At 43.6% G+C, this 72089-nt stretch overlaps 2 long non-coding RNA genes and 1 pseudogene across 3 annotated transcripts in view; 2 read left to right on the top strand and 1 right to left on the bottom strand.

Annotated features, from left to right (window-relative positions):
• Positions 1–40039: 40039 nt before the first annotated feature.
• On the bottom strand, positions 40040–68472 carry LOC144287295 (uncharacterized). 2 transcript variants are annotated; one of them, XR_013355206.1, is made up of 3 exons: positions 68295–68472; positions 62236–62371; positions 40040–40149 (listed from the first exon to the last, which is right to left on the bottom strand). It is a non-coding gene; the product is annotated as an uncharacterized LOC144287295 (long non-coding RNA). The 2 variants fall into 2 exon arrangements; XR_013355186.1 differs by lacking the exon at positions 40040–40149 and adding an exon at positions 61369–61992.
• LOC144287214 (large ribosomal subunit protein eL21 pseudogene) lies at positions 42237–42806 on the top strand (annotated as a pseudogene).
• A 2122-nt stretch (positions 68473–70594) lies between the features above and the next one.
• LOC144287179 (uncharacterized) overlaps positions 70595–72089 on the top strand; it is a 10515-nt gene continuing 9020 nt past the window's right edge. Inside the window, exon 1 of the long non-coding RNA XR_013355059.1 lies at positions 70595–70793. This is a non-coding gene — a long non-coding RNA (uncharacterized LOC144287179). The remainder of the gene's footprint in view (positions 70794–72089) is intronic.

Below are 72089 nucleotides of genomic sequence, written 5' to 3'. Positions count from 1 at the left end.
TGACGGGCCTGGGCAGCAAGTGCGATGTGTGGCAGCCTTAGGAACAGAGGCCCAAGGGGCTAAGGCGAATTTTGCCTGTGGCGTTTGACTTAAGCACAAAGTTGTTGTCTCCATGAAATTGCAAATAACTCTGTGTGGCTCTGGATTGGCCTGAGGGCAGAGCCAGGTAGGCTGAGGAGCACCAGGGCAGCCCCTGCACTTACTGTTCTCCCTCTGCGGCCCTGAGCGGGTGTGAGGACAGCAGCCTCCCCTAGGAGACGAGACAGAGGCCTCAGGGGCCCAGCTCATCCTGACTCCTTGGGGGCGCTGCCCTAGGAAACTGCTAACTTCACACACCATTGAGGACACCAAGGCACAGAGGGAGAAAGCCTGGCTCTGAGCAGTGGTCACCTGCCCATATCCTGGGGGCAGGACATCCAGCCAGGCGGCGGGAAGGAGCATGAATGCGGAGCATCGCTCATTACCACCGGGCGCCAGGGCCCAGATCCTGGAAGCTACGGGTGCGTGATGCCCTGTGACCTGGCTCATTCACACCCTGCCCACCCCTTCCCACCAAGGAGGCTCTCCCACGGGCTCTGGGTGGGGACGAGCTCATGCAGCCCCGGCTGCGTAGGCCCCCTCATGACAACAGAGTGTTCCCCACATTTTCAAACACTTGTGGGGGCGGAGGTGATGCTGCTCACAGCTCCTGGAGCCAAACTGCCCATCCTGCTGCCCCTGCTCAGTGTCCACCATACCTCTGAAAGAGCCTGGCAAAACGGCTTAGGAAAGAAGATTCTAGAGAGTAGAGGTGGTTTCCCTGAGACGACAGAAGTGTGAGCATGTCAGTGCAGGCAGGAATTGTATCTCCCGGTGGTCAGATACCTAAGTCTCCAGCTCCTTGAAGAAGGTGTTTGTGGCTGAAACCCCGTGTTTAGGCCCTCAGCAAGGGCCGGGTGCCAGGCCTCCCAATGATATGTGTTACCTCTTCCCCCAAGGCCCTGGTCTCTTGTGCTGCCCATTGCACCCATGAGCTTTCTTGACAGCCTCATTGTCTTCATCTTTCTCCTCCTCCTCTTGCTTCTTCTTTTTGCTAAAAACACTTGCATTGTGTCTCCACCTGGAATAAGACCTGTCTGTCATCAATGTCGTGCACCTTCTTATTCAGAGGTTGATATGTAATAAAGCAGAAATTGAACTTTAAAATACATTCACACTATACAGGCAAGAATTGTGTCTGGGGCAGAAAATGCTGCTGATGTTTGAGTGTTCACATGCCCATGAATGTCCCAAGCTCATATTGCTCAGGATGCTGATATGACATCCTGAGATACTAAGTAATTTCCTCACACAAGAGTTACCCCATGACCCCCTACCTGCTTCTACTCATGGTTGCATGAACAGAGCCACAAGTAGAAGAAACCAAAGAAGTTAATTCTTGGATTTTCAGTGTTAAATAGGTTCTTGAAACTCAGAATTCATGGCCTTGAAGCCCAGATCCAAATCTATAAAAGTTGAGAATTTTGAGAAAGGCAGGAGGGTTGAATTTCAAAAGGCTACCCCTTCCCAAAGCATGAAAGCAGAAAGTTTGTGTCATAACAAGACTGGAGAAAGAGGTAGACAAAGAGCACATGCCCTACCTCAGGGAGACTGGATAAATGTAGTCTATACCAGGGAGGGAGGAGCTGGGAAAGCAAGAGCGTCACTCGGGTGTGTGATGCCTCTGCTTACCCTTCCTGTTTATGAGCTTAGTCCAAGAGAAAGAAAAATAATGGAATCCCTTTTCAAGTTTGGAGATGCCAGGGTAGTGTCCACCCACCTGCACCTTATTTCCCTAGCAGATCATCAGACCTCACAGGGAAGCCTCTGCTCCACTATGGTGATACAGTAGCTCATGACATGTATGGGGTACAGGCATTAAAAAGCCAGCAAAAGCTCATGATTTCTCCCATGTAAAAGCATTTGAGTGTTTCCTGAGATCATGAAAGAGGGGGAGGGGAGAGAGAATGAGAGTAAGAGTGAGGGAGTGAGAGAGGAAGAGAGAGATAAGAAAGTCTGCATCTAAGACAAGGAGATGCTAGAGCCAGGGTTCATATGGGGACACTCTCAACATGTCTGCAGAATCACCCATGGACAAAAGGTAGAATTCTGTCTCAGTTTAGGACCAAGACAGAGCAAGATGAAGACGGAGGCCCCTTTGAACCAATGCCCTCAAAGTACCTGTCAACTCCCAGAGTTTCACATCACCTCCAGAAAGAAGATGAGCAAAACAATCCTAAATCTAACTAATTTCACTGGGTACAACAGGTTGGTTACAATCCCTACCTATGTTGAAAATGTTGGGCCCATGGGATCAAGGGGGATCCAGAGGCACCAACAAAATGGTGGTAGACCCTCCATCCTGTTACCCCCGCCTCAGAACTTTCCCATCACCAGCAAACCACCCAAGGACACGTCATCAGGGAGACAGGACCTATTCAGGAAACTTGAACTGCACCTTACCCAGACCCCATATAAGGGCATAAGCAGTTATTGCCCCATACAGATTCCACCAGTAATATGCCCTAATACCTATCACTCCAGACAGACACAACCCCTTACCCCACCCCACTTAAAAAGCTCGCAGGTATTCCCTTTGGGTGCAACTTTCCCAGCCTGCGACTTCCCTGGCTTCACTCCCCTGCAGGGCTGGGGAACCTCACCCGAGAGCGCTTCCATTAAAAGCTTGCCTCGACCCATCTTTGCCTGGCCTCTCTATTTCATTTCACTATCAACTGGATCAAACCTGACAGAAAAGTTCTCACATATCTGACAGGAAGTAGCCCTTCCCACCTGTGAGGGGCCACCAGATGCCTGGTGCTGCCAGGTACTGAAAGGGAAGCAGCCCACTCACTCCCTTCCTCCTCCAGCCATGGACTTGACCACCATGTTGCTCCTGCCCTGTGTGGGGCTCCACACCCATGTGACAAAGTCACTGTTGGTCCTCCCAAAGCCACTCTTCCCCGGGTGCCACATCAAGGTGGAGGAGTCCTGCGCAGAGGAGGGCATGACCCTCTGCCTGCCTCTGGACCATACATGGTGCCTCGAAGCAGCACCACCTATGCGTCTTGTTTTAAAATGTCTCATGGAAAGAGTTTCTTCATTCTCCAGCCAGAGGAAAAATTCTCAACTTGGTATCTGCAGATAGAATTCAAGAGCCTGGTAGACGTGCATGAGGAAAAAAATACCACATCTTTATTTTTATGAACCTCTAACTGAAATTTCCTTCTATGACCCTTTGTAGTACTGCAATTTTGTCACCAGTAGAATCACGGATATCTTTATATCATATATGCTCATCACTACTTCACATTACAGTAATTAGACCCACTACTGGGTCTTGTCATTTAAAATATTAAGAAAGAAGCACACATATTACTATTTGACAAAATGTTTGTTTTCATTCATAACTATATTTCGATAGAATTAGTTTCCTTTGTAATTCTATGTATTTCATTTTGTGCATTTAAAAAAAGGAATGTTTTTTTTGATAAGGGGACCAGAAACTTACTCTGATGGCTGAAACTTACTCAATGCCATAAAAATAGTTAAGAATCCCAATCCAGAGTGACTGCACCAGTTCACATTCCCACCAACAGTGCAAGAGGGTTCCCCTTTCTCCACATCCTCTCCAACATTTGTTGTTTCCTGCCTTGTTAATTTTCCCCATTCTCACTGGTGTGAGGTGGTATCTCATTGTGGTTTTGATGTGTATTTCCCTAATGGCAAGTGATGTGGAGCATTTTCTCATGTGCTTGTTGGCCATGTCTATGTCTTCCTCTGTGAGATTTCTGTTCATGTCTTTTGCCCATTTCATGATTGGATTGTTTGTTTCTTTGGTGTTGAGTTTAATAAGTTCTTTATAGATCTTGGAAACTAGCCCTTTATCTGATAGGTCATTTGCAAATATCTTCTCCCATTCTGTAGGTTGCCTTTTAGTTTTGTTGACTGTTTTGCTGTACAAAAGCTTCTTATCTTGATGAAGTCCCAATAGTTCATTTTTGCTTTTGTTTCACTTGCCTTCATAGATGTATCTTGCAAGAAGTTACTGTGGCCAAGTTCAAAAAGGGTGTTGCCTATGTTCTCCTCTAGGATTTTGATGGAATCTTGTCTCACATTAAGATCTTTCATCCATTTTGAGTTTATCTTTGTGTATGGTGCAAGAGAATGGTCTAGTTTCATTCTTCTGCATGTGGATGTCCAATTTTCCCAGCACCATTTATTGAAGAGACTGTCTTTTTTCCAGTGGATAGTCTTTCCCCCTTTGTCAAATATTAGTTGACCAGATTTACCCCAAAGATATAGATGCAGTGAAACGCCGGGATACCTGCACCCCGATGTTTATAGCAGCAATGTCCACAATAGTCAAACTGTGGAAGGAGCCTTAGTGTCCATTGAAAGATGAATGGATAAAGAAGATGTGGTCTATGTATACAATGGAATATTATTCAGCCATTAGAAATGACAAATACCCACCATTTGCTTCGACATGGATGGAACTGAAGGATATTATGCTGAGTGAAATAAGTCAATTGGAGAAAGACAAACATTATATGGTCTCATTCATTTGGGGAATATAAAAAATAGTGAAAGGGAATAAAGGGGAAAGGAGAAAAAATGAGTGGGAAATATCAGAAAGGGAGACAGAACATGAGAGACTCATAACTCTGGGAAACGAACAAGGAGTGGTAGAAAGGGAGGTGAGCAGGGTGGGGGGGGTGGGGGTGACTGGGTGATGTGCACTGAAGGGGGCACTTGATGGGATGAGCACTGGGTGTTATTCTATATGTTGGCAAATTGAACACCAATGAAAAATAAATAGAAGAAAGAAGAAAGAAAGAAAGAAAGAAAGAAAGAAAGAAAGAAAGAAAGAAAGAAAGAAAGAAAGAAAGAATCCCAATCCATCCCAACCCAACCCATTACCCAGAAGAAACACACCATTCCCTCTACGGCCCTCCAGTGTCCTCTTAGGCTTGCTATTTTCTGCACTCCTCTCCCTCCTTTTCCTCTCTTCCACACAATATTTATTCTGTCTCTTGCTGTCATCTTCAACCCCACTCTCCAGCAACCAAACAGGAGAGGGCCATGGGAACATGGCCTCTCTCCCCACTGCAAGTGTAAAGCAGAGACAGAGGCCCTCCTTAGAACCATAGCTTCTTGCAGCCAGGTGTGTCTTAGAGGAGTGCATAATTTATTTACTGTTGGATGGCTCTTTGTTTAGGAAAAACAAATAAGGCCCTTTGGCCAAGAAAGCTGACACCCAAAAGGCCTGGATAAGTTGCCCTAAGGGAAAGAAAAAGAGGTAAATAGCTCTGCGAAGTAGGATGGGAAGAATTTTGACATTCTGTGTTCAAAAGGGAGTGGCTCTGAGGAGGGGGGAGAGGAAGCATGGGGCAGGTGGCAAAAGGTTGAGATTTAAGTTAGGGCCTGCGCAGCACCTGCTCACCCCCACTCAAAGGCAGCAGGCTATCACCCCTGTACCTATGTATCTGGCTTGGTGAGAGTGTCAATCACATGTGTTCCAGCAACCCAGTCAAGGGGAGGGCTGGCAACCCAGCCCCAGCCAGTCAGACCTCTTCCTTGGGTAAAGGGATTTTAGTGTGGGAAGGCAGGGAGCTGAGCCATCTGGGTGACCCTCCCTTAGTCCTGCCTCCCACCCCTCACCCCCCACCCCGACTCTAGGAGGTGCTGGTTCCCCTCCTGGCTGAGGTCTGGTTCTTCAGCTAGCCCTTCAATTTCTCACTCATTCCTTACCCTTCCTAGAAATTGAGTTTTTGTCCTTTTTGTTTTATGGGCCAGAAGTAGTTCCTGCTGCAAAAACCAAAATATCCTGTCTCAGGAAGGCTGAGAAGAAGAAATGATCTGTGGGAAGTACAATAAGCAAGGAGTGTAGCCAGAATGACAGTAGGATTTGAAAAAAATCTGGAGATGGTGTCCTAATCTCCACTAGCAAGTCCTTCGTTCCACATGCAGGGACTTAATCTCTCTCCATAACCCAAACCATCGTTAAGTGTCTGCTTTCCAAAGTATTGTATTAATTCACATCCCCAGAATTGTGTATGAGAGTTTCTGTTTTCCTACTTTTCCCCTAGACTTTGATATTGTTAGATTTATCCATAGATTGGGATATAGCCCACCCCATATCTGAGTGGAGCCATGTAACAAGTGATGGCGCCACTTCCGGGCTAAGGCAATTGAGAAGGCTATGCCTTCCTACCCCTTCTTTCTTCTTCCACCAGCTGAATATGGGCCAGCACTACTACCTGGGAGATCCTGAAGTAAAGACCCCAAAGAGAGAAGGAGCCAAATCCCTAAAACCCACTTGGAGCACAACAACTTGTCACGGAGGACCATCCACTTTAGACTTTATATGAAGGAGAAATAAGCTCGTAGCTTTCCTGAGCCATTATAAATTTGCATTTACTACAGCATCTCTTGCTACTCCAATTAATAAGCTCTGTAACCTAATACAAACATACCTGATTCTATTGTGCTTTGTTTTATTGTTCACAAATATTGTATTGCTGGGATTTTTTTACAAGTTGAAGGTTTGGGACATCCCTTCACTGATCACGTCTATAAACACCATTCTTCCAACATTAGCTTATTTCTTATCTTGGTGCCACATTTTGGCAATTCTTGCAATAGTTCAAAATCTCATTATTATTATATTTGTTATGATGATCTGTAATCAGTGATTACAATTTGCTTTAAGTCCAGAGAATGGTTAGCATTTTTTAGCAATAAAGTATTTTTTAATTAAGGTACATACATCTTTTAGACATAATGCTATCACACGCTTAACAGACTACAGTATAGGGTAAACATGAAAAAATTCATTTGACTTGCTTTATTGCAATATTCACTTTATGGCCATGGTCTGGAACCAAACCTGCAATATGTATGATTATATGTCTGTAATTCCAATTCATGATATAATAGCACTAATGCACTATTTACAATAGAAAAGGAAAGAAAGCACTCCAAATGTCTGTTAGTAGAGAAATGAATAAATGAATTTAACATAGTCATATAAAGGACTACAATACAAGAGTCCAAATGAATAACTAGATCTATATATCTCAATATAGATGGATCTAGAAAACAATTTAGAGTGAACAGAGCTAGCTTCAGATGTTAATACAATTTGATGCCATTTAAGTGATAATTAAAAAAAATAAATCTATTATGTATAGACACATAAGTGTATGAAAAGAGTTGATACCTGGACTAGAATGATACCATAGGGATGGTGGGTGGGGCTGGCAGGGGACAGAATTGAGAGGGGAACTTTGGAGACTTCATAATATATCTATAATAGTTTCTTTTTTTAGAAAAAGGGTTAGGACTAATTGTGTTCCAATATTAACATTAGGGGTAAGTCATTTGGGATGGCAAATTCTTGGATATCTGTTTTTTTTTTTCAAAGATTTTTAAAAATGTATTTATTCATGAGAGAGGCAGAGACACAGGCAGAGGGAGAAGCAGCCTCCATGCAGGGAGCCCGATGTGAGACTCGATCCTGGGTCTCCAGGATCAGGCCCTGGGCTGAAGGCAGAGCCAAACTCTGAGCCACCCAGGCTGCCCAAATATCTGTTTATTATCCTCAGTGCTTTTCTTCTTGATTTCTTGTCATGTTTCAACAACAAAATTATACCCAAAGAAAGAAAACTCTCACAGGCTTCCTCAGCTTGGAGGCAGAGAGCTCCCTGCTGGCTGTCACTCTGTGGGGGCCTCCTGTTTCATTACATGGGGGCAGTGACATTTTTCTGCTAAAAATGGAAATAACCCTCTTCTTAGGCCCCACAGTTTCTTCCCTTCCATCATTCCTTTTTCCATTTCTTGTCTGCAAAAGCATCACCACCCCCATAGGTAAGAACATTCTTCCACTCTTTTCCCATGGTGGAGATTCCAGCTAAAGAAAATTTCAGTTCCAATAGCAAGATAATTCCCATGAATAACAAATGGTAAAAGGAGCAAAGAGATATAAACAAGTGACATAAACATGTACCACTAAATAGAAGGGAAGGAACAATTTCAAATATGTAAAGAGTTTACAAAGTTCAATGCGGGTTCCCATTTTTTTTAATTTAAATTATAGTTAGTGAACGTATCGTGCAATATTGGTTTCAGGAGAACTCAGTGATTCATCGCTCACACACAAACCTGGTGCTCATCTCATCATGTGCCCATCACTCCTTTAGCCCATCCCCCCCCACCTCCCTCCATCAACCCTGTTTGTTCTCTATCATTAAGAGTTTTTATGGCTTGTCTCCCTCTCCTCTTTTTTTCTTTTCCTCCTTCCCACATGTTCTTCTATTTTGTTTCTTAAATTCCACATATGAGTGAGACAGTATGGTATTGTCTTCTTCTGACTGACTTATTTCACTTATCATAATACACTCTAGCTTTATCCATGTTGTTGCAAATGGCAAGATTTCATTCGTTTGATGGCTGAGGAATATTCCATTGTGTTTACACTATGTGTTTACGCTACATCTCCTTTATCCATTCATCAGTCGATGGACATTTGGGGTCTCTCATAGTTTGGCTATTGTTGACAATGCTGCTCTAAACATTGGGGTGCACATGCCACTTCAAATATGTATTTTTTTTTTGTATCCTTTGGATAAATACCTAGTAATGCAATTGCTGGATTGTAGGGTAGCTCTATTTTTAACATTTTGAGGAACCTCCACACTGTTCTGCATGGGTTCCCCTTTCACATAAAATAAACATGAGTCTCCACTGATGGGAGACCATAAAGTTTCACATGTGCAAGGATTTCATTGCAGTCCATATTGCAGGAAATGAATATTTATATCTTGTATTTTTACCTTTGTGACTGAGGAAACATTTCATTGTTAAGAATCATGAAAATAAGGACAAAAAAACCCACAAGAAATTAGGTACGACCCAGTGCTACCCTTCTGCAGCAAGACACTTTCTATTTCTAGGATTCTCAGTTTCAAGGAGGTGCTGTGAGTTGTACATGCTTCTGGATCTGGAAGGACACCATCCCTCCCTAAAATACCATCACATCTATTTCCTAGTTCTATTGTCAGAGAAACTGTCGCCATCAATTACGTGGACAGAATTGCCGGAAGGTCAATCCCAGAACATGAATGTCTAAAACAGGGCTGCCTCGTGGCTTCCTGTTACATCTGACCTCCGCCTCCCTCCCTCCCCAGGAACAGTGCCAAACTCAAAATCCTTAGCTTGAAGAAGTTGCCTTGCTATGAGACACATCCTTATTGAGAAAACTCCTGCACCCACTGAGACGAGAAGTGCTCGGAAGACAGAGGGAGGCTGCTTTGCCAGCCAAGCTCCATGGACTAAATCGGAGTCCCCTGGGAAGGCGTGTGTTTATGACCGCGGCTGAGATGGAATAACGGGTCGAGTAGTTGATGACAGGAGACCGTATAGGAGTGCTGCCCTGCTTCCCGCCTGCTTGGCTGGGTGGCGAGTAGTTCTGGTCAATAGTACGGACTTTGGCAAATGTTCTGATGATTAAATAATTCTGGTGGGCCCCGTGCCTCTCTGCCACCTCCTGGAAGGAACAAATGTCCCCACCCTGGGGAGCAGGAGGTTTTAGTCCATAGAATAGGGGCTCTTGAAGTGGATCAAGGAGGAGATGAGGTATTACCTCCTTCTGACATTCTGAGGGTCATTTTTTAGGGTTTGAAGCATGGAGATGTTCATTCAGAGTACCTCCAACGATGGAAGGAGGGAGCATTCTATAAAGAAGCCTGGAGGGTCTGGGCCTGTGTGCTCACTGTAAGCCTTTCTCCTTGTGGTACTTCCATCTCACTGGCTTCAAAGTTCAGAAAATTCTCATGAAGGTACAGTCTGAACTCCACTGTAGATGGAGAATTAAGGGGAAGGGCTGGTTGGGGGGATAGAGGGACACATTCCTCATTCTGGTCGTCACTGGGGACAGCTGTATACTGAGGGCCACTGGCAGCAGCAGTAGCTGAGAGAGCACAGAGGCCCAGCATCAAGGAAGCTCTGTAGCTGCTGTAGGAATCATCCCAGGAATCCATCCAATCCATCCAATCCATTCTTGCTCCTCAGTGAGCAATGAGGACCCAATGCTGAAGCACCTTGGAGGACCTGTGGCAAATCAAGGAAGCAGCCTTGGGAGGTTCTGGACTTTCTATTAGCTTGGTCAATGGGATTTGGAGTTGTTTTATATGAAATGTCATATTTCCTAATATTCTAATATCCCCTTCTTTACTGACAGAATCTTTGAAATTTAGTTGGGTAGATGGCCTTTCTTGTGGTTACCAGCTTGAGCTCAAGCATTATTCCTGTATAGATACATTTGACAAAATAAATTTCAGACTGAGTAAAATATGGCAGCTTAAACCCGATAAAAGTCTATTTCTATTCTCTCTCATGTAGAAAGTAGAAAAATTAGTGGCATGGACTGCTATAGTGGCTCCATCCATTAAGATGAAGAGAGCAACATAGGCCAAAGGGAATAAGCTAAAGTGAGTTAATGTCAGATATAAGAAGAAGCAAGATGTGCCTGCAGGTGAGTAACTCATATGATGGACAAGTGGACTTTCCTCTCAAGGTCTCCAGCAGCACAGGTGGGTGAAAATGAGGAATCTTGATTAGAGCATTAAAAATGTCGCAAATAGAATCAACCCACAGATAAATCAGTGGCATATCCAGACCCAGAATCCAGGCCCCGCCTGCCTAGCCTCCAGGCGTGACAGTGATAAAGGTCAATACTCTAACCGCAAACTTACTTATATACTCAAAATAGTGAATACAGACTCATTGTCTGTAAAACACAGTAATTTGTTCTCCAGCTCCTTAATGAGGTTGGGGGATGGGATATGCCAGTGGACTTCAGCAAGGAGGACTTTAGCAAGGATGTGTATCTGAGTCCAAGTGTGTTTGAGGTTTGTGGATTATTTAGGACAATAACGGCTGGGTATTTATTTACTACATTGAAGTGGAGCTTTTGTGTTTGAATCAAAAGCACATATAAAAGCCTATTATAGAAAATCAGGCCCTATTGTAACATAAATGTGCATTATATAAAGCAAAAAAGAAAAGGAGAAAAGGGGTTTAAAATTATAAATAAACTGTGGAATTTACAAATTATGGCAGAGTTGAGTATAGGATCTTGGGAAAGATCCAAGATGGCTCTTCTGATTTTTCCTGAGCAGTGTCCCTGTCACTACAATCCCCTCTCACATCAGCCAGAAAAGGGGAAATGAAATGGCCCTTCTTTCCCCAGTCCTCAGGATATGATGACTGTGGATGGAGCCAAGTGGAGGAAGAATAATAGAATAGGAGGAACACAAAGAGATGGTAGGTGGAGCTCCCTCGAAGTCCTTGCACACGCTCAATAAAGAGAAGTGACATGAAAACAGTCCCCCCCACCATCTTGAGTAGTCCTCCAACTTACAGGAATTTCCCAGCCTTTGTGGTCAGCCCGTACCGTGGGAGGGGACATTACATGCTGGAGTTCTGGTGCGAGGCTGTATTTTCACTCTGGGTAGTTTTTTAACAGCTTACTTAAGATATGGTTCAAATATGATACTATTTAAAGTATGAAATTCAATGTTGTTTTTCTATATTCACAGTTATATGCAATCATCGCCATGGTCCATTTTAGAAACTTTTCATCACCTCAGAAGGAAACCTGATACCCTTTAGCTATCACCATCTTTTTGCCAGATCCCCCCTTCCCCACTTCCACAAACGTCTGTACATCCTGTCTCTCCAGATTTCCCTCTTGTGGACATTTTGTATGAATGGAACCATATAATATGTGGTCTTTCGGGGCTGGCTTCTTTCACTCAGTGCAATGTTTTCAAGATTTATCCGTGCTGTAGCATGTATCAGTTCTTCCTTCCTTTTTGTAGCTGAATAATATTCCGTTATGTTACATTGTATTGTGTACATTTCATTTCTCTATTTGTCACTGATGAACACTTAGGCTGTTTCCTTCTTTTGGCTAACGTGGATAATATTGCTGTAAATATTCATGTACAAGATTTTATGTGGATATATGTTTTTATTTCTCTTGGATATATTCCTAAATCAGATTACTGGGTTATATGGTAACTCTATAGTTAATCATTTGAGGAACTACCAAACTGTTTTCCAAAGTGGCTACACCACTTTACATTCCTGCCAGTATAGGGTATGGGGGTTTCAACTTCTCTACAACCTCATCAACACTTGCAATTATTGGACATTTTGATTGCAACCATCCTAGTTGGTGTGAAGTGGTATTTCATTCTTTCTATGTGCATTTCTTTGATAACAAATAAAACAAACCATCTTTTAGTGTGCTATTGGCCATCTGCACACATGTCTTTTTATTTTATTTTATTTTTATTGTATTTTATTTATTTTATTTTTGTTTAAATTCAAGTTAGTTAACATACAGTGTACTATCGGTTTCAGGAGTAGAATTTAGTGATTCATCACCTGCTTATCACACCTAGTGCTCATCCCAACAAGTGCCCTCCTTAATGCCCATCACCCATTTCTCATCCCCCTACCCTACCTCCCCTCCAACAACCCTCAGTTTGTTCTCTATAGTTAAAAGTCTCATGTTTGCCTCTCTCTCTGTTTTCGTCTTATTTTATTTCTCTTTCCCTTTCCTTTTTTTTTTTTTTTTTTTTAAGATTTTATTCATTTATTCATGAGAGACACAGAGAGAGAGAGGCAGAGACATAGGCAGAGGGAGAAGCAGTCTCCATGCAGGGAGCCCGATGCAGGCCAGGACTGCATCTCGGGACTCCAGGATCATGCCCTGAGCTGAAGGCAGGTGCTAAACTGCTTAGCCACCCAGGTGTCTCTTCCTTGACTTTCCTTGTGTTCATCTGTTTTGTTTCCTAAATTCCACATATGAGTGAAATCATATATTTGTCTTTCTCTGACTGTGCATGTCTTCTTTTAGAAATGTTTATTCAGATCCTTTCCTTATTTTTTAATTGAATTATTTGGCTTTTTATTATTGTTGTAAGTTCTTTATATGATGTAGATCTAAGTCTCTTATCTGATATAAGATTGTAAAATATTTTCTGACATTCTGTGGGTTGTTTTTCCATTTTCTTCATGATGTCTTTGGAACCACAAAAATTTATAATTTTGATGAAGTCCAACCTCATTTTTCTTTGTTGCCGGTGCTTTTGGTGTTTATAAGATATCTTTTGCCAAATCCAAGAACAAACTTCCATGTGTTTTTTCCTTAAAGTTTTATGATTTTAGCCTTACATTAGGTCTTTGACCCTTTTTTAGTTAATTTTTGTGTATGGTATAAGGTAAGAATCCAAACTTAAACTTTTGTATATGGCAATTCAATTGACCCAGCACCATTTGTTGAAAAGACTATTCTTGCCCTACAGGATAGTTTTGGCACCCTTGTGAAAAATCAGTTCACCATAGATATATGGGTTTATTTCTAGAATCTCAATTCTATTCCACTTACCAACTTGTCTATCCTTTTAACAATACCACGCTGTCTTGATTAACACTACATTGGAGTAAGTTTTGAAATAAAGAAGTACGAACCCTCTGCTTTGTCCTTGTTTTTCAATATTATTTTGGCTGTTCTAAGACCCTATAAATTCCATATGAATTTTAGAATCACCTTGTCAACTTCTACAAAGAAGCCAGCTAGAATTCTGATAGGAATTTCACTGAATCTGTAGATCAGTTTGAGGAGTATTGTCACCTTCTGATCCATGAACATGAAATGTTTTTCCAATTATTTGGATTATCTTTAACTTCTTTCAACAATGTTTTGTAGTTTTCAAAGGATAAGTTATGTACTTCTTTTGTTAGATTTATTCCTCAGCATTTTTTTGGGTGCTAATATAAATGGAATTATTTTCTTAATTTTATTTTTGGATTGTTCATTGCAAGTGTATAGAAATATAATTTATTGGGATCCCTGGGTGGCGCAGCGATTTGGCGCCTGCCTTTGGCTCAGGGCGTGATCCTGGAGACCTGGGATCGAATCCCACATCGGGCTCCTGGTGCATGGAGCCTGCTTCTCCCTCTGCCTGTGTCTCTGCCTCTCTCTCTCTCTCTCTCTGTGACTATCATAAATAAAAAAAATAAAAAAAAAAAAAGAAATATAATTTATTGCTATATATCGATCTCATATCCTACAAACTTAATGAAATTGCTTATTAGTTTTAATAGTTTTCTAGTGAATTACTTAGGTTTTTCTGTATACAAGATCATGTCATCTGTGAATAGAGACAGTTTTATTTTTTCTTTTCTAATCTGAATGCCTCTTATTACTTTCTCTTTCCTAATTGCCCTGGCTAGAATTTCAAGTATAATGTGTAATAGAAATGATAAGAGCAAGTATCCTTGTCTTGTTACTAACCATGGTGGTAAAGCATCCAGTCTTTCACTATTCATGATGATGTTAGCAGTGAATTTTTCATAGCTGTCCTTTATCAGTTTCAGAAAGTTCCCTTTTATTTCAAATTCGTTCACTCTTTTTATCATGAAAAGTGTTGTATTCTGTCAATTTATTATTCTGTATTCCTGAGACAATCATGTGATATTTCTTTCTTATTCTATTAATATATTTTACATTAACTGGTTATTGGGTGTTAAAAATAAATCCCACTTGGTCAAATTCTTTTTAGACATTGCTGGATTTGGTTTGCTAATACCTTATTGAGGAATTTTATGCCCATTTTCATAAGAGATATTAGTGTGTAATTATGTTTTCTTATGATGCTTTTGCTGCCCTGGGTATCAGCGTAATACTGGCCTCATGAAATGAGCTGAGAAGTATTTCTCCCTCTTCTATTTTTTGAAAGAGTTTGTGGAGAACTGGTATTAATTCTTCTTTAAATGTCTGGTAGAATTCAGTGATGAAGCCATCTGGGCATAAGCTTTTCTTTGCTAGTTTAATTATTATTTAATTATTATTATTACTACTAATTTAATTTCTTCACTTGGCATACTGTTTTTTTTTTCTTTAGTCAGTTTTATTAGTTGTGTCTTTCTAAGAATTGTCCATTTCATCATCTAAGTTATTTAATTTGCCAGAATACAATTGCTCATAGTAATCCTTTATGATGCATTTTATTTCTATAAAATAAGTAGTAATGTCCCTTTTTGTTTTGTTTCTGATTTTAGCAGTTTGAGTTTTCTCTCTTTTTATTTTTATTGACAATTTAGTTAAGTGTTTGTCAGTTTTATTGATCTTTTCAAAGAGCCGGCTTTTGGTTTCAATGATTTTCTCTATTGTAGGTCATTCATTGCTGCTCTAATCTTTGTTATTTCCTGTCTTCTGCTCCTTTGTTTCAGGTTTAGTTTGTTCTTCTCTTCCCAGTGTCTTAAAGTGAAAGGCTACTGACTTAAGATCTTTCTACTTTCTTAATATGGGCATTTACACCTTTAGAGTTCCTTCTGAGAACTGCTTTAGCAGAATCCCATGAGTTTTGGTATGCTGTATCTTCATTTTCTTTCATTTCAGACACTTTTATAATTTCTCTTTTGATTTCTTCTTTAACTCGGTGGCAATTTATTGAGCGTGTTACTTAATTTCCACTTATTCATAAGCTTCTCCAGTTCTTGCCTGCTATTAATTTCTACCTACAGGGCAACCTGGGTGGCTCAGCAGTTTGGCACTGCATTCTGGCCAGCGCACGATCCTGGAGGTCTGGGATCGAGTCCCCCGTCAGGCTCCCTGCATGGAGCCTGCTTCTCGCTCTGTCTCTCTCTATGTCTCTCATGAATAAATAAATAAAATCTTTAAAAAAAAATTTTACCTACATTTCACTGTGGTTGAAGAACGTATTTTGTATTATTTTTATCTTTTAAATTCACTGAAGTGTGTTTTATGCCTAGCATACGGTCTATCATGGAGAATGTTCCATGTGCACTTGAGAGAGGTGTATATTCTGCTATTGTTGGGTAGAATGTTTTATAGAATGTCTGCTAGGTCTGTTTGTTTATACTGTTGTTCAAGCCTTGTATTTCCTTATTACTTTTCTGTGGAAGAAATACTTCTCAGCTCATTTCATGAGGTCAGTATTACGCTGATACCCAAAGCAGACAAAAGCATCATAAGAAAACATAATTACACACTAATATCTCTTATGAAAATGGGCATAAAATTCCTCAATAAGGTATTAGCAAACCAAATCCAGCAATATCTAAAAAGAATTTGACCAAGTGGGATTTACTTTTACCACCCAATAACCAGTTAATGTAAAATATCATATTAATAGAATAAGAAAGAAATACCACATGATTGTCTCAGGAATACAGAATAATAAATTGACAGAATACAACACTTTTCATGATAAAAAAAGTGAACAAATTTGAAATAAAAGGGAACTTTCTGAAACTGATAAAGGACAGTTGTTCTACACATTATTGAAAGTGAGGTATTGAAGCCTCCAACTATTATTGTTCAATTATCCACTTCTCCCTTTATTTCTGTCAGTTTTTGCTTTATATATTTTGATACCATGTTATTAAGTGAATATAAGTTTAGAATTGTTATATCTTCCTGATGGATTGACCCTGTTATCATTATAAAATGTCCATTTTTATAACTTTTTTTTTGTTTTAGTCTATTTGTCTGACATCAGTTTAGCCATTCCAGTCTTCATGTGATTGTTGTTTGCATGCTGTGTCTTTTGTCATCTTTCTATTTTCAATCTCTTTGCATCTTTGAATATAAAATGTGTCTCCTGTAGACAGCATATAGTTGAAACATTTAAAAAAAATATAGTTTCACAATTTTGGTCTTTTGGCTGGATTGTTTAATCCATTCACATTTAATGTTATTATTGAGATGGTTCAATTTATGTGTGTCATTTTGCTTTTTGTTTTCTATCTGTCTCATGTCTTTTTGCCCTCTATTCCTACTTTACAGTTCTTTTACATTAAGTAAATATGAGTATAATATTTTCTAATGTAGCATTGTATCTTCTTTACTGATTTTTTTTTTTATTTTTAGTAGTTCTTCTAGAGTTTACTACATACATCTTATCAGAATTAGCTTCTGGTTTACACTAGCTTAATTTCATTGATGTATAGAAACATTATTCTTATATATTCCTTGTCCTCCCTTTTTGTCATATTATTTTTACACATATTAGATCTATTGATGTTACAAACCCAAAACGTCATTATAATTATTATTTTGTAGTCTGCAGTCATTTCCTTAGCCTAATAGAGCTTTGCTCCCATTCGCATCCTTTGTGCTATTACTGATAAAATAAATATTCTTCATACTTATGTGTTCACAGGCTCCAAATGCATTATCTACATATCATTTTATACCAGTGTCTTAAAATCAATTAAGAGAAGAAGGGAGAACATGTGTATTTAAACTCTGTTTTGTAATTACATAATTTCTTGTGGTCTTTGTTTATTCACGTGAATTTGAATTACCATTTGGGGTCACTTACTTTCAGTATGAAGAAGTTCCTTTAATATTTTTTATACAGCAAACTAGCAACAAATTTTCTCAGTTTTTGTTTATCTGGGATAGTCTTTATTTCATTTTTTAAAAGATAGTTTGCCTGAAACAGAATTCTTAGCTTATATTTTCTCATTGAACATTTTGATTATGTTATCCCACTGTTTTCAAGCCTCAATTGTTTCTACTGAGAAGTTAGCTGTTGATATTATTGAGGGTTCCTTGTTAGTCATTTTCTCTTGCTGCTTTCAAGATTTTCTCCTCGTATTTAAGTTTCAACATTTTTACTTTAATGTGTCTCTTGGCTTGCTGTGAATTAATCCTATTTGGACTTTGTTGCGCTTCTTAGATGTGTAGGTTAATTGTTTTTCAATAAATTTGGAGATATTATGAGCAACTCTATATCTACAAATTTGGTAGCCTAGTGAAATGAACCAATTCCTTGAAAGACATAATCTACCAAAACTCATGGGAGAAGAAACAAACAATCTGAATGGGCCTGTATCTAGTAAAGAAACTAAATCAGTAATTTAATAGCCTTCAAAACAGAAAGTGTCAGGCCCACATGGGTTCCCTAGTGAATTCTACAAATATTTAAGGAGTAAATTATGCCAATTATCTACAAGCTTTTTCAGTAGATAGGAGAAAAGGAGGTCCTTCCTAACTCATTTTATGAGATCAGCATTACCTTAGGACCAAAACCAGACAAAGATATTACAAGAAAAGAAAACTATAGACCAAGACTAATATCTCTCAATACATTTGGAAAGTTTTCAGCCACTATTTCTTCAAATATTTTTCTGCTCCCTTCTCTCCTCTCCTTCTGGTCTTCCATTACTGGTAAGTTGCTGTACTTTCTCCTCCCTAGGGACTCATTCTGAGTATAATATTTTCTCCTGCAGAGCTTCCTCCTGCAGACTAGCAGGCTTACAATTCGGTCTTCAGTATCTTAAATATTTTCCCAGCTGCCTATCACCACAACCTCCATGGTTTTTGAGAGCATGCTTAGTTTGACTTTCTCCAAGCCCTGCTGCAAAAGAATTTAATTCCTTTGGAAAAATATTAGGAACTAGCTTTTTAATGGCCTACTTTTCCTCCCCTCTCCAGCCCCATTCTTTAGCAAAACATTTGAGCCAGGTTCTAGAGCTGGAGATAGGGACAATGGCAAGCTTCTTTCTGAGTGACACCTCTACTCTAGATGCTGAGTGGTAGGGGCAGCCAGGTAGAGAGGTAGAGAGGTAGGGGAAGCCAGAAATTCTCTAAGTTTACATCTTCCACCACCTCATGAGCCAGAGCAAGAGTAACCAGAGCCATACCCTTCTCAGCATGCCATGCTGAAGGGAGACGCTCTATTCTACAAGTGGCAGCTAAGTAACAGAAGAAGGAGCCCCACCTCTCAACCATACTCATCTGGAACTTAGTCCCAGAAACAGGTAGCTGTGGACAGGATGAGAAACACTACCATACTGCTTCTCTGGGGAAGAAAGTCCTCTGCATGCTGGAAAGAGAGGGAACCCTGTGTTCTTGGGTACAGAAGTTTGGAGTGGAATCTCCACCCTGCTGGACTGGAGCTGGGAAGGAAGGAAACAGTTTCAGTTCAAATATCACAGACACTCACATATCTTACCAAATTTCTGTAAATGTTCTTGAGTAGAAGTTTCTTCAGTTACTGTCTTTTCTTAGAACCATTCCCACAAGGTTTAAATGATCAGGGTTCTATAATTTTTCTCCAGTTTTCCTACAGTGGGCCTGCAGAGCTCCTCATGCTGTCATGCAGAAGTTAATCTTACTCTGGGTAGTTTTATTTCAAGTATGGAGCTATTACTAATATCATTGTATATGAATTACAAAGAACTTCTGGCATATTCTCTTAATGGTGACATCATGGACTAGGAATGGGGTGTTGAAGTCCTAACCCCCAGTACCTATGAATACAATCTTATTTGGAAATAGGGTCTTCGTAGCTATAATCAAGTTCAGATGACAGCATACTGGATTCTGAGTAGGCCTAATCCAATGACTGATATCCTTGTAAGAGGAGGGAAATGTAGACACAGACATACAGGAAGAATGCCATGTGATCATAGAAGCAGAGACTGGAGTGATATGATGACAAGCCAAGGAATACCAAGGATTGCTGGCAACCACCAGCAGTCAGAAGAGGCAGGAAAGGATCTCTCTCTTAGGGCCTTCCAAGAGAACATGGCCCTGCTCTTGATTTCAGAATTCTAGCCTTCAGAACAATAGCTATACAGGACATTAGGTAACATTGTCTGGTAGATAGTTGCTTTGAAAGGAATTTCAAAAAACCGTGTGGAAGGGTTACCTCTATTCCATTTCCCATTTAACATCATCCCTTTTATTTTTTTGTTTCATGAAAAAACCATGGAGACCATGGAGAGACTACATTTCTGTAAATTACTCTTTCAGTTACTTATTAAATTTGAGAAATTCTTGGTTTCCAGAAACTTGTCTTATAAAATATGTTTGAACTGCCACACCCAAAAATTTGCAATAACTCTGTCTCACTGTTTAACAAGGCAATAATTAGTCCTCGAGTTGGATCCTCCAAGGCCTCTGTTCAGATCCTTTTTTCTTTGGTGACTGGGTTACTGCCTATAAAACAGCACAGTAGTGCTAAGGGTGAAAGGAAAGGACCATCCAGAAATCTGATTAATCAATGCCTTCCCCCCACCCCAGATTTGGCATAGCTTTATTCTTGGAAGCAATATATAAAATACAGTCTGCAATATTTGTATTTTTATAACACCTAATAATTTACTCTTTTATGATGTAAAATCTGTCTCTATGGACCTTTTTTCAATTTATTTCTTACATCTTTGTGTTTCTCTACAATGTGGCTAAGCCCCAAACAGCAAACTTAAGCTTGCCCACATGGATACATGTAATAGTGAAGGAAACTTTCAAATCCAAGCTAGTAATAGACCATTTTAAATAACTGATGGTAACTTTTGTATCTCTGGACAAAGACTTCTCTGAATTATACTTGCAAGCAATCCTATTATATGATGCTGTGCACTCAAAGGTTTTGAGAAATTTTGGATCATCTCACAATGCTCAGGATATTAGACTACAAAAACAATGTATGAGAAAAAAAGAGAGAAGAGAGAGGAGGATGCCCCAAAGAGTTACTATTTAGGAGATCATTAGCTCTTTCCCCCCATGTCTACCAAACTTGTTAAGGGAATGGGCAATATCCAAGTGAGAAAAACTGAAGTCTAAAGAACAAGGCAACCCAACCGTGAAATGATTGCTTTAGAAATCCAAGAGAACTGATGAGTTAGTGCATAAAGGAACTCTGTGTGTGTGTACATGCATATATATTTGAGTGTGTGTTGTCTGTGTGTGTTTGTTGCTACCATTTGAGCATGGGCTGGAAGGGAGAGCGTCTTCTCATCTGGCTTCCATCTAGAGATTACCACCCTCGCTTTCTCCATCTCTTCCTTTTCCACTTCCTCAGCTTTGGCTTTCCATCCCTTGGTTAGCCCCTCAGATGCCACCCAGCCACATAATTGCAGTCATATGGCTTAAAATCTAAGGAAGAAAACATATTAGACGATGTCTTCATAGGGTTTGCATTCTTTAATTATAAAAAGTATCATTTGGGTTTCTTTGGACATTTATCTAAAAGCAGAACACCCAGCCATTGTTCTTCCAGGACAACACTCTTTCTCAACATCTGTTAGAATCTTGGGAAGTGTAAAACCACAATCAATTAAAATTCTTCTCTCATTTCTAGAAAACTAAGAAGGGCCCAGATGAATAAGATCTTGACTCTAAATCTAATATTTTGTAAATAATGTGGAAGTTTGGGTGTTTTTTAATTTGGCAGTAGTGGACAGGACAAGTTGAATTGGGGAGAAGAACCTAGAAGCTGAAAGATCCCTGAGGAGCCTGTGGATAGAGCCAGAAACAGGACAAATATAGACAAAGTAGAGTCAGTGGGAGTGGAGAGTGGGAGAGATTCTGTTGACCGATGGACTTGGGGAGCTACAGAGAGGGAGGAGTGAGCAATGACTTGATGATGGGATCTTGGCTGGCAGAACAGTGAGTTAGAAAATATTCCCTGAGGCAACATGGGTTGGCATTTGAAAAGCACCCCCAGAAACTACCTAGCCTCAGAAGCCAAAATTCCCTTTTGACATGACTAAAGGAGGTAAGAGTCCATTTCAAAGCCCTCATGAAATTTACCCTACTGAGATTTACCAAATGCGGTGAGTTGACCTTAAAGTTAGTCCTTCAACAATGTCACAAGATGGTTACTTCTTTATTTCACAGCTGATGCTCTCCGTAGGTTTTGGTTAGCCACTTTATTTGGGAGGCCTAGTCTCATTACTACTGCTGTTCACAGGCTCTTACCCGGAAAAAACTCAGAAATTCAGTATCCTGACTATTCAGTGCACAATAAGACATCCATCTCTTCTCCCAGACTATGACCAGGGCAGGCAGGCAGGCAGGCAGGATCCTTAAGTCTCACAACCAAATGGATCATCACATATTTTCATAAATAAAGAGCCTGATGATGAGAGCTGCGTCATTTCCCAGATTGCCTTTCTGTTTTCTTTGCTTCACTTAACAATTTGTCCTTGTTATATCTGCCTACGTTCTACTTAGAAGTTACTAATTCACAGAGAATGCCCCATTCCTAACTCTGCTTCTATTCCTGTCCTTTCCCCCATCTTCTGTCCTCAATTCCTCTTCCTTTTCTAGATGCAAGGTCATCAAGAGCTGATTAAACTCTCCATGAAAATGACATGGTAGTGGCAGTTGGGAGCCAGCAATAGTAGGCTGGCTAAAGGAATTGACCTGAAATTTGTGTTTTGGCTCAAGCTGTCCCTGGGATCTCCAACTTAAACTGGTTCTGCACCTCAACCCTCACCCTGCCCCATTGAATCTGCTTAGAAATTCCTGTCTTAGTCATGTCACATGTCATCAATCCTGAACAACAGGTTAAGATATTTAGACAAATGCTCTCTTTGTCCTCTCCCCCACCCCCCTGCTCATTTGGACAAAATGTGACCTTTACCTGCCAATGCTGGTCAATAGGGCATCTGGGTGGGCTTTCAAGTAAGAAATTCAGAACCTTCCATTTAAAACTTTAAAATCTAAATAAAACACAAACCTGAATGACAGCTATGCTCTCTACCTGTGCCAGCAGAAGGACCAACATGGAAGGTACCCACTCAAATGAACTTGTCTCAGCCAAAGCAGACTAGACAATGCCTTGAACAACAGGATTCCAGAGGCATCACAAGTCTGCTATACATACAGATTTAGTCCCAAAGATCAACTCTTCCACAGACAGTTAAATAGAATTCTAACTTCTTAGCATCACTTATTTCCTTGCCCTCTTCAAAATGCAAATGTTTTGGGGAAAATTATTACTTTATGCATATCTTTCTCACCTTAGTGTGAAATAATTTGCAAAATAACTTTCCAATCTGATTGCCAACTGAGACAGGCCCCAAGAAAACAGAGAGCAAGGAAACCAACTGCAAATAGAAACACAACATTGATGTGCCCATGAGGGCACTTGGTGGCAAACAATAGGAACCAATTCTAACTTGAGCAGGAAAGGATTCTATTGTATTGATTTAAAGATCAAAATCATTGGAAAGCAATGTATGAAATTTATATGCAATCTGGAAGATCTAGTTCTAGGTATAGACAAAAAACAAAGGGTACTAGACAAAAATGTAGAAAAGCCACCCCCCAAGACTTGCTGCTTGCACTACCATCAGTGGTACAGCCCAGTGGATAGCACCACCAGGTCCCTGGGCCCTTGTTTGCCACATTTCTGGTCTTTTTTCTCTACTGTCACCTCCATCAGTTCTTTATGTCACTCCTTCAAGAGTCTAGGGCCTGATGGGAGAGTCTGGCTGAACCAGTCACATTGTCTGCCTCCCAGAGATAAGTTGCTAGAAGATTCATCTCCACACAGTGGGAGACATGGCCCAACCTCCCATAGATCTTGGCATTTCCCCCAAAGAGGCAGATTACTCAGTGCTGGGCTGCAAAACATGGCAAATGTCCCCTACAGTAGGTAAAACTGGAGAAGATTCTAGAGCGGTTGGACTTCAGCTGCATTAAGTCCGTTTACATAGGTTTACATAGGTTACATAGTTCATTTAATGTGCATGCCCAGGAAAAAAAAATGTGCATGCCCAGGGAGAGTTCATTATATATAGTTTTATGAATGAAGCAGCCAAGATTCAAAGAGATTGAGTAACTTGTTGAGGTTAGAAGGGAGTGAATAAGGATTGCAATGTGTCCTGACTCCAACAGGCCAAGAGCAGCAATGGAGTAGAGGTGGTTTGTTCATCAGGAGCCTGTTTATAGAGCAAGGAGGGTTCTACCTGAAGAGCTGGGCTTGGAGAAGGTATATTAGGTTTCTTGGGCTGCCAAAACAAAGTACCACAGACTGGATGGTTTAAATAACAAATTTATTTTCTCACAGTTCTGGAGGCTAGAAGTTCAAGATCAAAGTGTCAATAGAATTGGTTTCTTCTCAGCCTCTCTCCTTGGCTTGTAGATGATCATTTTCTCTCTGTGTCTTCACAGGGTCTTTCCTCTAGGTGTGTCCATGTCCTAACCTCCTCTTTTTGTGAGGACGTGAGCCAGATTGGATTAGAGCCCACCCTAATGACCTCAGATAATTTAATTACCTCTTTAAAGGTATAGATAGGCTCCAAATACCATCAATCATATCATGAGGTACTTAGGGTTAGGACTTCAATATAAGAATTGGGAATGGGGGAAGGGGAGAAGAGCACAATTCAGCCCATAACAGGAGAGTAACCTGTCCAGGAACCCCTCTTTGCAGAATAATGAGGGAAGAGGAAGATAGTGGGACTAAACAGGTAACACCCTTAGTCCTCATTTTGCAGATCTGATGAATGACTGCCCCACCTGCCTTAACTACCATTCAAACTGTTGGGTTAGTCCTTAGAGCCTAATTAAACCCAAGGCAGTATGTTCTCTCTTCCAGGTTAAATTATCCTTTGTTTGTTTGTTTGTTTAATTTTGCCTGTTTTGTGCATCAGAGTTTTGTCCAGTTTCAACTACTAAATTGCCAGACCTTTGCTGGGAGATTTATGCAGTAAGATAGTGACTTGGATTGAGCTATGTCTCCCCAAAAGTCATGTGTGGAAGCCCCAACCGCCAAGGAGATGGCATTTGGAGATGGGGACGTTGGAAAAACATCAAGTTTAGATCAGGTCATAAGGTTGGGGCCCTCAAAATGGGATTAGCATCTCTATAAGAAGAGATACCAGAGAGCTTGCTCTTGCTCTTTCTCTGCACGTGAGCACACAGGGAAAAGGTCTACAAGCCAGGAAGAGAGTCCTCACTAGAAACCAACCATGCTGACACCCTGATTTTTAACTCCCAGCCTCCAGATCTGTGAAAATATTCATTTCTGTCATTTCAGCCTGTCTGTACTATTTTGTTATGGCCCTGTGAGCACACCAGCCATGCCTCTCCCTGCCTCTGCCTCCACAGCTGTTCCCTCTCACCTCTTTGTCTTCCTGTCTTCCTACTCTTCTTTTCCAGATCTCCCCCATTTCATTTGTTTACTATGGCTGCTGCAACAAGTTACCACAAATCTGGTAGCTTGAAACAATAGAAATTTACTCCTTCAAGGTTCTGGAGGCCAGAAGTCTGAAATCAAGGTGCTGGTAGGGCCATGTTCAGTGCAGAGGTTCTAGCAAAGACTCTTTTTTCCTTCCTGCCTCTTCCTTGGCTATGACAGCATCACTCCAATCACTGCCTCCTTCTTCACATGGCCTTCTTCCCTGTGTGTCTCTCTGGCTCAAATCTCTGCCCCCCCTCCCCCTTTCTCTTGCAAGGACACCTATTAGTCATTGGATTTGGCCTACCCTAAATGCAGGATGACCTCATCTTGAGATCTTTTAATTGATCACACTTGCAAAGACTCTTTCCAAAAAAAGTCTACGGATTCCATAAGTTGACTTGGGCATATTTGGCGGGGGTGGGGGGGGCACTTTTCTACTCAGTACACTCACACTCCCCCTCCCTGCCAGAGCTCATCTTCCCACCTCCACAACCCTGCTGTCTTCCTTCCTTTCCCAGGCCTGGATCACAGAACCTCGGACTGGATTGGAGCCAGATATCACTGGATCAAACATTGTATCCTGTCCCCACATCAGAACCCTCATACCTAGAGAGAACACTTTTTTTCATTCACCAGGTAGGAACATGAGAGCTGTCTTATAAAGAGCCTCTTCACTGGGAAGGAAATAGTTTACATATTAATAGTATTATAATATATAATATATATAATACTATTATATAGTATAGTATTAATAGTGAAATAGTTTACATATTAATACGAGTGTGTTTATACAAAGAGTACTCAACTAGCAACGTCACAGTGCTGCAGACAAGTCCTAACAGCCAGTTGTTAGAGATTTGATTTGTCATTGATTTTGGGTGGCCCAGATTCCATTGTCACCTATGATATGATCAATGTCGGCCAAGTTCCAAATGTCTTTGGCTGTGTTCAAAGCATGAAGAAGAGTGAGAGAGTTAAACAGCCCTCTACATGGAATCCAAAGGCTTTATTCATATGCCCCAGAACTTTTTCTCCACTGAATAAAACATTCTGTACCCAAAGGGAGCCCAGTCCACAGCTGGTACAATTCCCAATGTCCTGCTGGCCTCCTGGCAGCCTCTCAGCACAGAATCTGCAAGGTCCACCAGGGACCCAGCTCCAGGATTCAAACTCTGCCCTATAGCCAAGAGGATGTCTGTTCCTGCAATGCATTATCAATGAGTCTTTGATCACCATCTCCATCAGCAGAAACCCAGGATATAGCCTGTGAATTACCATGTCCTCAGCCTGGGGAAGAAATAGGCACAGCTCACCCATATTGTTCAGCTGAGAACTGGGCTCAGACCAGAAGGGCCACTCTCAGCCAGGATGCCATAGCTCCAAGCAGTTCTTGCCTTTTCTACAAACACCCTAGGGTGGGCTTTCGAGTCCCTCCACCCCTCAATCCTACTTTTCCTCCATTATATCCAGAGAACTTTTTTTTTTTTTTTTTTTTTTTTTTTTAAGCAAAGGGCTAAAAAGAGCAATGGCTGTTCTCTCAGACACCAGAATGTTTTGTTGTGGGACTTTTCCCTCATACAACATCATTTTAAATTTGGAAGCTTTAACAAAAGCTTACGTTGTTATTTAATTCCTTAAGAAAAGTCTGGCATATTCAGAGTTACCTAGACCTGGGAACAGTGTCTAATACTCTAGAGATTAGCAGAGGTTTCTTTATCACCTGCTCTAATTCTGCATAGAAACTGGAGGCTCTTGCCATGAGGTTACCCCCACCACAACTAAGAAGTAAGGCCAATTCACTGGAAATGTGGTGGGCAGTTAGGAGACAAAGGAGTTGTCCCAAATGCGAATGAGAGATACACAGGTGGGTTGGTTAATGACTTTAGGTGTTATGGATTTATGAAAATTTATGTAAACATGATGAATTACACACAAATTCCTCTCTACTCCCTCCCAAAACCCCATTAAAGTGACAGAAAAAAGATAAAAAGACATTGATCCACAAGGGCACAAGAGGACATGAAAGGAGTCAGAGCAGAGGGAGGTCAGAAGGTAGCAGTCATATCTAATGGTGATTAACTGAGCAGACCAGAGGAGTCAGAAAGCCAGTTCTGAGCCCAGGGCTATAGGTGGGTTCATGCCTAGAGGAAATCTTGGGAATAGAAGCATCAGGTGTTTCTCTTGGGAAGAGTCCTGGTGGTCAGGTTGAGAATGAAGTCCCAGTCCCCTTGCTAACCCCACACAGCATAGGACCTGTGGGACCCAAGGAATTTAACAAAGATCCCCTACCCCTGGACTAACTCCATTTTGTGCTGTACCGCCACCTCCCATCTGACCCCCACATGACCTGCTTATTGCTTAAGGCGCTGCCCCACCCTAGTCAGGCCGCTGAGCACACCCTTACCCAAACCGGCTCATAAGAATGTAAACCCGCCTTTTGCCCTCCAAACCTGCACGCCAATTCTGACCAGAGTGATGGGCTAGTTCAAACGGTCACTATAGGGTAAATTGTAATTCAATCGGCCACCTGCGTGTGGACCGACATGACTATGCAACTTTCTGTGTGTTACAAACTCATTGGCCACTGGCCCCTATTAAACTGCTACGCCTCTTAACCTCGGGGTCCAAGTCCCTGCTCCGCTGTGTCGGGTATACTTGCACACAAGCTCGAGCTTGCAAATAAACCCTCGTGCGCTTGCATCAGTGTCGGCTCCTTGGTGGTTTCTTGTATACACAATCTTGGGCACAACAGATCAGCCCTCTGTTATCCAGAAAGAGAGTCACTCTTTAAAGATGATAAAGCAGAGAGAGTCCAAGCCCAGGGACCTGGTAAACAGCAGGTAAGGTCAAAGTCAAGGTAAACAGCAGGTAAGGTCAAAGTCAAGCCTCTTTACTCACTTGGCTCTGAGCTCTGAAAGTCAGGCTTGGACCCTCCCCTCCACCTCATCCCATAGCAGGAAATTAGAGAGTTCTTCTCTGGAAAAACTGATTGACCCCAGATACTTGACTATGAGTAATGACATTTGGGAGTTTCTAACAAAATAGCCAATTACCCTTTGGGACACTACAACAGAAGGAAAACCTTTGCACACAATACAGAGTTTCCTGTACTATTTTAACAGTCACTCTTAAATAAAATGCAAAGGTTAGCAGATACTTGAGGGAAGTCTTTGTGAACAAAGAGAAAAAAAAAAAACAAGAGGAAAAAAGATAACGTAGACATCAAGATATCTTTTTAAAATCTGTAATTCATTTTTTAAGTAAAGAAAGGAGATATTATACTCATAAAACAAGATCAAGATGCCACATAAAGAAGAATTTACGAAAGTAATAACATGAATTTTAAAAACTTCATCATAGAAGTTGAAAGATAGAGTTGAAATACATTTTTAAAATATTTATTTATTTGCGAGAGAGAGAGAGCATGCAGGCAGAGAAGGGGCAGAGGGAGAAGGCGAGAGAAAATCCCTGACACAGGGCTCAATCTCACAACCCTGAGATCATTACCTGAGCCAAAATCAAGTCAGTTTAACCAACTGAGCCACCTAGGTACCTCAAGAAATACATTCTTTTTAAATGGAAGACATATAAAGAAGGGATTAGAAAATAAGATAGCAAATACCAAAATAATTAGACGGTTAGTCCACCAAATTTTAAAGCTAGACTTTCTTCACTCTGCATGAGGAAAATTATCAGAAAATAAAGTAAGAGAATTTCCCAGAACCAAAGTCTCCTGATGGAAAATTCCTACCAACTATTTGGCACGATAAATGAAACAAACAGCAAACAAAATACATCAAGCAGACCACCTTAAGTTTTCAGAATGTTTGAGAAAGAGATGATGCTACTATGTTCTTGAGAGAAAAACAGGGCACCCACAAAAGACCAGGAATTGAAATGTCATTAGACTTGTCAGAACCAGGACTGAAGCCAGAAAAGTAATACCTTCAAAATGATTTCCAATCTAGAATTTTATCACCCTCATCCAAGTTATCAACCAAAAAGTGAAAGTAAAAAATAAATATATTTTCATTTTCAGACATGTAAGCCTCAGAAAAAACCAAAACCAAAAATGGGAAGCTATTGGAAGGGTATAATTCACTAAAGCAAGGAAATATACCAAGAATGAGGAAAATATGGGATCCAAGAAACAAACATTCCAACACAAATTAGAATTCTTAGGGTGAGGGATGAGATCCCTAGGTTGATGACAGTGGCTCTACACTACAGCTGGTCTAAGAAAGAACCAGTTCACCAGAAGTGGAAAGAGGAATCCTCTGGGGGAAAAAGTCTATGGAGAAGAGACTGAGTAAAATAACTCATAGATTGGAACAGAAATCCCCAGAAGGATAATCACCAAGAAAAATATGAATCACATAGATTACTAGATGCGTTAGAATGTTTTGAGAAATGTATACTGTGGCAAAGAATTTGAGGATGAATAAATGATAGGTACATTACAAAATTTTGAAATGAAAATATGAAGCAATTTTTAGCTGCCAGAGAGACAAACAAGTGACTCTGAAAGGAAATAATCATAGTATACCACCCAGCTCAGCTATTTATATAATCCTGATATTAGCAAAAATGAGTTTTAGTTTAACCAAAAAATTATAGAAATAACTGTATGGGGAGAATGTTGGGAAGGGCGTATGAAAGGAGCCAGACTTTATATTCTATAGTTAGAAGTTAGTAGGTGATACCCACCCCCCGCCCTGCCAAATCGTGGGGGGAGATATTTAAGTCCTACCCTAGATTGTGATGGTGTTAGGTGAGGCCTTCAGGAGGTAATTAGGGTTAGATGAGGTCATGAGGATGGAACCTTTACACATGGGATTAGTGCCCTCAGGAGAGTCACAAGAAAGCTTGCTTCCTCTGCTCCCCATGTGAGGACACAGCCAAAGGTCAGCTGTGTGCAACCCCGAAGAGGGCACTCACCAGAACCTCATCACCCTGGCACCCTAATCTCGGACATCCAGCCTCCAGACTGTGAGAAATGAATCTCTGTTTTTTTACAAACTCCCCAATCAGTGGTGCTTTGTTATAGCAGCTCAGATAGATGAGGACAATATCAAAAACTATAAACTTACAGAATAGCAATGTAAGGTTATTATTTTACAACATGGAGATAAACATCAGAAGAAAGATCTGGAAGGAGTTACATTTGCCAGAAGGGTGGGAAGGGGGATGGGTAAGGCGGGATGGGCAGACTGCTTTGGTTTGGATGTCGCAAAACTGTTTCACTTTGTAAACCATGTACGTGTCAAAAAAAAAATGAGGATTTTTTAAAAAGATTTTATTTATTTATTCATTCATGAGACACACACACACACACACAGAGAGAGAGAGAGAGAGAGAGAGAGGCAGAGACACAGGCAGAGGGAGAAGTAGGCTCCATGCAGGGAGCCTGATGTGGGACTCGATCCCAGGTCTCCAGGATCATGCCCTGAGCTGAAGGTGGTGCTAAACTGCTGAGCCACCCAGGCTGCCCAAAAATGAGGATTAAATGGAAGATGTTAGTTGGAGGTCCGTGGCTTTTACATTTCAAAAATATTCTGTTGGCATAAAAAAGTACTTTACCAAGTACTTGCTCACACATAGCAAGTTTCAGGCTTCAGAAAAATGACTTATAATGCACTGCATTATTTTTTAAAAAGGGTTCTTTGGGTTTTTTTTTTAAGATTTTATTTATTCATTCATTCATGAGAGACACAGAGAGAGGGGCAGGGACATAGAGGGAGGGAGAAGCAGGCACCCTGCAGGGACTCGATCCCAGGACCCTGGGAACACAACCTGAGCCAAAGGCAGACCCTCAACCACTGGACCACCAGGTGCCCCTAAAGAAACATTTTTTACAGGCATTATCAGTTTTGTTCATAAACTGTTACAAAGCCCATACATGTCCTGTCATGGCAGGAGCCCTGGGGCACAGAGGTGATAAAGCTATGTCCTCAGGCCTGAAGGGGGATGGCATGGTGGGGAGGCCCACCTGAGGTGCCCCAGTGCCCCACATGAGCCCAGGGCACCTCAGGAAGGGCCTGTGTGTTTCCCAGCGAGCCACACTCCTCGCTGATAACCCGAGGAGTTATCCTAATGGAGCAGACACAGCTGCTACCTGCTTTCTTTCTGGTTCCTACCAAATTTTTACCCTGTTTATATAACCAAAGAAGTGCAACGAAAGGGTGGTTTTTCTTTACACATCTATCAATGCTGAGTTCGCCTCTGATGGTATCATTTGCCCCTCCAAATTTTTACCATAAAAAATTAAGTAATCTAAATATGATCAAATACTCAGAGAGTTCTTAGAGATGACACTGCAGTCTGGACAGCAGAATAAAGAATTATATTATGCCCGAAAAATGTCTCACAACCACAGCTGCTAAAACGGTGTCTAGGGGATCCCTGGGTGGCTCAGCGGTTTAGTGCCTGCCTTCAGCCCAGGGTGTGATCCTGGAGTCCTGGGATCGAGTCCCACATCAGGCTCCCTGCATGGAGCCTGCTTCTCCCTCTGCCTGTGTCTCTGCCTTTCTCTCTCTCTCTGTGTCTCTCATGAATAAATAAATTAAATCTTAAAAAAAATAAAAAATAAAAAATAAATAAAACGGTGTCTAATATAGTCACATGTTGAGTCCAAATGCCCGCTCCCAGGGATCAACAGCAGAAGGAATGATGGTGGGTCATCCGTAGCATCATCCATGTGGCACACCTACCACCCTTGCTCTGGTCATAGCCTTCTGGATCCCCTTTAGGAAACCACTCCTTCTCAATGCCTGGGGAGGTCTGCGGGGGACCTCAGTCCCTGCACGGAGTGGCGGGGCACGGCTCAAGCCCCAGCTTGGGCTGAAAGGGGGCTATTTGAACCACAGAGTCCTCTCTGGGATCTGAGGTAGTGGGCTAGCCCACACTCTTCATTGGAAGCACAGGCTGCACGGCTGTCACATCAAAGCTGCCTCATTCTTGAGGCACCTTGGAGACCAACACTAAGACCTGGAGCCTACTGAACCCTTACAGTAGGCCAGACCCCGTTCCAAGGATTTCCCATGTACTAACTTACTGAATCCTTACTGAGCAACCTTATGAGCGGATTCTAATATGATCCCCATTTTACAGAGGTGGAAACTGAGGCATGAATCCATTAAGTAATTTTTGTGGCCAGATTTCCAGATCTAACTTCTCAATCATCATGCAGAGCAGAAGCCACAAGTGGGAGGACAGGACTTGAGTCACTTGCAATGGAGAAAATTCTCACTCATTTCCAAGCCTGGACTGGTACACACCTTTTGTCTAAAACATAAACGAAGAGCTCTTTTCAACCTATTAGGCTAACTGAAAGAAAACGGGCATTGCTAATGTAACTTTACAGCAAAACTCAGACAAGCTAAGGTGTGGATCCTTCAAAGCCATGTGTAAGGTAAGGGCACGAGCAGCCCAGCTGGCGGCCCCGCTGCCTCCCTCATGCCAGGTATGGGTGAGTCTGGGTGGAATGCAGCCACGTAGGCCAGTGAGGACTGAGGTCAAGGCCGACCTGCCGAAGATGACAAATAGAAGGAAAGAATCTGAGTTCCTGATGGTGTCATTTGAGCCATGAACTTAAGCAGCGGCCCCCCAACCTCCAGACCTAGGCTCCTGATAGATAATGAGTTTCCTCATTTCTAACTCAGTTGCATTAGAATTTTCTGCTAACTGTGGCCAACAGCATTCTATGTGATACTCCTGGCATCCTGCCCCTGACACTTGTTATCGGAATACTAAATATAACTATCATGTATAGCTTCCTTCCAACTCCTGGAGACTCGGTGTCATCCTCTGGAAAATGGGCTCACAGTGCCTGTCCCCAGAGGCCTTTATGAGAGGAAGAGTTGTAGGTAGCAGCTGAAACAGGGCCGACGGTTTCCAAGCAGCTTGTCACACGCACTAACACACCATCCTTCCAGGTTAGTGTAGAACCATGTACGCCTAACAAAGATGCACAATGTGTTAAGCCTGAGGAAAGATAGTGCCGCGAGCAACCTTAGGCTCTGACTAGAGGGCAGAGGGACCCCTGCTGGTGCTCAGATCTCTGTACCACGTAGGGGAGCACCTCCTGAACCCATCCTACCAAGGACAGGAAAATATTCAAATCTGTGCAGCAGAATTGTTCAGTTAGGAACCCGAAGTCTGTGGTGAAGCACATGGCAGGGCTTCTAGCTGGGCTACGGGTTAGAACCCCACCCAGAAAGGCCCACAAGAGCTGCTCATCAGAGTCCGCCCCCGCCCCAAGGTGGAAATGCCTCACAGGTAAAGTATCCGATATAATCAGCGACTGTCACAATCGTACCACATCTGGCTCCTTTGTGTTTATCTCATCAGACAGGCTAACCTTTGAATAGGAAATGGAAACCACGCTCCCAGCCCAACCTCCGTGGGTCCCCTGGTTTCTGACTAAGGAACATCATTAGAGGCTGGAGAAACGCCACTACTGCTCACACCGGCCGCCTCTTAGCCCGTTCTGTTCATCTCTGCTTTGAAGCTAGTCCAAACAATAACCGACTTTAACTTTAAATGGAATATTTTTTTTCTCTTACGATTTGCTCTAAGGGACTATGGACTCATACAAGTGGCTGTGCAGACGTTCTAGACTTTACTCAATCATTTCTTCTTTGGAGATGCCAACCACGAGCTGGGTGGTCTCAGCAGGGCTCTGGTCGCATATCCCTTTGCGCATCACCCCCCCAACATCCCCCACCTCCAGTAGCTAACCGGGTCCCAGGTGGAGGAAGCACCCCTGGCTAAAGGAGCTGCCTCAAAGACAGGTGAGCCCCTAGGGCTGCTTCCCCAAGACTCTAATGGAGAGCAGAAATCGAACACCAGTGACTCCAAAATGCATGTGGTTAGGCCTGCATAACATTTTCAAAAGCAGAAACTTTTACATGAAAAGTCCAGATTTCTGGTTTTCTTGAAAATTAGAGGATCTGGAGACCCCCGGGCCACATCCGTGTGGTGGCTGGTCCTGGTTGTCACAGTGCCCCCAGCACATGGCCCTTGTCACACGTTTGTATTTCCTGCTTGGCCCCCCTACCTGCTCTGTAGAGCGGCAGCAAGAGACTGCCCTGGCCCGAAGCCCCCTAGAGCAAGGTGGGGGGAGGCTTTCCCCAGGGGGCTTCCCCAGGAAGGGGGGAAGCCTGTGCCCAGTGGGTAGGATGGGACAAGTTCAGAAAGTGGCAGAGACAACTGCCTAAGGAGACTGGGAGCCAGACTGAGTGGCATTCAGAGATCAGATTAGGGGGTTAGGGCCTCATGGTCCCATCCAGGCCCTGTCGGCCTCCAGATACAAGTCTTGTTCCTCACCCTGCTCCTCTGCAAAATGGGTTGGGGATAGGGCCATGATCATTGTGTGGCTTGAGGGTTAAATGCCCGGGCTAGTGCGATCTGTGCTCAGGATTCAGTACATGTTTGCTTTCACTGCTACCCCTGGAATGCGCGCCTTAACCCATCTGGACTTTCCAGCTGCAGAAGCCCAGAAATCTCCTTTGCTGCTTAGGCCTGTGTGGGGCCTTCCGTCATTCACAAGTTTAATGGCCATTAATACAAGCACAAATCTTTGTTCCCAAAGAATGTTGCTTTGGACTTCCCAGGTAGAGGGACGCCTCAAAATCACTTTGCTGCAGAGACTCCAAAAGGCTCTGGTGTCATAGATCTGAGTAGGATTTGAGGCTTTTAAAACCCCTTAAGTCTCTGTCCCATCTTTTCTAAGGAGGGCTGGAAAGATTACTCAGGATATTTTAATTTGGAATAAATAACAGGCAACGTGCAAATGCTCTCTTTTGTTCTTACCAGGGACCCAGGAAACGAAGGTGCAGGACACTGGGCCCACGAGGGATGCTCCCCATGGCCGGGCCACTCCGACCAAGGGCCACCTGTTTTCTACTTTCAAGCTCCTCTGGTTCCACACAGCGCCCACTGGGTCTGAGGGCGCAGCCTTCTGAGAGATCCTAGGGCCTTTGGGGTGTGCTGCTGCCCAGACGGCGGGGTGCGCGCATGTGTTCGTGTGTGTGCACGTGTGTGCACGCGCGCGCGCCTCCTGCCCGTTGGTGGATTGAGAGCCAAAGCCCTGGGTGGGTGCATTTGCAACTTCTCAAAGGGAGGAGAGACAGCCCGTAAAGGAACCCGGGGCTTTTCTGGGGCTGTTTACAGAGAAGTAACCCCTGTGTCATTTTCTGCAGCAGGGAGGTCCTTGCCCTGATTGCTAATCGTCTGTGTACTTTAGCCATGTGTGGCGTAAGCCGCGCTCGGCCCGAGCACAGAGGTCCCTCCACCCGCAGCTTGCTTTTAACTGCACAGAACACAGCAGGCTGTGCCGGCCGGGCCACCCAGGGAGCCACCGCAGAATTCTTCTGTGGGAGACCTCCCTGCGTTCTCTGCTCTGCCTCTGCCCACCGGGACAGCTGAACAGCCCTCCCTGAACTCCCACTCAGGACACCTTCTCGTGCTTTCCACCTGGGTCAGCAGTACAGCCGCAGAGCTTAGCCTGCTGAGCCTGTCTCTGAGTCAGCCAGCAAACGGCTCTCTCTTGAAGCTTCACGAATACCCAGAAGGGAAGTAGGCAGAGGAGTGGCCACTGGGGACTGTGGCCTCCGGCCTCACTACCTCCACACTGTAGCAGTGAGGGCAACTCTGGTACCTCCAGGAAAAGTGTGCTTGGGAGCCTCCCATGGGACCCTTGATGCTCGGAGCACTTGGGTCACACTGAGGCTGAGTGCCTGGCTGGATTGAGGGACCGAGGGAGGAAGTAAGGGCCAGATTGTAGCATTCTTGTTCTAAGAATTTGAGGAAGGGATTGATGGCCGAGTAAATTGACATGTCTCAAAGATCACTGTGACTTCAGTATGGAGATGGGTCAAAGGAGGAGCGAGGATAGAAGCCAGGAGACAGGGCCAGGGGCCCTCAGGGTCCTCTAGAGAGAGGGGAGGGGCGGGAAAGAGGATCCTGGCACATTCCAGGGGGCCAAAGCCATGACCTTCTGGGGGGTTTGTTCTAGAGGAGCTGCTAGGTAATAAATCAATACATAACACAACAAGATTTCCAGTTGTGATCAATTCTGTGAATAAAACTAAGCAGCATGAGGGGAAAGTGGTGATGGAATTTGTGAGTACACAGATCCCGGGCCCCAGCTCACCGAATCAGCACATCCAGAGAAGGAGCCCAGAGATAAGTCTGTTCAACAAGTGTTATAGGTGAGTCTTATCGTCAGACAAGCTCTGGAAAGAGACACGTGAGGACTGTAGTTGGTGGGATCAGACACCCTAGAGCTTTAGCACTGCTTCTGCCACTTTTCTTGTGACCTTGGGACCTCACTTAACCCTCCCCAGCCTCATCTTCATATGTCAAATGGGAATCTAAACAGTGCTAGCCTGACAGGGTCGTTGTAAAGATCAATGATACAAGCACACAAACCACTTTGCAGGGTGCCTGGCCCATCCTGTGGAGGATAAAATATGGAGGAGAGGCTCCATGGTTTGCTATACTTGGTTATGTTTTATCAAGTCAATGAGTCTATATTAAGCTTCACTATTCATACTTTACATTTCAGAAATTGAACTCCTTTTCCTTGACCCCCAACCACATGTCCCATCCCCACGGCCGACACTCTGGCAAAGCCATCATCCTACTGCAACAGCCTCCCACAGGGGCCTTCCCACCACTTCCAAGCCACCCACTCTCCACTACTCCACCCTGCTGTCGTCATAATCAGATTGGGGCAGTCTCTCACTTGATTTAACAGTTTTCCATTCTTCTCCAAATAAAACTCAGCATTATTACCGTAACTCATCCAGTTTCACCCTAATTGGGCTCTAGCTCCATACTCTGGCCTTGCTGTGGAAACTTTATACCAGGAATTCTCACTTGCAACTTAAATTTGTGACTTATTCTGAAAGACTTCAGACCCCCCTTTGATACACTTCTATAGCATAAAACTCACCAGACTTAAAATTCGTCAGACTTGCAATTAGTCATTTAACGTCTATCTTCCCTGTGAAATAATAAGTGCCGTGAAAGCAACGGTAGGATCTATCTTCTTAGAGCTGTGGATCGTATTGGGATTAAGAGTACCAACTCACGAGACAACTTCCTAGTTTCAGATCTTAGCTCTACCACTTATTAATTGTGTGATCTCAGCCAAATTATTTGGGTGTTCTGGGCTTCAGCCTCCAAATCTACCAAACTATGGGATTATTTTATAAATAAATTAAATAGTATGTGAGAACTGTGTAGAAGGTTGCCTGATAGCATTCACTAAAATTTTAACTGCTATTCTAATTACTCCAGGCCTGTATTTAGACATTATGTACTCAATAAATACTTGTTCAGTGAAGGATATTGTTTATCTTACTTAGTATGTGGCTTGCATATTCCCAGCAGCCACCATTTAGTGATACTTCTACTTTATAGCTGGGCAGTCTTGGATAGAGAACTCATGTATTTTGTGCAGTATTAAGAATGGAATTCCTATAGGATGATTTGGAAAAGAGATTCTGATTTCAGGAATAGAATATGTGTCATCAATCAGAATTTTCTTTCTTTCTTTTTTTAAAGATTTTATTTATTTATTCATGAGAGACAGAGAGAGAGAGAGAGAGAGAGAGGCAGAGACACAGGCAGAGGGAGAAACAGGCTCTGTGCAGGGAGCCCGACATGGGACCCGATCCCGGGTCTCCAGGATCCCTCACTGGGCTGAAGCGGCGCTAAACCGTTAAGCCACCCAGGCTGCCCTCAGAATTTTCTTAGTAGGAGATGATTTTGGAGTAACTCATCTGCAGAATGCTTTGAAAGCACTTTGGCTTCCAAGTTCTCAAATGGAATTAAAATAATGGAAATATTGTAGTATACTCTAATTCTTTTCCTTAGGGATTACTGACTGCTGGTTAAGGTTTTGTTTTTAGTGTATAGAAAACTATACAATATAGTGACATGGTCCAATAAATATCTTTTTAAAAATCCATGCTCTGCATCATGAGGTGCTGCCTATCTTCACTAACACCATCATAAGACAGAGTCTTTGAAATCCACCTATGTGCTAGAAAAATATCAAGAGTATCCTATAGGCAAGTTCTGCAGAGCTCCCATACACTATTTGGTGCATTTGATGTGGGATTTGGAAATAGTACAAACTGCACAAACCTCCTTCTAGACCTACCCCAGCAGTCAGTTCCTTCTAAACATTAAGGTTTGTTTTGATGCCCAAAAGTTTACCTATCTTGTTAATTATCAGACTTCCATATGCATGACTGGGCCTAAAAGATATACTGGGAAAAGTGAGAACAGACACGGACCAGCCGCAGGCTCCAACAGTAATCCATTTATAGTATCAAGCTGCAACTATAGACCCAGAGAGGTAGGGAGACTATATTCTTCTCATTTCCCAGGTAAAGCAGGGAGGAAATGGAGGGATCGGCTGAAACTCCCACATGCAACCGAGTTTTGACATTAGGAAAGTCTATAAATTGGACACCTGGGTGGCTCAGTGGTTGAGTGTCAGCCTTTGGCTGAGTGGGAATAAAACTGATGTGAAGATCAAGAAATAGTAGTGGGAATAAAACCCCGGAGTGACCCCGGGATCCTGGAATCGAGTCCCACATCAAGGACAGAGCCTACTTCTCCCTCTGCCTGTGTCTCTGCCTCTCTCGCTCTCTCATGAATAAATAAAATCTTAAAAAAAAAAAAAAAAAAGAAAGTCTACAAGTCACTTTTCCTCTAAAGAGACCAAAATGTTGTAGACCACCATTCTGGTACTTAACTACTCACCTTATGTCTCCATACTTTGGAGGACATACTTTCTCAATGTTTTTCCTAAAACAAGCCATACCCATCTGGAATAAACCCTATCACATGGTAATTTAAACTAAAACTCCTTAATCTTGAATAAGCATAGGAATCCCCTGGGGATCATGATATACTGCAGACTATGACTCAAGAGGTCTGCAGTGGGGCCTAGGACCCTGCATTTCAAGCAAACTCCCCAGTGATATTGATGCTGCTGGTCTGTGGGCCTCGGGTTGCCAGGGTTAGCCAGCTAGGTGCCTGCAGGTGTGTGGGGTGCCCAGGAGGCAACAAGATCCTTGAAACAATGTTCATTTCAGTTATAAATCATTTCCCCATTTCCTATTTCCTGATCTTCACACCAGTTTTATTCCCACTCGTGGGGCGAGTCCCCTTCACCCCAACCAGGACTGGTAAAAAATATGTTCGTGTCAAGCTTGGAATGAATTCCTTTCTCCATGCTCCATTGTCTACCTCTGGAGGTGGAAACGACATTGCCTACTTTATTAGCTTCCCATGGTCTTCCCAGACTGTCCTGTTGTTGACTTTTACAGAGAAAATAAGCAAACAACTGGGAGAAAGGGAACTGGTTAACACGGATAATTCTGCTGTTCTGTTAACTTTAAAATTGTGAGGGAATTTCTCCTTTAGCTCAAAGTATCTGCCGACCTCATTCTCCAACGTCAGCGTTTTAAGCAGACCCTCTGCCCTGCAATCCCCACATTTGGTTCTGACAGAGTCCTGATAGTCTTAACGTGTGCAATTGGAGGCCAAGATGTTTGTGTTTATGTCCCAGGCCCAGAATAAATAAATAGCTACATGGTATTGAAATCACCTGTCAAAATAGCCCCTGCAGTTCTGGGGCACAAAGAGAAGTCTCCTGTGATTGGCTAACTTGCTGCAAGAATTCAAAGGCTGTTTATCTCATTTAGTAACAAAAAGACCTATAATTACTACATTTTGACCCCAAGGCAGGCAATTACTTCACAAAAACTCTCCCCAGGAAACCAGACATTAGCCTGGCTAATTAGGCTGACCTGGCTGCACTCTGCTCAGAGGGCCGCCCACACGGCTGGACGCCGAGGCTGGGCTGCGGGGCGGCTGCGGGGCGGCTGCGGGGCGGCTGCGGTCAGAGGAGGCCTGGGGTGGCGCTGCGCCGTGCGTTGTGTGTTGTGTTTTCTTTTTTTACTACTTACTTGTATGTGCTCCTTGAAGCCCGAGACCTCTCCCAGAAACGGTCTCTCATCAAAAAGAAGTGGCTCCCAGACAAATTGATCTTTATTGCATGAGGAGGAGGAGGAAGCTGGCAAAAAGAAAAAAGAAAGGAAAAGCAACTGAGATCGTAAATTCTTTCCAACATAGGAAATCAGTCTTTGCCCCTTTAGGAATATGGTTTGTTGTGTCAGCCGATTAGGCGAATTTCCTAGCCCCCTTTTGTCCTTGAGCCGCTTGGGGGTTGACTTCTATTTGGGTTCTGGGTTCTATGAGGCTGGGCTGATTTTTTTTTTTTTTAAACGTCCGAAGCCTGTAGAATTCTCCTGCTGAAAAATCAGATGAATCCCCAAGGGGTGCTGGGAGGTGGGTTACAAAGTCCTCAGACCCTTTCCACACATGAAGAAGTGCATAGAGAGACGATGTGCTGCACCTGGCTGGGCAAAATGCCTTGAAACCCAGGATACTCTGGCGATTGAAACAAGGATCTGCACAGAGGGAGGTTTTCAAAAGGGTGGAAGGGGAATTGGCAATTCTCTTCTAGGGCTGCAGGCTAGAGGTGTCCAAGGGCGAGTGCACCAACAGGATGTCTTGGAAGGTGAAGAGATGGTTACCTGATTGGGGCAGGTCTCAGCAAGCAGAAAGCAGCCCAAGTCAGCTTGGGCGAACTCGGCAGAGGGATCAGAACGGCTAGGCTCACTCATCCCTTTGAGCTCACACCCTAATGGTGTTAAAGAAAAAATTCATTCTGACGCTTCTAAAAAGGGAAGGAAGACCTTAGCCAAGACTGTGGCGACAGGTGTCCTGACTGTGGCCATGGGAGAGAGACTGGGCTCCACTCTGAAGATAGCCAAGACAGCTGGGATTTACAACCAAGGAGCAGAGCAAGAGGGTCTGTGTATGAAAAAGTACTAAGAGTAGACATCAAGCTCTATCTTGCTAACCTAATCTAAGATTCTTGCCAGAGGAGGACTGGGAGTGATCAGATACAGAGGGGAAGGGCTGAGGAATTTGATCCGATATGGGAGGTACAGTGGGGGTCCTTCTAACCCAACTCAGCAGGACTCGGTGCATCATGAGGCAAGCTGAAGGCAGGGCCCAAGGACGAAGCCTTTTTGAGAAAAGGGTTCAGAGGAGTCTAAAGTTTAGTCAGTGAGAGAGTCTTTGTCCAATGGAAGGTTGAAAGGCAAAAGGTGCGGAAGCACCTGGACCTTTTCCCTAATGGTTTTAAAACAAAGATCAGAAAGGGAAGGAAGGAAGGAGAGGTGGGTGTTCTCTGTGGAAGGAAGGAAGGAGAGGTGGGTGCGCATGTGGTTCCTCTGGTGCTGCTGGCTTCTGAATGGCTTCTGAATGGCTAAGCGGCTCCAGCTGCCTAGCCGCATGAGAACCAGGTGGAGAGCGTTCCAGGAGGTCCTGAAGCAGAACCTCCCCGGCTTCCTACAGAAGAAAGAGTCGAGATGTGTTGTGACTACACTCTGAGCAACCAGCAGCATTTGGTGCTCGGTTGGCCGTCAGAAGGTCTGACCTTTACTCAACTCTTCCTTGGGTGGCACTTCAGGATTTCCAAAGCAAGGTTCCCAGAGCTGCATGGAAAAGCTAAGTGTGATGCTACATACTCATTCTTACTCAAAGGCAGCTGGGAGGAATAAATAATTACAAAGTGACGATGCCAGCATTTTGAATGACCACTTCAGAAGCACGCCACCTAATAACGTGCCAGGTGCATGGCTTGGCCTGTCTTCAGCCCCTGACCTCTATCTTTCATGAAACTAAACCATTTGCTCAGGGTAAGATAACTGAGCCAGAGTAGGGCCTATATATATGTATGTGTATGTGCCTGCGTGGGTGTGAGAGAATTCTTCAAAGGTCAAACCATGGATCTCATAGGAATATCAAATGACATATGCCAATGATTTTTATTTAACTGATTAATTAACGTTGTTAATCAGTAAGGTGTTAGCACTCGTTCAAAGGAGAACCCCAGGGACAGACACATACCTAGGGCAATAAGAATACCAAGATGAATTTGCTTAGTAGATGTCAAAGTGACCCCTTCCACAGTGGGAGACACAAATCAGTGGGACCTCCACCATGTGCAAAATTGTTTGCAGTGCTACAAGTTATCCACACTTTACAGAACTTTAAAAAGCTCAACAACAGCCTTTCGGCCGGAACCGCCATCTTCCAGTAATTCACCAAAATGACCAACACAAAGGGAAAGAGGAGAGGTACCCGCTATATATTCTCTAGGCCTTTTAGATAACATGGAGTTGTTCCTTTGGCCACATACATGCGAATCTATAAGAAAGGTGATATTGTGGACATCAAGGGAATGGGCACTGTTCAAAAAGGAATGCCCCACAAATGATACCATGGCAAAACTGGAAGGGTCTACAATGTTACTCAGCATGCTGTTGGCATTGTTGTAAACAAACAAGTTAAGGGCAAGATTCTTGCCAAGAGAATTAATGTCCACATTGAGCATATTAAACACTCAAAGAGCCGAGATAGCTTCCTGAAGCATGTGAAGGAAAATGATCAGAAAAAGAAGGAAGCCAAAGAGAAAGGTACTTGGGTCCAACTGAAGCACCAGCCTGCCCCACCCAGAGAAGCACACTTTGTGAGAACCAATGGAAAGGAGCCTGAACTGCTGGAACCCATTCCCTATGAATTCATGGCATGATAACTGTAAAGGAAATAAAAGACCTCAGGATTGTAAAAATAAAAATAAAAATAAAAAAATAAAAAGCTCAACAATGAAAGGGGCAGACATAAAATTAAATAATCTGGAAAACTGGACATAAAATCTAATAGATCTGGAAGTCATGCCAGACAACACCTAGTTTTCCATTGAAGTTGCCCAGCTATCTTTTTGGTTCATTTGAAAGCCTTTCACAATTTTTCCCTAATATGTAATATATATACACACACACACACACATACACATATACAAGGGTGTGGTTTTCCACCTCTCTGTTCATGCATATGTTGTTTACGTTCTTTTTTCTTTTTCTAGAGAGAGAGAGAGAATGAGCACACAGGAGCTGGGGGGCGGGGGAAGAGGCAGAGGGAGAGGGAGAATGAGGAGCCCGACACGGGGCTCCATCTCAGGAGCCGGAGATCATGACCTGAGCTGAAATCAAGAAGTAAGACACTTAACCAACTGAGCCACTCATGTGCCCCCAAATGTTTACTTTTTAATTAAAGAATCCTTTCCCATTGTTCCCCACCAGTCCAAATGTGATTTTCCTGACCAGCCCTAGACCTAATAAATCAGAATCTAAGGGGGACTTTGGACTCTGCCTTTTAACCAGCTGCCGCAGCTGAGTCTCCGATGCATAGCATACACACCAGAGTGGTGGGGAGATGGTTCATGGATTAAAATTGAAACTTAAACTGCGGGCAGGATTTGGGAAAGAGCAGAAGGCATTCCATGAATAGGGTCTATGGGGGAAAGGGCAGGGAAGTACAGGGAGGTATGGGAGAGCCAGGGGAGGCAGGGATGCCTGCCTGAGGGAAGCGTGGAGAGGAATAGATTGGATGAGTGGGAGATGCAGGAGGGTCAGACTTAATCCTGAGTTAATGCACATATTTTTCAGCAGAGAATTAATATAAGAAAAGCAGTGTTTAAGGAAGGCTTGTGGGGGGCATGGTAGACAGAATAGGCTCTGTTCTCCAAAAAGATGGAGGCATGTTTCCTGAATGTGCTGCTTCATTTCAGCCTTGGAAGGGAGGGGTGCTTATTGAGAGAGAGAGAGCAAGACGTGGTCAATTTCTCTAGGTGTAATCACTGGGGGACTGAATACACATGTGGGCAATGGCCAGGCCAAAGCCTATATAAAAATGGTACTCTGACCCACAGACTGCATCAGCCACCCAAGAAACCAGCCCATGATAACTCAGTAACCAGCCCAGGATGCCAACGTGCTATCTACACTTGAAACCTTCCCTTCTTGCCACTATAAAGCTTTCCCACTCAGCTGCCTGCCTTCAGTCTCTGCCAAATGCAAGTGATGGTGGCTGACTCCCTTGCTAAAGCACATTCTGGTCTGACAGTTGTGTAGTGATATCTCACAGTAATTTTTCAGAAACGATTTATAATTTGGCACATACCAGTTCAACTACTTTGCATTACTGTCTTCTTCCTCTGAGCCACACTTTTAACAGAGAAAACTCATTCCACATCCGCTTCTCTTTCTTCTCTTCATTATTCCTCGTGGGATTAAAGGAATGTAGAAAAGGTCCCCATTTTCTCTTGGGTCATACTGTCCCAACCAAGCCTCAGTGATGGCCTGTCCTTGCTTTCACCACTGGCGCTGTAGCCAGCAGGGAATGAAGGGAAGACACTGATGGCCAGAGGGCTACGGGCAGTGAGTCTGTCCTTTGTGTCTGTATATATTCATTTTCTAGCCACAGCACAGGTTGTTTTGCTTTCTGCTGCTTGGGGAAAGAAGGAAATGCAAATGTACTCGCTGTTGGTTAAGCCTCCTGGACAGTAAAAACAAAGACAGCTCTACTGCTTTTTTCCTAAATAATGTAGGGTAACCCCTTTGAGAGCCCTTCAAAGATATCTGCACATTTCAAAGACTTTTGAAGTTAGAAGGAGTCCTGAGCAAGACCCTCAACAAACATCACTTATGTGCCTACTGTGTGCCTGGCTCTAGGCGGGGCACGGGGCTAGAGCCCTGCATACGAATGAGCCAGACTCTCCATCTACTGTCAGCAGATACAGCTGAGGCAGGTCACATGCTCAGGAAGAAAGGACCAAGGGCTGCTGGGAGTTGGGAGGACTCCACAGCTCACTGTCAGGAATTGGGGAATGCAGTGATCAACTCCCCCAAAGCTTCTCAAGCCTGAAAAAGGCTGAGAATCATGTGAGATGCCTGCTAAAAACATAAATTCCTGGATCTCACCCCAGACAGACTGAATCAGAACCTCTGGAAGAAGAACCCAGGAAACTGTGTTTTATTTTATTTTATTTTTTTCAGGAAGCTGTATTTTAAAACAAGCTATCCATATGTTCTGCAGAGTGAATTGTGTGCCCCCCTCCCTAAACCCTGAGGGAATAGTATTTGGAGTTGGGGACCTTTGGGAGGTAATTAGGTTTAGATGAGGTCATGAGGGCGGGGGGCCCCCATGATGGGATTAGTGCTGTTATAAAAAGAAACATGAGATACTTGCATACAAGGATAAATGACCATGTGAGGACGCAGCAAGAAAATGGCCATCTGCAAGCCATGAATAGGCCCCCACCAGGAAATGAATCAGCTGGCACCCTGATCTGGAACTTCCAGCCTGCAGAACTGTGAGGAATAAATTCCCACCATTTAAGCCCCCCAGTCTACGGTATTCTGTTGTGCCAGCCCCAACAGCCTTATACAATATGATTCTAGAATTATCCTGACTGAGAACCATTGACCCAACCAAGCCCTCTCATTTGTCAGGTGAGGAGATGGAACACAGTGGGGTACATATCTCACCTGGGGTCTCCATACCTAGTTCATGGCCCACTCATGACTGAGTCCTGGTTCTCTGACTTTCAGACCAGGGCCCCTGATGCCACCTCAAAAATGACAAGTTTCATCTGCAAGTCAACTCTGGTTGATTGCTGGTGGCTGCCTAGAGGACCTTGTCAGGAAGGGTTCTAAGGACAACTGCAGGCTCAGGTGATGTGGGCGAACGGCTGGCAGAGAGGGCATGTAAGGAGTCAGAAGCATCATGGTTTGGGCAGGAAACCTGGACTTGGAATCCAGCTACCCAGGCTGATAAAGCCCCTCCCACTTTTTAAAAAGATTTTATTTGTTTATTCATGAGAGACACAGAGACAGGCAGAGACACAGACAGAGGGAGACGCAGGCCTCCCCTAGGGAGCCCCGATGCGGGGCTCGGTCCCAACACCCCGGGATCAGCCTGAACACAAGGCAGATGCTCGACCGCTGAGCCCCCTGGCCTCCGGCTGATAAAGGCTCTCATCACTTGGCTTCAGGAGATCGGAACCTGATGGTGTCGCTCACGGCAACAGCAGCGGCGCCTGGAGCCTCCTAGCCAGGTAAATCCTGGGGTCCCGCCGGGACTCGCTGGCCTGGGTCCCCGGGCGCGGGGCGCACCGATCTGCCCCAAGGCTGCGCTAGGGTGTGTAGCGGGACGGGTGTGTCTGGGGCGACCCCGATAAGGTGTGAGGCACGAGGAGCTGCTTCGCGGACGGGCCAGCGAGTGCGCGCCACAGCACGGCGGGGGCCCCCCCGGGCCCCACGTCCCGGGCTCCGGCTTAGCCCCGCGCCACCCCCGAGGTCGAGGTCGCGTGTGGCGCAGATGGACTCCGGGGGAGCCCTCCTGAGGCTGTCGGCGTGCGCTCGGCCCTCAGCCCCGGGGCCCCCCAAGACTGGCCAGGGCCGGGCGTCTCTGGTTGGCGACGCCCTGCAGCCGAGACCGCCTTTGCGCGAGCGGCCCTCCCTGTGCAGCCGCGGCCTCTATTACCAACCCTTCCATTTTCTGTTAAGCAACGTGTTTGGAAGCCTGAGTGAATTAGAGACAGTAAGTATTTGATTGCTTACATTATTCTGGTTCAAACATGGCTCCAGGCCCGGCACTAATTTATTTATTTTCATATGGCCCATTTCTACTCCGCTTGGGGATCTGCCACCCCCGGCCTCTCCCCAGCTGCTGTCCCTCGCCCACCCACGCCCCTTGCCACCCTTCTTCCCGGTCCGACTCTCCCGTGGGGTGGAAGGTCCGTGACGGATGCCCCATCGGCAGCCTCCAACCCAGAGGCTCGGCTTCCGCCCACGGGGTTCGGGGTTCGCGCGCCCTGCCCAGCCGGGGCCTCCGAGCTGACGGGCACAGGCCACCTACCAGCGGCTCAGCAGAGCCCGGAGCTTTCCAGAGCAGCCGCCCGCGGCTCTGCGCCTGCACCACAGGGAGGGGCCGGGTGGGGGCGGGGGGGACTTCTTCCAGGAGCCCCTAAACCTGGGTGCGGAGATCGGGGCAGGTTTTGTTCATGGTCAACCTGGGGAGGAAAGCCAGCAACATGGACACGACAGAATCAGTATCCCATTACAGGTCCCCTGAGCCAACCTGTCCCCTGCTTATCCCTGCCCCCATTTGCAAAACAGCCTGCTCTGCATATGGGATGGAAACTGTGTCCTGGCAAAACACAAAAAGTAAATATTTAAAGGGAAAAAAGCACACACAAGGAAACAAAATGCCTTGCGTTTATGTTTCCATGGTCTGCCGCCAAGTACCTCCCAGCCTCTCCGGCTCATGTTCAGCTCGCCATATGGTTTGAGACCAGCGGATTAAACCCCTACACGGTTGTGAAAAACATCAGTCCATTTGGTCTGGCCTTTCTCTGCCTGCATTTGTTGTTCATTTGCGAGTTTCTCACATCCCTCAGCCGACTGCTGTCAGTGTGTTTACAGGTTTTAGATTTCTGATGGAATCGAAAACACCACACCACACAGAGCCTGCTGCAGGCCATCTCCAGGAGGAAGGGAGGCACCCGGAGGCCCTCAAATGAATGTTTGCGTACAGAGCCCTATGACATGCATGATCCAAACCCAGCTCACATTTGGATGCCTCCATGATGAGCACTTACACCCCACCCCACCCCCGCTGCCAACTCAGGCCAAAAGTAAAAAGTGATCCTCTGTGTTGTCCCCCGTAACACCGCCCGGTGTTACTGCTGACCCAGAAACTTGAAAGGTGGGCCTTGCCAGGCGGTGGGTAGAACACTGGCCAGCATTGGAGGGAAAGATACAGGAGAGGAATGTTGGGTAAGCCAAGGCCGTCCAGAACAAAGCCTCCTCTGCTTCTCACTTCCGGATGGAACTAGACCCCTAACTTTTCATGTTGAAGCTATTGTAATAAATTGTCATAAGAAATGAAATTAAAATATCCTACACAAGATCTGACACTTCCTCACCCTAGTCTGGAGGGCAAAAGCACAGCACCTAGGTAATGGTTGAGGGAGACAAACAGATACAGGGAATGCCTGTGCTGTTAAGGAAGCTCAGAGAAACAGTTTGCACATCCACATTGGACTTCCAAGCCTTGGGCTGGTACCCTTTTCGCACCATGCCTCATATTTTGCCTAGTGACTTCTACACACAGGGCCATATGGAGACAATTCTGTTCTCATTTCTCACTCAGCTCTATCCAGTTCATGCTGGGATCTGTTTAATTCAGGCCCTGTTACACATTGAGTTGGTTGCAGAAGATTATTTAGCAGGATTCATAGGCGCCTCTTGGCTGTGGATATCTGGGTGGGCTAAGGAGCCAACAGATGTGTGTTCATCTTTGAAGACAGGGAAAGACATAATACAAACTCGTTGCATTTATTTTTTTTCAGTTTCCAGCCTGGGTCCACAGACAGGCTGTCACTATCATGATTTGGAAGTTCCCTGATTTGGAAAGATAGGAAGTACATTTCTTTATTATAATAAATCATGTCTTTAAGTTGCATGATTAATAGAGCAAAGACTCTAGAGACCTGAAGGAGTACCTAGACTTCTGGTCCTTTCAGTACTAACTTTCAGTTTGGACTTTTCAGGACCCGCGATTTGATCAAATGTCTTAATGTGTCACAATGTGTCTAGCGTCCTTCATGTAAGTGAGCTATTTATCAGACCAGAACTGATTGGACATTAACCCTTGAGTATGTCCTAGTAGAGAGGCTCAAACTCTAAGAGGTGACACCATAAGCTGACACCACCAACATAGCTATGTCAGACTAGAACCACATGCCACAAAATGTAGTAAGTCCCAAAATGGGCATGAGAGACAAGCAAAGGAAAACTGAAGAGAGTGTCCCCAGATCTGAGAGGAAAGCCCCATTTTGACCAAAATAAAGAAGCAGCCATCCTCCTGAAGCTACAAAGAGATAAACAATCCTAACTGTGGAACAAAAGGTCCTTTTGAAATATACTCACATCATTTAAAGACTATAAATTTTCCTCAGTATAGAGATCTGACCATAACTCTTAGGTTTTGACAGGAAGTTTTTCTTTCCTTAATTTTAAGATAATTTATCATTTTTTAAAATTTAAATACAATTTAGTTAACATATATTATTAGTCTCAGGGATAGAATTTAGTGATTCATCAGTTGCATATAACACCCAGGGCTCATTAAATCACATACCCTCCACAATGCCCATCACCCAGTTACCCCATCCCCCCAACCACATCCCTCCAACAATGTTGAGTTTGTTCTCTGTAGTTAAGAGTTTCTTATGGTTTGCCTCCCTTTCTGTCTTCATCTTATTTTACTTTTCCTTCCCTTCCCCTATGTTCATCTGTTTTGTTTCTTAAATTCCACATATAAGTGAAATCATATGGTATTTGTCTTTCTCTGACTGACTTATTTTGCTTAGCATCATACACTCTTCTTCCATCCACATCGATGCAAATGGCAAGATTTCATTCTTTTTTTTTTAAAGATTTTATTTATTTATTTATTCATGAGAGACACAGAAAGAGAGGCAGAGACACAGGCAGAGGAAGAAGCAGGCTCCCAGCAAGGAGCCCGATGTGGGGCTTGATCTCAGATGCTGGGATCATGCCCTGAGCCAAAGGCAGACGCTCAACTGCTGAGCCACCCAGGCATCCCAAGATTTCATTCTTTCTGATGGCTGAATAGTATTCCATTATGTATACATAGACCACTTCTTTATCCATTCATCTGTCAATGGACATCTGGGCTCTTTCCATAGTTTGGCTATTGTGGACATTGCTGCTATAAACATTGGGATGTATGTGCCCTTTTGAATCACTATGTTTGCATCCTTTGGATAAATGCCTAGTAGTGCAAATTGCTGGGTTGTAGTTTTATTTTTAACTTTTTTTTTTTTTTTTTAACTTTTTGAGCACTCTCCACACTGTTTTCCAGAGTGGCTACACCAGTTTGCATTACCACCAACAGTGTAAAAGAGTTCCCCTTTCTCCGCATCCTCGAGACGTATGTTATTTCCTGAGTTGTTCATTTTAGCCATTCTGATCAGTGTGAGGTGGTATCTCATTGTGGTTTTGATACGTCTTTCCCTGATGCCGAGTGCCATTGAACATTTCTTTTTTTTTTTTTATTTTTTTATTATTTATTTATGATAGGCACACAGTGAGAGAAAGAGGCAGAGACACAGGCAGAGGGAGAAGCAGGCTCCATGCACCGGGAGCCCGACGTGGGATTCGATCCTGGGTCTCCAGGATCGCGCCCTGGGCCAAAGGCAGGCGCTAAACCGCTGCGCCACCCAGGGATCCCTCCGTTGAATATTTCATCGTGCGTCTGTTAGCCACTTGTCTATCTTCTTTGAAGAAATGTCTGTTTATGTTTTCTGCCCATTTCTTCATTGAATTTTTTGTTTATTGGGTGTCGAGTTTGATAAGTTCTTTATAGATCTTGGATTCTAGCCCTTTATCTGATATGTCATTTGCAAATATCTCCTCCCATTCTGTAGGTTACCTTTTAGTTTTGTTGACTGTTTCCTCTGCTGTGAAGAAGCTTTTTATCTTGCTGAAGTCCCAATAGTTCATTTTTGCTTTTGTTTCCCTTGTCTCTGGAGACATGTCTAGCAAGAAGTTGCTGTGGCCAGGGTCACAAAGATTGCTGCCTATGTTCTCCTCTAAGATTTTGATGGATTCCTATCTCACATTTAGGTCTTTCATCCATTTTGAATATATCTTTGTGTCTAGTGTAAGAGAATGGTCGAGTTTCATTCTTCTGCATGTGGCTGTCCAATTCTCGCAACACCGTTTGTTGAAGAGACTGTCCTTTTTCCAGGGGATATTCTTTCCTGCCTTGTTGAAGATTAGTTGACCATAGAGTTTCTGGGTTCTCTATTCTGTTCCATTGATCTATGGATCTGTTTTTGTGCCAGTACCACACTGTTTGATGATCACAGCTTTGTAATACAGCTTGAAATCCAGCATTGTGATGCTCCCGGCAGTGGTTTTCTTTTTCAACATTCCTTTGACTATTCATAGTCTTTTCTGGTTCCATACAAATTTTAGGACTGTTTGTTCCAGCTCTATAAAAATGCTAATGGTATTTGGTAGGGGTTGCACTGAACATGTAAATTGCTCTAGGTAGCTTAGACATTTTAGCAGTGTTTGTTCTTCCAATTCATGAGCGTAGAATGTTTTTCCACATCTTTGTGTCTTCTTCAATTTCTTTCATAAGTGTTCTATAGTTTTTGGAGTATAGATCTTTTACCTCTTTGATTAGATAATTTATCACTTTTAATTTGCCTTTTTCCTTTTAACAGCTACCACCAGGTTATTTTCCCAAAGTGTTTGCCAGTTCAGACCCTGCTAGCATCGCAAGGCATGAGAGATAAGTCTCCCCACATCTTCACTGGCACTGATTATTATCATTATTTTTATTTTTTGCCAACCTGATTAGCAAACCATTGGATCTCTTTATTGTTATATAACATTCCTTCAAATACTGGTGATGTTGGGCAGTTTTTCAAATGTTTGACATTCATTTTCATTTCAACTTCAGTGAATTGTGCACTTTCCCTCCTTCCTTTTTTTTTTTCTTACTTTCTCTTTCTTTTTTGCTCAATAATTTGTAAGAGATTCTCAATGTTAGAAATATTAGTGCTCTCTCATATGTGTCAAATATTTTCTCTAGTCCCATCATCTCTATGTTAATATTTTTGTATTGTATTTGGCCACATAAAAATATTAACTTTTTATGTAGCAGGTTTGTCCTATTTTCCCTTAAGACATTTTGGTTTCCTGTCTTGCTTTAAAAAACCTCCTAGAGGTTAAAAACATTATCCTAAATTCCTGATTAGAGTTGCATCAAATTAGGTACTAATTAAGAAAGCTCTGTGTTTACATTCTTGTGCTCCTCCAAGCAAACTATGGCGTGTGGGCCAACTTCAGCTCATCACCAGTGTTCCTAAATAGCATTTTATTGGCCCCAGACACTCTCATTCATTTACATATTGCCTATAACTGTTTTTGCACCACAATGGCAGAGTTGTGTATTTGTGACAGTTGTATGGCCAAATAACCTAAAATATTTATTTCTGGGGCAGCCCGGGTGGTGCAACGGTTTAGTGCTGCCTGCAGCCCGGGCTATGGTCCTGGAGACCCGGGATCGAGTCCCAGTCGTGCTCCCTGCATGGAGCCTACTTCTCCCTCTGTCTGTGTCTCTGCCTGTCTCTCTCTCTCTCTCTCTCTCTCTCTCTCAATAAATAAATAAATAAATAAATCTTTAAAAAAAATAAAAGAATAAAATATTTATTTCTGTCTGGCTCTTGACAGAAAAAGCCTGTCAACCTTTACACTGTTAAGATCTTTGCATGTCTGTCCATTTCTTCAGATCCAATTCATTTCTTTCTTTAAATCTCTGTACGTCTCTCCATTTGTTCAAATCCTATTTTATATCTTTCAATGATGCTTTATAATTTTTCATCATCTTTAAAAGGAGGATCATGATAGTACCCATCTATTGACGTGCAGATTAAGTTAATTAAGGTGAAATGCTTAGGACAATACCTGGCTCATAAAAAGCCTTAAAAAAAAAAAATAGCAGCCACTGTTTTACCTTGGCACAAAGAGGTGCAATAGACAATAAGACATAATTCTCACCATTCTGAATTTCCTGATTACTGTAGATTTTCTTTAAGTCATCAACTGTCTTGTTAGAATTTTTTTCCTGATTGTAAAATTAATAGAAATACATTCTAGAGATTTGAAGAGAGATATCAAGTATGACAATTTTAAAAATTAAAATCTCCTCTGATCCCTCAGCCCACAGAAACAAGTTTTACTGCACTGATGAATATCTAGCATGGTTTTGTTTCTGTGGATACATATCCATGTGTTCACTTGTCGGGTGGAACCCAACTGTTCCATGACATTTGAGTACTAGAGACATCATGTTTCTTTTTCTAAATCAAATCCTAATCTGGCTGAGCTTAGTGAGAAGGCTAATGTCAGTCATTTGGGGGCTCCATTCTATGTCTTATATTAGACCAACTAAGGACCTGTACTACTCTGCTTGGGGAAAGAGGCAGGTATGGTCCTTGCTGGGGGTGGGGGTGGTCACTGCTGACATTATGCACCACCAGTTAATGGTGCTGCTGCCACCAGACAGCAATTCTTCACCATTGGTAGGCACCATTACCCCAGATGGCATCAGGTTGCCCTTCATAGCGGTCCTTCCTGCTGCTACTAGTTAATTTTTCATTTGAGATGATTCTTTAACACTGTTTCTGCAGCCTACTGTTAATGAATAACATGTAGGCATATTTTCATATTCCTAAATAATCTTTAAAATATTATAGTAATAGATAAATATGTGTGTATTATATATCTGTGTATGCATATATAACTATACATATACAATAGTTTCCACTAAATGTAAGAATGCTCCTATATTTGAATTCAACCTTGAATTTTTGCCAAAATCTACTTCAGACTTGGCATCAGCCTTTGGAAGGTCAAAGAGCTGAATGCTGACTTCAACATCATTTCTGGTATCCCGAAACTTGTGTACGACCAATGATTGTGAGAACCTATAGATTTTCATCATATCTAATCAAGGGAACAATAGTAATATGAATAAAGCAAGACATCATGAACTAATTATTAATATCTTATTATTTACCTTAAGGTCTAGGTAAGCATTCTGGATATAACATGAGGCAAAATCTCCTTATCTGTTTTATTTAAGCAAATAATATAGAATTTTTATAAAATTCTATCAGCTAGCTGATACATAAATAAGTAAAATGATGAGATAAATAATATAGATCATGAAAAATATTAACTTCACATGGAAAACAATTATCAGTAACTTTCCAATGATTAAATGGGGACACAGACAAATGGTTAATACAAATGTTAAAAGAGCATGTAAAGCTAAGTAGCTCAAAAAGTTGTATCTTTTTAAAGCACATATACATCAATAAAACTTTCAACAATATAAGGGTAAAGATAACCACTAGATTATACTGTAATTCTCATATTTGGAGAATTATTTGGCACAGGAGCATTACTAATTTCACGCAAAGCAAACTTTAAGAACTATGTTGAATTTTTGGTTACTTAACTCCACATAGACCAGGAGTCTTTCCAGGAAAGTCCCCTACTTAGGAATTCTTATCAATGAGAATTCATACTTTTCACCCTGAAATTCCTTCAGGAGGAAAACAAATCCAGAATCATGTGTTATCACCTACACAGCCTGATAAATAACTGTTAATCCAGATATAATAAAGAATAAAAATTAATTAAGAAATACTGCAGATAAATGAGATACCCAAAGCATATATTTTTACTAGCCATCAAAACAAAAGATGGTATTAATTCTTTCAAAAGATAATTTTTATTGTTTGAGGTCTATGGAAACTAAAATTTTGATCAAAAACTTGTCAAAATGTTGCTCTGGTGAAGACTGGTATCAGTAGATGAAGACAAAGGACTTTTGCAATTTGATTTATTCAAGTGATAAACTACAAAGTTACTCCCAGAAAACACATTTTAAGAAGCTTTTTTTCTTGAGTCATATTCTGCTATGTGCAGAAGGCTTAGTGGTGTTATTAAATGTGTTACTTTTGTACTTTCTACATCAGTTTGAAGTCTAGTGTACTTCATCTATTTTGATGCCAAGAGGCTGATTCTTCCCAGCAGAGCAAATCTTATTGAAGAAATATTTATAAAATGAAAAGTCCATCATGAAAAGTGTTGGGCAATTGCCTCTGACAAGAACAAACACAGCGAAGGCTACAAGTGATTTAGGAGTCACAAGCATCCCATGGTCATTGGCATTTTTCAGTTGCATACTGAGGAAGCTATGATGGCATAGAATTGCTGCCTGCAACCACCACTGAGTGGGCCTTCCATCATTCCTTTCCACTCACAGACAAACCACATGACACAGAAGAGAATGTAGAACTGTCTTATTGTGTGATTTTGTAAAATGTTCCAATAAACTGGAATAGCTGCTATTGCGTGTTCAAAGGCTGCTTGAGCAACCAAAAGCCTTAAATTTGTGCCATGAAGAGAATACCAATTTAGTATGAGTCCAACCAAAGTTTGCTTGCAGAGCAAGTAGCTCATTTGTGGGCCATGCCAAAGAAGTGCACCACCTCATGGGCTTTGAGAAGGCAAGTGTCTCATTCCCCAGCCTGATGTAAGGTCCTCCTACATTCTCGCTGCTCAGAAGGTATTGGGCTTGGCACACATGCAAGGGCAAACTGAGTGGCAGGTGGAAATTCAGATGATAGTGTTGTCTTATAAGCCAATTACCTTGCTCCATGGCTCTATTTTTAGGGTGAACATTTTAAGGACAAATTTTTCCTCGAGTACATGCAAAAGTATTAGAAATAAATATGACCAAGGCTTGTTCTTTCTTTCACCATGGTTTGTTGGAGTTTGGGTTTTTCTTGCTTTTCCTGGGCTATCTAGTTCTTTCCATGCTACTTTGCGGCAAGCTGAGTCTTGAGCACCACCTTCCACAAAACTGAAGATCAAGAAGGAGCTTCAGCCTGTGATTAGGTTTTCAATGGGTTCACAAAAGAAACTTTACCCAACCTGGGCCCCGGAGTCTTCTCAGATGTCCCAAGAAGAGAATTCCTAGCGAGGCTCAGCTGATCTCAAAAGTTTCAATAAAGAACCATAGTAAAAAAAAAAAAAAAAAAAAAGAACCATAGTAAATTGACTCTCAACCCTAGTATCAAACTCCCTTCCCTTCTACAAACAGCAGGCAGAGAGAAGACCTCGCAGGGGCCTGTGGATCGCACACTCAACAGGAGGAGGGGTAGAGTAAGGACATCGTTAACTGCTCGGAAAGAAAGGATGGAAAGGATAGTGCCATTTATTAAATACCAGCGCCACCTCAACCAGCACTCTACACTGCAAAAAGAATAACAGTAGAAGGAAATTGATGTTGAATCAAGGTGAAAAGATCTAGATGTAGCTGTCATTATTGCCTGTATGACAGAGATCTTTCTGAGGATACCAGCATGGAGAATTATGACACAAAGTCGATGTAAACATAAACCTTACTCTTGTACTGTTTTTTCTTACTAGTAATGTTAGGGTCATTGTGTAGCAGCTTGGGAAAGCTGCTCCGTGTTAGGACAAACTGTATAATATTTGGTAATCTATGATGTAAGCTCTGTCTTTTTTGTGTCTTTTCTATCCTGATTACAGTCATGTGTGAAGAAGCCATGTAGTTTGCATTTGAAGACTTCGGTATACTTTAGCTCCACTTTTTGATTTGACCCAAAGAAATACTAATGGGTTTTGAGTGTTGCCTGTGTATTTTCGAAGCCTGAGGTCATTAAGATAAAACCTAACATCAAAAATTGGATGCCAAGTAACTTGTGCAGAGGGAATATATAGAAAACACTGAGAGGTTTGGCTGGAGCACAATTAGGGCAGCGTGCATAAACTAGATTGTCTGGTTTTCAAAAATTTGAATTGTAATAAAAATTTTTGTATGTTATTTCAATTTTCAGTAGCAAATAAATGTGTGTGCATAATCTTATTAAAATTGAGACTTATTTGGAAAAAGAAAGATGAAGTTATATTCAGAAAGTCTCTTCAAACAGCACATTCATTTTCAATTTTGGGGGTCTGCTCCAGCTCCATAGACAAAATCTCCAGGCCCAGGACATGAAGACCAAAGATTTGACTTTAACTTGTTATGTTTACACAGGGTTTCTCATTTGCCTTATTGACATTCAGAATTAATAATTTTTTGTTGTGAGGGGATGGCTGTATTGTGCACTGTAGGACGTTGAGCAGCATCCCTCGCCTCTACCCAATAGGTGTCAGTAATATATCTCTCCCCAGTTATGACACTCAAAAATGTCTCTAGACATTGCCTAGTGTCTCCTGGGGGACAAAATCACCCAGAGAACCATTTGTTTAGAGGAAGGAAATCTTAATTAACGGTACAAGCATTTCTTACATGATAAGCCTCCATAAACATGCTGCCATCAACCCCCGCTAGGCATTAGCAAGGGGGTTCTACAAGACCCAACACTTACAAAATTGCCCAAACTCACCACGTTCCCCAGGCTGATTTCAGTTGGAAACAGGCTTCTGTTTAGCTCATACCCATGAGCACAGAGTCACAGGAGCACTCTGTTTGTTGATGGTGCTAAGATGTCACTGTTACCACACTATATTATTAAACTTTTAAAAGTTAACTACAGGGTTGGGGCGGGGGGTGCCTGGGTGGCTCAGTCAGTTAAGCTTCTGATTCTTGGTTTCTGCTCAGGTCATGATTTCAGTCAGGGTCATGAGACAGAGCCACATGTCAGACTCCACACTGAGCACAGAATCGGCTTCCGATTCTCTCTCCCTCTCCCTCTTCTGCTCTTCCTTTCACTTGTTTGTGCACTCTTGCTCTCACTCTCTCTAAAATATATTTTAAAAGATCTCTTTTTTTTTTAAAGTTAGCTATTGGAATTCCTTAGTGAACATTGATGTGTTAGGTAAGTTTTTAAGTAAAATTTCAGAAGTACCCATGGAGCACAAAGTTCTAAGATGGCAATATGTGGCTCTCACAGAATATCAGTTTATAAATATGTGTATTCAACATTGGGTCAAACTATGTATTTAGAGTGTATGTCTGAGGAAAGTATCCTGAAGACCCAGAATGGACCAGGGCCAGGGCCATAAGGGGTGCTCAGCAGTGTCTGCTGAATGAATGATTCGGTTAGCCAACCCTATATTGTGGAGCAGTGAAGTTGTTTGCAATAATTTGGTTTTATAAATTACTTTGTGATGAACTTTTTAAATCACTATGCAGTTAAATCCAGTTATCCCCTTCAAAAAAATTTCTAGAAGTAGAATTATGGCATCAAAAGATCTGAACAACAAAAAAAAGAACAACAACAACAAAAAAAAGATCTGAACATTTTTATGCTTTTTTTTATACCTATTATTGTGTCCTCCAGAAAAATCTATTTACACCATCAGTAATGTCTTGGAAGACCCTGGGCATTATGATTCTTTTCAAAGACCTTTACTAACACGATAGGAAAACATTGTATCTTCTTTTTATTATTTCACATTTCTTTGGTTTCAGAACAAACAACAATTACATCGCACCAAAACAACCATCCATCACTGTTTCTTTATCTGAGCCTCTGACGACATGGTTGGATGGCAGTTGGGGCACATGAGGTATGAGATATATGTAGCTTTAAAACCAAGAGTCACACGTGGCCTGGAAAAGTGTTTGCACGTTGAGAGCATGAAGGAACTGTAGTCTGTGAAGGAACAGCAGGTGCTTATTCCCCATATACAGATTCACTGAATGGAAGAGTGAACACACTCAATCTGCCTTGTTTGAACAAGATATTTAAACATTCTGCAACTACACACATTTTTAACTTGGTCTGCTTTCGCACTCTCTCCCTGCCAAGGAGGAATAGTTGAATTTGCAAAGCATGAAGTCACCTATGATATAACCATAACACTGTAATCCTTAGCGAGCCACTGCCATGTGTCATGGATATCCTGTGATCCCACTCACTCTTTGAAACAATCTTCCAGGTAGACAGCATCTCTATCTTGTCAATAAGGAAACTGAGGCTTAAAAACTGGTACTGGGGGCAACCTGGGTGGCTCAGTGGTTTAGAGCCGCCTTTGGCCCAGGGCATGATCCTGGAGACCCAGGATCGAGTCCCATGTCACGCTCCCTGCATGGAGCCTGCTTCTCCCTCTGCCTCTGTCTCTGCCTCTCTCTCTCTCTCTCTCTCTCTCTCTCTGTGTGTCTCATGAATAAATAAATAAAATCTTTAAAAAAAAAACTGGTCTTGGGTCCAAGGCTAGTGGAGTCACCAATCTGGGATTCACATCCAGTTCTGCCTGATTCCAAAACTTCTACTCTTTTATTTCCTGTACCATATGGTGCACTGAGATCAGCCACAAATACTAATGTTTCCTCTTGACTCCCCCTCCCCTCAATAATGAAAAGTCCATGGTTTTCTCCAACTTAAGTTCAAAGAAAGCTACTGAAAATAATTAATTATTTTGATGACTATTATAGAACATCTGGTTCTCCTTTGCTCCCTGTTTTACAGCAAGGAAGAACAGGTGGGGTGGTAAGGGAATAAAAGGGGAATTAGATTTCCTGGTACAAGGAATCACAACATATTACAAAAGTAAACACTAGGTCATTTGTTTGTCTCTCAACATCCTCTGGCTTTCAGCTTTGTGTCACAGTGACATGATGTGGGCAGAGCCTGGCCGGTCTGTATTTTCATGTTCCCACTTGAAAATGTCTGAAGGAGTACAATTATTTGCTTCCTCCCCAGTAGGACTTGAGGGACAGACCTGGCTTCCTGGGTTGGTGTCCCTCCAATGCCATCCTCCTATGATGATTTTTGTCTAGTCCTCACGGGCCCATGGTCATTATTGAATGACCATGGTATTCAAACCGCAGAATGGGTTGCCTTGCCAGCTCTACACCAGAATTCCCTGTCTTCCATGGGAGGAGAGTGAGCAGTTCCTGTCCAGTCCCCACTGAGCACCAAAAAGAGACCGGTGGTCGAGTTGCTGTGCTCATTTCTTAAGTTAGAGAACAAGGAAGGACACCCAGCACCTGATGATTTGCATTCCCATTCCAGAAAAATCATTGTGAATCATGTGACCCTGAGGAATTGCCTTACTATTCCAGGCCATTTATTCTTGTGACAAGCACATAGAATACACATGTCCTGGCCCATGAAAATCATGAAGCCTCATGCAAATATAAGTTACAGGTTAATATTGTTCAAATAATACTTTCACCATTTAACCTACTATATACTTGACTTCTTTGTTTTATTTCTTTTCTAGCCTCACATTTTCTGAACTCCCTTCACCACCCCCCAATGTAAGTGTGATGTAAGCCCCATGAAGGCAGGGATTTAGGCACTTGGTTAGTTATTATATCCCCAGAGATCAGAGGAAGGACGGCATAGAGTCAGCACTTTATAAATGTTTGTTGAATGAGTGAATGAAAAAAAATGAATTGATGATAATCCCAGTGGGGACTTACCAGTGTAGCAGGCAAGGCCTGACCAAATAAGTTTAGTGATAATGCTACCTATAGGACAAGAGTGGGTCCAGGAAACTCTGACAATTACATTGAGTCCTGATTCTTTGACATTATGGCTTTCTATCCAGTATGGGTTCCACTGGGCCAAGCCACCACCATGTTCAGGTCAGGATTAAAGGTTCATCAACACCTTCCTTTAAAAGTCTATGAAATTCCAGCTCAGAAAATCGAAAAAAAATTTTATAGATTGATCCTCTCCTCACTTATCCTGGGAGTAAAAAATGCATTTACTGATCATAGATTGAGCTACTGGGCACTCCAATACACCTGGGGCACCAAGTCTGCCCACGACCTTTCTAGGTAGCCTTCAACCTGACAGGCTACCGAGAGGCGATCCCAGGATTCTGGTGACTAGGCCAGCGGAATCCAGGGCTGCAATATTTAGTCAGCATGGAGCTTGTACATTCTGTCCCCTTCCCCCCTCCAGGAAAACATATGGTGAGAGCTGCTTTTTTTGGAGCAAATCCTTAAGGGAAAACAAACTTTTCATCTTAAAAAAATAAAAAAAAGTTCCAGTAAACCCTTCTTACTGATTTCTAAGGAAATCACTTCAGAGCTTAATTTTGCATTTCCCATCACAATGATCACTCCTGTTACAGGAGAAAGTGCAACTGACGAGAATTCTGAGTCAGCAGCAAGTGTGGGCTTGCGTGCCCAGGTGCAGGTGTATGCACATATACATGTGTGTACAGACCAATGTATACAGTACGCTTATTAATCACTGAAAGCAAGGCTCAAGAATAGTCCATTTGCTTTTCCAAAAATGGCCAAATCATGACACTTTTGACAGCCCAGCTAGGCAGCGTCTGCTGGAATGTTTGGCTCTGGAAGTGTCAGGTGTTGATGACTCCGTCCTTCCTCAATGCTTCTGAACACTAAAAGGGTTCTCCTGGGTGGCCCAGTGGTTTAGCACCTGCCTTCGGCCCAGGGCATAATCCTGGAGTCCTGGGATCCAGTCCCGCTTTCGGCTCCCTGCGTGGAACCTGCTTCTCCCTCTGCCTATATTTCTGGCCTCTCTCTCTGTGTATCTCTCATGAATAAATAAATAGAATCTTAAAAGAAAAGAAAAGAAAAGAAAAGAAAAGAAAAGAAAAGGAAAGGAAAGGAAAGGAAAGGAAAGGAAAGGAAAGAAAAGAAAAAGAAAGAAAGAAAGAAAGAAAGAAAGAAAGAAAGAGAAAGAAAGAAAGAAAGAAAGAAAGAAAGAAAGAAAGAAAGAAAGAAAGAAAGAAAGAAAGAAAAAAGAGGGTTCGTGTGTGTGCGAGGAGCAGAGGGCACACGTAGATGCACAAGAGAAGGCAAAGGTGGGTTCTTTGGGTCCCTGCTTCCTTAGCTTCTCTTAACAAGGGCAGGATTCAAATGCCAGAGGCAAACTGAGAGCAGCCAAGCATCAGCCCCAAAGACAGGAATGCCTTTGAAATTTGTGCCAATGCTAATTGTGCGAAAGAGGATCAAGCTCATTTTTGTCTTGGGTCTGGGGGCCACGCCCATAGGAAAGCCCTGTTTCTCTTTTTGTTTGCGGTGTTTAATGTAGGCTTCTGTTTTTCTCAAGAAATAGATGGAAGTTTAAATAACACAGTTTGTTCTTCCCCCGACACCTGCAATGTCAGCTTCACCAACACAGGAGCTACTTCCATTCACTTTTCGAAAAACAGAGACTTCTCTTCATGGCTGCAGGCATGCCCAGCCCTCAGAGCCAGGCTGGGTATTGTCCCTCAGCAGTTGCCTGATGGGGAGTTCAGCCCTGATTCTTTCTGGAACCTCCAACTCTTCAGAAATGCAGTGACTCCTGAAGAGAGCAGCAGGAGTGGTTGGGTAGGTAGACTAAGGCCATGTGTGGGGCAGTGATACCGGGCACCGCAAGCTGCAAGAGCGAGAGGGAAATGTCCATATCGAGAAGTGAGTATCACGCCTCATGCCTCAATAATGGACAGCTTCAATTTTTATAAGATATTGAACATTCTGGCATTTATCATAGTTTCCTCCCAAATAAAAACACCACTGTTCTTCCAAAGAAAGAACAGAGCTAAAAGTCAGATAGAGGGAAGTGGGGTGAGAAGTGTGCACATATGTTCTTGACCAGGCTTTTGAAAAAGCTCAGGAATACCTTTGGGTCTCCACTAGGGTTTCCTGTGTCAGGTAACACGAAGGAGACGTCATTTGCTTCTTAATCTCCTGGTCCAGGATCTTTAGGTAGCTGGTGTAGCAGGAAGCTTCAGTGGATCAAATTCACAGCCATAAACCTGTGGGATACATTGTGAGGATGAGAGAAAAAGCATGCCCCTTGGGCAGCCAAAATCCCCCACCCAGAGGGCATGGCTTGCTGACCACAGCAGGTGGAAGTCTAGGCCCTGCTCCATGTGGGAGCCTTCATGTGGTCCTACAAATGTACAAATAGGCACAGCAAAGCTCAGAGATTTGAAGTTGAAACTAAGGAAGAGAGAAAATACAGCTTTTCCATTAGCTTAGGATGCTACCAGCAAGGGCTGGTCCCACAGGAACATTTCAAAGAATTCCCCAAACTGGAAAATCTGACTTTCATTACCACCAACCATAGCAGTGGTCTTCTTCAGTTTCCTGCTTCAGGAATCAGAGTCCACCTGGCTTTCTCTCTGTCTTCTCTCCATTGCTGGTACCCTGTCTAACACTTAGTGGTGCTCTGGTACAAAAGTGCTTAATAGATGTTTGGAATTGGCTGAATGCGCTTGTAGCTCAACATTGTCAGAGGATGTGAATATTTTCCTCAGGCCAGGTTTTCCCTCCTGGATTCCTTGACCCCTTTGCTTCAGAAGACTGCATACAGGGGTGGTTCTCTGACACACATCCTGGTTTTCATGAAAATCCACAAACAACAACAGGTGAGGTCTTTGCTCCACACAGTTAGCACAGCCCAGACCATCCACACTTCCAAACAGCAGAGGAAAAAAAAAAGTAAAGCAACAGGCCAGGAGCAAATTGAGTTCATCTCACCCTGGCAACACTTCTTACAATGGAGTTGAAGAGAAGTAAATGTCTCTAAGGAAAGAAGTCTGGTGACCTCCTACTGGTCCTGGAGGTGATTCAACCACAACTCCACGACAGCCCTGCCTCCCCAACCACTCACGGCATCTGCCTCAGGAGCCTTTGGTGCAGTTGTAGTTGGTATTTTTTGTGGTTTCTTCTGGGGGAAAAATGCAACTCAGATGTGAAGAGACAGATGCAGAGACATTTCTTGGCCACAGCGAATCAGTTCCCCTTCTGCTTAGAGCAACTTCTCTAATGACTAAGCTGTTGATAGAAAACACTTCAGTGAATGTGGCTTTTCCAACAAGACCAACCCCAGGGAGACAGCACAGACATTGGTACCTGTGCCATGTTAACCTCTGAGCCCACTGCTTAGTGAAGCTTTAAAGGTTAAGCTATATTGAACTCTGACTCACCACTTCAGGGTCACACAAAGTCGGGGGCCACCCTAACATTGTCATGAATAGAAAATAGAAGCAACAGTTCTTTTTTTCCCCTGGGAACTAAACCTTGTTTTCACAGCATGTTTAAGGCTTTAAGTGCTAAGTATGTTGATATACATTTCTGGATGAAAATGGTTATTGCAGTAACCATCTCTTGATACATGGTCTAATTTCTCCCTTACCCTACCCTACCCTGTTGTTAGCAGTGGCAGGAGAAGATGGTCTCACCAGTGAGTCACCTCAATAGGAGCTCTGAATAAAAGGTTCTTGCATATCTTCTGGTGCAGGACTCTCCCAGAAGAACACCATCAAGCTGGTGACTGTGTTGTAAATGGGAAAACACCTTTCAACATGAGAATCTTCACTGTGGGGCACAGGGGGGAGGGGGGGGTTCCTGGTTTATATCCGCAGGGCTCGAGCATGCCTGCAGGCAGAGAAAGGACCTTACTGATATGTCCAGGATAAAGAGAGAAGGAGAGGGGAGACAAACAGAAGCATGAAACCAGAGATGAGTGATCCCACTTCCTGTCCCATGTCACCCTTACAAAACCTGCACTCCAAAGATGATTCTTTTTTTTTTGTCTTCTTGTTCCTAATGGGGTTTTTAGAATATATCTTTTTTGTGGTTCTTAGCTAAAGTCTACACTGTTTGATCTGAGACCCCACCTACACAGAACCATTAAAGTCTGTTTCCAAGGCAAGAATTAGAAGAAATCCAGGGACATATCTAAGAAAGAAGTCAGAGAAGAAGACATACTGGGAGAGAAAAAACAGTAAGAATAACAACAACAATATCAGTCCCAATTACTATGTAATATGTGCAAAGCACCATTTTATGTGCTTCACCACATCTCTTAGGAAGGGACCCTCCTGTTACAATTTTACAGATCAGGAAACTGAGGCTTAAAATCATCAGCTTAGGGGCAGGGGAGCCCATGTGCTTGCAGACGGTGATTCTAGAGCTTCTAAACTCAGAAGACAGAACATCTAAACACAAAGCTCACTGCAGTGAATGCAGACCTCTGGTGGGTTTGCTGATTTCTCAGACCACCTGCATTCTTGTAGCTTTCAACATGTTTCACCCCAGAAGCTCTTTCTTCAAGTAAAATCTTGCATAGAAGCCACAAATCTACACTAAACAGATAAAATGGAGGTCCTTGGGTCAAATGAGGAGGAGAAGCAAGGATTTCTGCCTTTTCCCATCCCTTGCTGGTGTCCTAGAAGGTTCCCCAAGGTTTCTGTGGAACACAGTTGGAAAACCCCTGGACTGTCTCTAGTTAGTCTCCTTCCACTGGTAAAATTGCCAGCTCCAGAGTTTCTTTCCAATTTGCTTCCAAAGCTCCAGGGTTTCCTGTTGCTTCTAGGATAAGTTTTGAAATTCTGCGCTGGGAATTCCAGGTTTTCCCAATCCTGTCCACACCCCATGCACCCAGGCTTTCCTTCTGTGCCCCCTTCCATCCAGCTGGCCAGGCTTCCCTGCCGCCCCCGAACAGGCATCATTCTTTGAACCATCTGAGGTGACCTCGACTTTCTTCTCCTTTGCTGAAATTCTAACAGCGAAACCTGAGTAGAGTGCAGCTTCTCTATACAGCCCACCTGCTGTAGTCCTGCTCACGCTGACTTCCCATCATAAATAGAAACAGGTTCCACTCCTGGAACAGAGACCAAAACAACAATGACTTAAACAAGATACAAGTGTATTTCTCTTGCAAGAGCTGTCCCAGTGGGTTACCCCTGAGGGCAGCCCCACAGTGGGGCCCCCATGCCTCCTCCACCGTCGCTCCGCCATGCACCTGCAGCAGCCCGGCTCACCACCACCAGGAAGGGGGACAGGACAGGAGGACACATCTTTTTTTTTAAAGGGATCCACCTCTACTTCGAATTGTATCCCACTGGCAAGATGAGAATGAGTATTTCAGAAACTAGCAATCTCTTCCACGTTGAGCCATTTCAAGGAAAAGAAAGAGGGGCATCTTCTCTAATTTGCCTAATAAGCTCCTAGAATAAAGGACCTCCGTCCTACACATTATATTCCCATGGTGCCTGCCTAGCCATGGCATCTTTCCATATATTTTAAATGTACTCAATATATATTAAAGAGTGAATATATAGATAGAGGTATTAGGGAATGAGAAAACGAAGACATGGACATTTTTGGAAAAGTTAACCCTAAGATGGCCCAGTCTGTGCCGCCGGTGCGTGTGCATGTGAACAGCATTTCTACAGAGGCCCCACCAAGGAGGCTGCACAGAAACACCCCCTCAGGGGCACCCAGGTGCCTCAGCCATTGAGCATCTGCCTTTGACTCAGGGCATGATCCCAGGATCATGGGTCGAGTCCCGCATCGGGCTCCCCATAGGGAACTTGCTTCTCCCTCTGTCTATGTCTCTGCCTTTTTCTCTCTCTGCATCTCTCATGAATAAATAAATAAAATCTAAGAAAAATAAGAAAAGAAAAGAAAGAAGAAAAGAAAAGAAAGAAAAAAAGAAAAGAAAAGAAAAGAAAAGAAAAGAAAAGAAAAGAAAAGAAAAGAAAAGAAAAGAAAAGAGAAGGAAAGTCCTCTCAGGGACTAGGAATCTCAGGAGACCCTGGGTGCCGCTGCTCCTCTCCCGAGCCCCTGGGCAGGGTGGGACAAGGTGACACAGAGATGCTGACACAAACCAGACATGGATGGAAGCATGCTCCTCAGAGGAGGCCCCATCCTCCCCGTCCTCCCTCAGCGAGGCATCGCCTGCTCTACCTTCCCCGCCCCTGAGGCCTGCTCTTGCCCTGGAGTCTGGGCTCCTACACAGCCCAAGTGAAGCCCACCCACGTCCTCGCTGCACTGTCACTGCCACCCTGCAGCTTTCACAAGGTGACATCGTAGTTGGAACGTGATGCTTCTGACAAGGACTGATGGGCAAGGCCTGGAGACCCCAGGCAAGGTGCAGCCATGCTCAGCAGAAGCCCGGCAGCGTCTCAGCTTATATGCTCTTCCAGGCCCCTTGAGGAAGTTGTGGGGATTTTCACCTCTCCTCGCTACAGAGAACCTGGCTGTGAGAGACAGGCCTACGGTCATGCATGCATGAAAATATTCTAGGATTTAACTCTCCCCTGATGTTAGGTTTGCAGGGTAGGACACAGGCCAGCACATCTCAAGCAGACACGGGTGGCCTGTGTCTGCAATGTGCTCCTCAGGGGAATGGAATCTCTCACAGACCTCCTTCACAACACTGGCTCTCCCATGAGCCTTATCTTGCAGTCTTTCTCCAGAAGTTTCTATCTCTCTTTCTGTTCTTGCCCAGAGTCACTCGATGGTGGTACTTTCAATATTTTAGGTCAGATAATTCTTTGCTGTTCAGGCTGTCCTGTGTATTAGAGGATATCTAGCGATATCCCTGGCTTCCCCCCCCCCCCACTAGATGACAGGAGCACCCTCCCTGTTGTGACAACCAGTAGTGTCTCCAGACAAGGCCAACTGTCCCTTTGGAAGCAAAATCACCGTCTGAGAACAGCTGTCTAACTGGTTGAATGCCGTCCTATACTGAAGGCCTCAGGCTGCTTTTCTCTGAGGCCACTGGAGCACCCCATCCCACTAGGGCCTCTCAACATAGCCTTTAGTTACTAAAATTCTTGTATGTTTGTAAACACTTGTAATGCAGGTGATCCTGAGTTTCAAGCTCTTTGAGCTCATGCTTCCCCACCAATCGTCAAGTGGCTCCGGTCTGCTTGCCCTTTCTGTGGAACTGCAAGAATATCCTTTCATGGGCATTTCTGCAAATAGCTGTCTTCCCACTCCCCCCAAGCCCTGTCATCACTGCTGTGCTGCTTCAGATTATCATCCTGTCTAACCATAGGATTAGGGTATTTCTTAAGCCATTCTGGAAGGAGACAGTCATGCTTAACGATCTTAACTAGCAACCTTGAGGAACCTTCGGAAGGAGCCACACCAGCTGACACAGGCTCAGCCAGGACCCACTTCACGACTGGTGACCTGAAGTATAATCAAAATCATGATGACCTCGGACCTTGCTAGAAGGAGGATGCCAAGAGGAAGAACCCAAAGGGCTCTCCTAGACTAGGGCAAGAGCGCCCCCACCCCCCAGAACCACCAGAGCATCCAAAGTACACAGCAGTCAACCATGGAAGGCTTTGGGTAAGACTTTGTTCTTATCCTCCAGAAACTTAACGTTTAACTGGAAGGAAAAGTAAACCTGCTAAGTCACATAGTGAAAATTTCAGTAATGTGGTCAAGATAACAAGAGACATCATGAGATCGTAAATAATTAATTGTGTCTTAAATAACTTTCCTAACACTTGTTACATTTTATTTTATTGAAATTATTTAATTCGCGGTCTTCCTTACTATAAGAAAGAAATGCCACGAGCACAGACAGAATCTTTTTTGTTGACCGCAGACAACCCCCCTCTGGTGACTAACAGGTGGTAGGTGGTCAGTGGTCAATATCTGTCAGGGTAGCCCCACTCTGTCCAGATGGCTTAGGCACTAACTAGTCACCAGGTGGCAGGACGTGAATGCTTGACTGTACTTGGTCAGAGACTTTTGAAGCACTTTTAATTAAAAAAAAAAAAAAAAAATCCCTTGTTTTCCAGGCAGAGTGTGCATGAGAGAGACAGAGACAGAGACAGAGCTCAGCCATGTAATGGAGATTTTTCTGGGGAGGGAAGATTTCCAAGGCACCCTGGGGAGAGGGACCTCTTCTCTCTCTCCATCACTGACCTTTGTCTGCTTTTAATGCTCTCAGTGAGGCCAGTGCGGGGCAGATAGGCCAGGACAGGCCAGGCAGGCGGCGGCAGGGATGGACTCGGGCAGAAAGGCCGACGCTCCAGTCCGCGCCCGTCAGCCGGCGCTCGGCGTCCGTCGCTCGTTCCTTGGTGCAGGGCGCGTGGAGCACCTGCCCGGCGCCGCGCAGACCCGCCCGACCGCGCCACCGCGAAGCCCTGCTGCAGGCGGCCGCACGCGGACGGGGTGGGAAGGGGGCCGCGTCCGCCGGATCCCGACCCGACCCGACCCGACCCGACCCGACCCGGCAGGCGGGGCCGCCGACGCCCGGGAGGGGCTGCGGGCGGGCCTGGGCGGTGTGGGCCCCGGGCAGGGAGGGCTCCCGAGGGAGCGCCGGGAACCCCGATGAACCGCAGCCCCGCGGTCCTCCCGGCTCGGGACGCAGGGACCCGCTGTGTGTCCGCGGTGTGTGGCCGGGGGGGCGGGGGCTCGGTCCGGGTCCGCAGGGGAGCTTGCGGGGTGAGCGGGGGCAGCGCCGCCCGCCAGCGCCTCCGCCGGTTTATTTACTCAAACGGCAAACATCCCGGCTTCGGCGGGGCCCGGCCCAGGGCAGAGCCTGCGAGCGACGCGGCCCCGGGACTCCGCCGAGGCCCACCCACGTCGCCGGAGGCCCGCGGCCCCGCCCCGCCCGGGGAAGGAAGGACGGGGGGGGGGGTGGGCGACGGCCCCTCCGCGGGGGCGCCCCTTCCCGGTCCTTCCCCTCCCATCTCCGCCCCTTCCCCTCCCAGCTCGGTCTCCTTTCATGTTTCCTGCGGAGTTTCTAGTCCTCCCGGCTGCGGTGCTGATGCAGAAACACAGATAAAAGGGGGGTGGGGGCGGGGGAGAAAAACAATTGTAAGCTTTCTCCCACAGAAGGGAAAACAGAGCTGAATAAACAGAATGTCACTGAAAAGACAAACAAGCTGTTTCTGGAAGACCCAGATGGACTTCCCAGTGGCCCGGGGGGGGGGGGGGGGGGGCTGCGCTGGGCGGGCGGGGACGGGGACGAGGACGGGGACGGGAACGGGGACGGGGACGCGGATGGGGACGGGGATGGGGCCGCGGGCTGGACCCTCTGGGAACTCGGAGCAGGGTTCCGGGCCCGCGTGTCGGCCTGTGAAAATGCGGGCGACCTCGGAAACCTCAAACCCACTGAAGTGAAATACAATATAACAAGCCCTGTATTATCTTCGGTTTTTTCTAGCATGTCCTATATCATTACTTTCTTTCTGACAGATCATCAACGTCTTGAATAAGGAATTGCTGACCTGATTTTGTGTTTCTTATTCCAAAAATGAGGGAAAGTTGGGTGTTTGTTTTTGTTTTCATTTTTCTGTAGCTTTCCCAGACTTAGCTGAATGGCCATGCTCATAGCTACATGGATCAGTTTCACCGGCCCTTTCACCTTATCTATTTAATTGGGTCCTTTACCCACTAAAACAACTATGTTTTTAAAAACGATATCTAACTAATACTCAAATTCCTCTAATAATTCCAAACAGCAGGGAGATGTATGCTACACAGATTGAAGGGGAAAACATTTGCCTTGACAACCATTTTTCCATTCTCTAAGGATAAATTGTATTTTTTTGAAAATAGACTTTCCTTTTTGAGCAATGTTAGCTTTGTAGCAAAATGGTGCCAGTACAGCATTTCCCACATAACTCCTTCCCCCCCACACACACACAGTCTTCCCCACTATCCACACCACAGCAGTGGATTTGTTACAATCCATGAGCCTACACTGACACAACATTATCACCCAAAGTCCATAGTTGACACTAGGTTCATTCTGGGTGTGTTACATCCTATAGGTTTGGACAAATGTGTAATAACATGTATCCACCAACATAGTATAATACAGGGTAACTTCACTGCACTAAAAATCCTTTCTGGAATCCACCCAGGTAAATTCTATTTTTCAAAAATAATCACATTGGAATGTATGAAGCATCTCCTACTTGATATTTATATGCCACTCATTTATTAAGAATTTTTTCTTTTGGTCAAGTCTTTTTGAAAGTTTTGAAGAAGGGCAATAGCTCTCCGAGTTCCTAGAATAAGTGCTGGTGATATTCCCTGAAATGAGTGTGATATATGCTGCCAACATCACTTGGGGTGGAAACCTAGGTCCCAGGCATCAGGGGAAACTCAGGTTCTAAGGTCTACCAGATCCACACTGTTCTAAGAAGGATGGCCTGGAACCCTCAATGCCCCACTGGACAATTGTCACTTGGAATTCTACCCCTTGGAACTTCCCTCTATACTATGGATGTCTCAGAGCTTACCTTCAGAGGCTCCTCCAGCAGCACATTTGATAGGGACACAGAAGGGTTGGAAAAGAAGGCAGTACCTGAGAAGATAAAGGGATGGGGCCACCAATAAACCCAGCCCACCTTGGAGTAGCCTCTAGACTCAATTCTCCCTGGGCACCGGTGAAAATAGGCTAAGCAGAAGGTATGGTAATGGCAGGTCACAATGTATAATCTATAGGCATGCATGCAGCTGGAGGGCAGAAGTTGGGAGTTCATATATTGGCTCTAATTCTGCTACAATTTACCAACTCCGTCTTGGCTAGGCCGCTCTTCTCTCCAGGCTGTGCTGTCCTACCTGCAGAAATGAGCGGTCAGAGGCATCACTGGTTGTGGGAATGTAGAACACTAGTGTCTGTAAGGATTCCTTCACCATGATACATGTTTTCTTTGAATGAATGTTTATAAAGCAACCTTATTTCCAGGTATGTGGGATAAATGTAGATTAGCATCTGAAGACAGAGACATGACATCAGATTTAAATTTTTGATGTAAAATCAAAAAGAAAGGAAGGAAAGAAAAATTAGGGCAGCCCTGGTGGCGTAGCGGTTTAGCGCCGCCTGCAGCCCGGGGTGTGATCCTGGAGACCTGGGATCGAGTCCCACATCGGGCTTCCTGCATGGAGCCTGCTTCTCCCTCTGCCTGTGTCTCTGCCTCTCTCTCGCTCTCTCTGAATGAATAAATAAATAAATCTTAAAAAACAAAAAAAGGAAAGAAAATTTTAAAAAAAGGAAGGGAGAGAGAAAGGAAGGAAGAAAGAAAGAGAAAAAGGAAAAAGGGGAAGAAAGAAGGAAAGGAGGAAAACAAAACCCAAGCAAAACAGGTCATGCATTTTTGGCAGCACTGATAGAAAGGTTTTTCAGCTATGCCCTCGTTTTTTAGGTTGAATCCATGCCAAGGAGCATTACTTTCTAGTGTCAAAACCCCATTACAGGCTATAGTTAAGAACTAGAGTCAAGAGGAAAAATCTTCATCAAGGCTCATAAACTTGTTCACAGCAAAATTACAACATTACCTCATGGCTTAACGATTCCAGAATTTCCTAAATGTGGCCTAGCTTCAAAGGACATGGTGACATTTCATCAAAACATAAATTCATCGTTTCCCCAATGTGGCCTCCTTTTCACTGGTTAACAAACAAAGAATTTTTTCTAAGCAACAGTTTGTCAGGCACGTTTTATGAGCCTTCCCACACAGGAACAAAGCCACCAAAACCATGCCCAGCTGTGTTGTTCACTTGTCTATGTCCCATGCCTAGAGCAGTCATTCTCCTTCTTTAGGGTTGCTTCAGAGTCACCTGGAGGGCTTGTTAGGACATGGACACTGGGCCTCATTCCCAGAATCTCTGCCTCCAGGGGGGCCTGCGGGTTTGTGTCGCTCACAAGTTTCTGGGTGACACTGATGCTGCTCATCTGGAGGCTTCATTTGATATCCAGGGCCT

The sequence above is a fragment of the Canis aureus genome, chromosome 1 (assembly GCF_053574225.1).
Source record: "Canis aureus isolate CA01 chromosome 1, VMU_Caureus_v.1.0, whole genome shotgun sequence".
Classification (NCBI taxonomy): Eukaryota; Metazoa; Chordata; class Mammalia; order Carnivora; family Canidae; genus Canis; species Canis aureus.
This window is presented reverse-complemented; position numbering and strand designations above follow the sequence as displayed.